General features: G+C 35.3%; 6 protein-coding genes, 1 non-coding gene and 1 pseudogene across 8 annotated transcripts; 5 read left to right on the top strand and 3 right to left on the bottom strand.

Moving 5' to 3' along the window:
* Window positions 1-1,147: 1,147 nt before the first annotated feature.
* On the top strand, window positions 1,148-1,253 carry LOC148764057 (small nucleolar RNA R71). Its single transcript, XR_016025005.1, has one exon. It is a non-coding gene; the product is annotated as a small nucleolar RNA R71 (small nucleolar RNA).
* Window positions 1,254-18,418: 17,165 nt separating this feature from the next.
* On the bottom strand, window positions 18,419-19,863 carry LOC18608841 (uncharacterized; annotated as a pseudogene).
* A 3,885-nt stretch (window positions 19,864-23,748) lies between these two features.
* LOC18608842 (Homeodomain-like superfamily protein) lies at window positions 23,749-26,303 on the top strand. Its single transcript, XM_018115309.2, has 3 exons — window positions 23,749-24,633; window positions 25,096-25,143; window positions 25,732-26,303. Exons 1-3 carry the CDS (start codon window positions 23,898-23,900, stop codon window positions 26,025-26,027), a joined length of 1,080 nt encoding a protein of 359 aa, XP_017970798.1. The 5' UTR covers window positions 23,749-23,897; the 3' UTR covers window positions 26,028-26,303.
* A 500-nt stretch (window positions 26,304-26,803) lies between these two features.
* LOC18608843 (uncharacterized) lies at window positions 26,804-29,425 on the bottom strand. Its single transcript, XM_007043737.3, has 2 exons — window positions 28,969-29,425; window positions 26,804-28,130 (listed from the first exon to the last, which is right to left on the bottom strand). The coding sequence occupies exons 1-2, from the start codon at window positions 29,347-29,349 to the stop codon at window positions 27,231-27,233; spliced, it is 1,281 nt and encodes a 426-aa protein (XP_007043799.2). The 5' UTR covers window positions 29,350-29,425; the 3' UTR covers window positions 26,804-27,230.
* Window positions 29,426-40,443: 11,018 nt separating this feature from the next.
* Window positions 40,444-49,168, top strand: SFC (ARF GTPase-activating protein). The gene is made up of 19 exons (XM_018115306.2): window positions 40,444-41,188; window positions 42,300-42,376; window positions 42,817-42,917; window positions 43,210-43,280; window positions 43,669-43,731; window positions 43,976-44,020; window positions 44,163-44,228; window positions 44,347-44,394; window positions 44,484-44,579; window positions 44,670-44,711; window positions 45,027-45,242; window positions 45,361-45,492; window positions 45,607-45,831; window positions 46,009-46,095; window positions 46,177-46,515; window positions 46,893-47,038; window positions 47,155-47,248; window positions 47,837-48,321; window positions 48,555-49,168. The coding sequence occupies exons 1-19, from the start codon at window positions 41,144-41,146 to the stop codon at window positions 48,667-48,669; spliced, it is 2,493 nt and encodes an 830-aa protein (XP_017970795.1). The 5' UTR covers window positions 40,444-41,143; the 3' UTR covers window positions 48,670-49,168.
* Window positions 49,169-50,738: 1,570 nt separating this feature from the next.
* On the top strand, window positions 50,739-53,879 carry CRN (Protein kinase superfamily protein). Of its 2 annotated transcripts, none has more exons than XM_088803413.1 (2): window positions 50,739-52,279; window positions 52,887-53,879. In XM_088803413.1, the coding sequence occupies exons 1-2, from the start codon at window positions 51,387-51,389 to the stop codon at window positions 53,209-53,211; spliced, it is 1,218 nt and encodes a 405-aa protein (XP_088659539.1). In that variant the 5' UTR covers window positions 50,739-51,386; the 3' UTR covers window positions 53,212-53,879. The 2 variants fall into 2 exon arrangements, with proteins under 2 accessions (XP_088659539.1, XP_017970796.1); XM_018115307.2 differs by having other exon boundaries at window positions 52,902-53,879.
* Window positions 53,880-55,588: 1,709 nt separating this feature from the next.
* LOC18608848 (light-regulated protein, chloroplastic-like) lies at window positions 55,589-56,420 on the top strand. Its single transcript, XM_007043742.3, has 3 exons — window positions 55,589-55,839; window positions 55,925-56,086; window positions 56,208-56,420. The coding sequence occupies exons 1-3, from the start codon at window positions 55,661-55,663 to the stop codon at window positions 56,281-56,283; spliced, it is 417 nt and encodes a 138-aa protein (XP_007043804.2). The 5' UTR covers window positions 55,589-55,660; the 3' UTR covers window positions 56,284-56,420.
* Window positions 56,421-57,035: 615 nt separating this feature from the next.
* LOC18608849 (tRNA dimethylallyltransferase) lies at window positions 57,036-59,151 on the bottom strand. The gene is made up of 7 exons (XM_007043744.3): window positions 58,964-59,151; window positions 58,639-58,765; window positions 58,501-58,544; window positions 58,273-58,383; window positions 58,101-58,193; window positions 57,530-57,636; window positions 57,036-57,364 (listed from the first exon to the last, which is right to left on the bottom strand). Exons 1-7 carry the CDS (start codon window positions 59,050-59,052, stop codon window positions 57,219-57,221), a joined length of 717 nt encoding a protein of 238 aa, XP_007043806.2. The 5' UTR covers window positions 59,053-59,151; the 3' UTR covers window positions 57,036-57,218.
* Between the last annotated feature and the right edge of the window lie 12,224 nt (window positions 59,152-71,375).

The raw sequence follows: 71,375 nt of genomic DNA on the forward strand, positions 1-71,375 counted from the left end.
ATAGAAAAACTTTTTGGGTCCTTAAGCTTTGGTGGAAGCTTATTTTGGATTATCGCATCGCACTCCCTAGTTAGTGTAACTGTCTCCAAATCCTCCAATTTCTTCTTTTTCGTCAATATTTCCTTCAAAACCTTCACATATGATGACATTTGCTCTAAAGCTTTTGCAAAAAAAAATGTTGATATGAAGCTTTTTGAATACCTCAAGAAACTTTTGGAAGTGCCTATCAAGCTTTTGTTTCAGAAAGCATTAAGGAAAAGGTGGTGGTGGTGGAATTGCCTTTGCTTCCTTCTCTTGAATTTGTTTGTCAACTGTCTCACTCACTATTTCATTCTCAACAGGCTTATCTTGAAGATTAGCTTGCCTAACACTATTTTCAACTTTTTATTCGCACTTCAGGGTGATTGCCATAACTTTTTCCTTACCTTATCTTCTAGGATTCACCTCTGTATCACTAGGTAAGGTCCTTTGCGCTCTATTGTTTAATGAGTTGGCAAGTTAACCAACTTGAGTCTTGAGGTTTAGAATTGGTGCCGCTTGACATTGAATGAGAGCCACTTAAGTTTGAATGATGTTATTATTATTTGTCATGTACTACCTTAACAAATCCTCTAAAGTTGACATCTTATTTAGGACAAGCGTTCTTGCTTGCTGTTGGAATCCAAGAGATGCATTCAGCCTCGAAGATGAGGATGATCCTTGATTATTGACCTAAGAGAAGTTTGGATGGCTCCTCCAACCAAGGTTGTAAGTGTTGGAGTAGGGGTTATTCTACTATCTACTCCTTGCAAATTGCATTATTTCTATCATACTCAGACACTGATGGCTGGCATGATCATCTCCACAATATTCACAAGCTACAAATGGACTTTGACTAAAGTTAGTACCAAAAGATTCAAGTGTCTTAGTTAAAACTACTACCTTTGTGGATAATGCCCAAAAAACATCTACATCATGAATTCCAGCTACTCTCTTATGCATTGGTTGCACTACTAGCAACGGGTAGTTGTTTGCAGCCCTTTCTCCCAAAAAATCGTACACCCCATCAATTTTAGCCATTAAAGCTCCTCTCACAATGGCATCAATGGTGGTTCGAACATGACCACTTAAGCCATTGTAGAATGTCTGCACCTGAAACCACATTGGAAAACCATGATGAGGATAACGATGAATAAATTCTTTGTATCTTTCCCAATCCTCGTACAACGATTCAAAATCTTGCTGCATGAATGATGTGATATCATTCCTTGTTTTCGCTATCTTGATTAGAAGAAAGAATTTAGTAAGGAATTTTTTAGCAAGATCATCCATGTTGTTATTGAGCCAATGGGGAATGCATTCGGCCATGCTTTACCTTTATCCCTCAATGACAAAGCAAAAAGTCTCAAACAAATTACATCATCTGTGACCCCATTATGTTTGAAAGTGTCACATATCTCCAAGAAGTTTGATATATAGCCATTTCAACCATCATTTGGTAGACCCTAAACTGGACTGAAGTTTGAATCATGTTGATGATGGCCACTTGATCTCAAAATTACTTACTTGAATAGCCAGCCTTCGAATGCTTGATGGAATCCCCTGCACCAATGGGACATCATAATCTCTCAAGCATTGATTTTCAGTTGTTATGCACTATTGGATTTGTTGTTCATCCTATCAATTAGCCATAGTATTTGTTTGAGCAAAACTTTGTTGGTTTTCTCGTCAAAGTCTATGGACTGTTCTCTCAATTTCTAGATCACAAGGTATAATCTCCAAACTTTTTTCTCTTTTAATACAACATCTAAACACACTTGCAAAGCAAAGATATAAAACTTAAATTAAGACTAATCTGTTGAATTTTAATATTAGTAAATAATAAAGGAAACAAAATCCTTGAAAACGGTGCCAAAAATTTATTGTCGAATTTTCACACAAGTGCACGTTATCGCAAACAAGTAATATAGCAGAAGTAGAGTATCGTTCCCACAGGGATTTGCTCTTAAATTTTTACTAAGTATTAAAATTTTATCACAAATCAATCTTATTTAAGTAACTGAAAATTACAAAAAATTAATTAAAATGAAATTAAAATAAGCACTAAATTAACTAACAAAAATTAAATATATTTGAGAAAGACATTAGATTAAAAACCTAGGATTATGGATTCATCCAACACTTTATCTAATACTAAATTCTCTTATTATTTATCTTCCTAGGTGGTTCTTCTAACCTAGGATCCAAAAGTATGTACAAGTCTCCGTCGAAAAGCAAGCACAAATACCTAACTTAATTAGTTCACTATATGTCTATAAGAATCAATTAAATTAGGCTCATTAAGCTAGTATCCTAATTTGGCTATGCATGGCAACTGGCGTATGTTTACCCGAATCGCAAATCAGATCACTTGAGTAACATGCACATACACTATTCAAATCTTAGTCTAATCTAAAATCTTTCTGTCGAGTTTCAATTAGATTCACTAATTAATTAATTGTTGATCAAGTAATTAAAGGCGTTAATAACAAATTTGAATAAGCAAAACTATACCCATTCATGATAAATAAAAGAGAAAATAATATTCAAACTATATGTTGAATATTAGTTCATGATATCTAAATAAAACAATATCCAAAGAAATTTAGCCATGAATTCAAACCAAGAAAATAAGTATAACACAAAAGAGAGAAATAAACTAATGTTGAATCTTTGTTGATCTCGAATCTCTTTCAATTGCTCTTGCTAGATTCTTGGCTCCAAAACTCCAAAAAAGTTGCTATCGTCTTTTCCTCTTGAATACTTTGAAAAAATCCTTTTTATAGGTTTAAGTTAACCTAATTTTCATATTTTTGTCAACACTGTTATTTTTGGAAAATAATGTGGCACAGCAGCCAAGCTTCCTTGGCACCATAGTGCCATGGCTGCATTCACGGCGATACTTCTTTAGCGTCGTAGTGCTCTAGCCTCAGGAGTTTGTATGATGCACTTCAACTGTCCAACGCCATGGCCACGATATTCTTGGAGTTGCGGCCCTAACTCCCTCAACGTCACAACCTTGAGTAACTTAAGGCCTCGGCCTTCAATCAACATGCTGCCTTGTGTAGAATACATCTATACATAATCTTCCAATGTGATTTTCACGTCCATCGAATCTAAACTAGGAAAATTAGAAAACATAAAAGTTGTAGCCCGTTTGCCTAACTTTCCAATGGATCAAGAATTGTATCAATTAAACTTTTGTAGCTCAAGTTATCTTTGAAATTCTATAGCATGTATAAATAAAGCCTTCAGCATACTTGTGCAATTTTAACTCAAATGCACCTTTCTCATCTAATATCCTACAAAAAACTATGAGAGAAATCAACAATAACTCTTCTTAAAGTAAATTAAAGCAAAATAAAGTAAAATTGCACTAAAATAACTTAAATTAACTACTCAACATATTGTCTAACTTAAACTAGAAAAACACTTAAAATGCTAAAATTCTAATCTAAAATCTCAAAGATCTAGTTGCTTAAGCCCCCAAAATGTGTCAAAATAACTCTATATAATAGAGTTATTAGGTGTCAAAGAGTGAGGAACATTTCAAGAAAACATGAGATGTCGCTCAATAGCATTTTTAAAATAGAGATTTTTAATGTCAAAGGAATTGATGTCGTGCGACCATTCATTTCTTCTTTCAATATTCGATGCATCTTGGTGGTTGTTGATTATGTGTCGAAGTGGGTGCAAGCCTCAACTTTGCCTATGAATGATGTTAAGGTTGGGTTGAAATTTTTGAAGAACATTTTCACTAGATTCGAAACACTAAGAGCTATGATGAGGATTGGGCCAGTAGACTTAATGATGCACTATGGGTATATAGAACTGCTTATAAAACTCTAATAGATATGTCTCCATATCAATTGGTATTTGAAAAAACGTGTCACCTTTTGGTTAAGTTGGAGCACAGTGCCTTTTAGGCCATCAAGAAGTTAAACTTTAACTTGGAAATGGTTGGTGATAAGAGTTTTCTTCAATTAAATGAGATGGATGAACTCCACTTGGATGCTTATGAAAATACCAAAATTTACAAAGCAAAGATGAAAAGATGGCATGATCAAAATATTGCTGAGCATCATTTCGAGTCAAGTCAGCTTGTGTTGTTGTTTAACTAGCACTTAAAGCTATTTTTAGGAAAGTTGAAATCAAGATGGTCAAGACCCTTTATTGTATAAAAGGTGTTTCCACATGTAGGAGTGGAAATAATAGATGGGTTAACAAATGAAACATTCAAGGTGAATGGGCTACGGTTGAAGCATTATTGGGGAGGTGACATTGATCGTCAATGATCTTCCATCCATCTTTTCGATCCCAAATGAGCTTACAAGAAAGTCCAACTAACAACTATAAGGAGACTGCTTCTTTGTTTTTATTTTATTTAGCATATTTTGATTTTTATGTTTACTTACAATTTCTTTCATAGTTTATGATTTATTCCATGAGCTTAATTTTTCTTTTTCTTTTTTGTTTTGCAAGGCTTCTAATTTAGAAAAAAGAATTTTCAACAATGTTGCAGTGCCAAGGAGGTTAGCCTCATGGCACAACATGATGCTTTGCCTTATAGTAAAACTTGAGGCTAAAGCAAGGCGATGCCCATTCGGGGCCCCCACTTTATAAAGCCACCCCCTCCCTCATCCCTTCCACTTTCTAGGTTTATTTCTCTCTCTACCTCCATATTTTCTCTTTCTAGTGTCCACCCACTCAATGGTACTTCCAAAACTACACAAATTTGGCACCAAATCAGTCCTTTAAAGCAAGCAAATCATCTTCCACTCATTCAACAACCAAACTTTCTGCAAAAAATTCAAATAAGTGATTTAGTTTTTTGCAAATTTTCAACTTTGGTAGATTTAGCCATTGGAGAAGTCCTTATGGTTGTTGATTAGTGGGTTTGTGATTAATTTGAGATTGTAGTATTTGTGCTTGCTTTTAACTGCTTCTACATTGAATATTTGATAGATTGGTTGCTAAAAAGCGATAAATAGTGACAAAATTCTGCACTTGAATAATAATTATGGGAATGGGATTATTTATGCACTAGTTGTTTTGGTGGCATTGTTGTGGATTAATTTAAGAAGTTGTTGCATATTTTGTTGACACTTGAGTATAAACTACTACACATTTGTGGAGTGTTTGATGGCACCCAAGAAGGGAGTTAAAGGTAGTAAATTTGTTTTGATCAGAGTAAATTTGTTTCTACTAAGGCACCACAAGGCATACACAATCCCTTGTGCAAAAGTCCCTATTCTGGAACAAGGCATTGATCTTCATCCTAAGCTGTATGGTTCTGTTCATAGGCTTATCATTGAGTGGCAGTGGGAGAAATTTTGTAAGCAACTTGAGGTAGTTGTGTTACCTGTTGTTTAAGAATTTTATGCCAACATTGTCGAACATGAGAATGGGTAGGTTTTTGTTCGAGGATGTCAGCTACGCTTCGACAATCAGACGATTAATCAATTCTACAACTTACCTGATACTGAAAGTGATGAGTATGGACAATTTTTGGCTACCAATATTGATTTGGATGGAGTTATTGGAGTATTTTGTAATGAGGGTGCAAAGTGGAAATGAATAAAGACGTACCAATGTCTTTTAAAGCTAGTGCCATCAAGAATGATCACAAGCTATGGTATCATTTTTTGACGAAGAGATTACTTCCTGTGAAGCATTTGCGTGATGTGACAAGAGATAGAGTGTGAAATCCCACATTGAGTAAAAGGATAAGTTAGGAAATCCTTAGGTGAACACATAGATTATATGTTTTGAACATCAAACTTAGTTTTAACCTTCAAAAGAATTCAGTGACACTTTTGGTTGTCGATCAATTTTGAAATAAAAATTTTCTAAGTTTAGAAAGGGTCAAAATATGTGATTTTTAAAAAATAATCTTTTAAAAATAAAAATTGACGGTGATAATTCCCTTGATTTTTGGATGACCAAAAATGATTTTTTCATAAATTTTGAAGTACGTTTGTAATGGTGAATGGGAGCCGCAAATTTAATTTCAGTCAAACGTTTTCAATTTTGTTCTTGAAACCAAAATTTAGATTAATATTCTTTTTTATTTTAATTTTTTTGATATTTTTATTGAATCCAAATGGGTGGTTGTTTACTTATTTTCATTAAATATCTTAAGTAAATGGAGAATAAAAATAAGCTGAGTAGGTTTTATAAGCAATCTCTCTCAGAAACTGTATTCTGTTTCAAATGTATCGATACATGTTCATGATGTATCGATACATGTTCATGATGTATCAATACATATGGTCATGTATTGATTCAATTTCTAGAACCAAATGTATCGATGCATGGCCCAAATGCATCAATATATTTCGTCGTTTTTAGAAAAATAAAAAGGGCAAAATTATACTTTGACACTCAAAACTATAAATACCTCATAATTTTCAAGGGTTTTCAACCCTCAACAATTTTTCTAAGGTATTTTGTCAACTCAAACCCTCTCAACTCATTTTTAACTCAACTCTTCATTTTTGATGACTAAATGATTTGCCCTTGAGTTGTTTCGAAAAATGTGATATTTTTAAGCTTTGGAAACATTAAATCTTGATTTCTAGTTTCTGAAAATATGATTTCATAGCACAAATTTTCTATTGGTGATTAAAGCTTAAAGGTTTTGCGATTTTCTTAAGCACCTAAGCTCACGTAAGGTAAGGATGAAAGATTTATGGGTTTCTAAGCATGGGTTTTAAATAAAAAATTAGTTTAGCTAAAAGCGAGTAGTTTCGAAAGTTCTTAGAATGATTATTATGAGATTTTTATCCTAAGAAATGATTATGATAATTGTTATACTATAGGAACACTTGAAAACTCCATGCATATCACCGAAATGAAGTTGTAATTGGAGCTAGGAATCAACTCCCCAATTAGGTAAGTGGATACAACTTTTCAAGCATTTTAATACATAAAGTTAGCATGATTTTTATGGAAATGATTGTTTAAGCATGTTGAAATATTATTTCCATAAAGGGTTTATCAAAGAATTTGAACTACAAGATTTTTATGAAGTTTTCTAGGAAATGTTCAAAGGACTAGATTTGATAATGATTTGTGATAAATGTGACACAATGATTTTCAAAATGTTTACTAATCTACTACGTATGTAAATATGCTACTACATATCAGTTTTCAACAAAAACGGACAAGCCCTTTTATATTTATTGCCCACTCGATTACTCTAGCTTTTGGGCTAGTGTAGGTACGAGATATTTCTATGGTTAAAGTATGAATGTCATTATACACATGTTAGATACAATGTAGCATGATAAGAATGTTCGATGTATGAGTTCCATTTATGAGATTATGACATGTATGTCATGAGATGTACATGTTAAGCATATCATGTACACTATGGGCTAAGCATATGAGTTATTTATGAGATTATGAAATGCATGCCATGAGATGTATGTGTTGAGATAGCCAAATACACTATGGGCTAAGCATGATGATGATTTATAAAAAAAGGTTACATGTTTATAATGCAAACTAAGGATGAAAACAATGCTAAGCTTAAGAGATCTTATAATGATTATGGACAAGGCCAATGTGTGATTCACACAACTATGATGATTGTTCATGCAAGATGAACTAGACGGTATTGAGGACTTTGTCCACTACCCGCCTGAATGGGGTGGAATCACTCGATAGATCATGGATGAGGCCAATGTGCCATTAACAAGAGCGTGCCAGAAACCTGAAAAATAGAGGTTAAACCACTATTCATCAAAATAGGGCGAATCTATTCATAAATGGAATGTTATGATGAATGATTTTAATGAGTTTGAGGAATGATTGAATGAATAATATTTGATGCTTTATGTTTAAATGCTTACTTTATGATTGAAAGATTATTGATAATGTTATTCACACTGTAATGTGGTGATAATGGCTTGGTTAGACAAAACCTTAGCCTAAGGAATGATCCCTCAATGTTAGAAAGACTTATGAATGGTTTAAATTTAGAATATTGCTTAGAAAATAGATTCTGTGCCAAAAATATTGATACATGTGGAGCATCTATCGATACATTTTCAACAAAATACTATAGAAGGTGTTTTGTGTGAAATGTATTAATACATTCTCAAAAGTATCGATATATTTCTTGCATGTATCGGCGCATTCCTTAATGTATCAATAAAATTGTTGTAGAAAAGGATTTCTAAGTGGTTTTAAAAGGTTTTCAAGGATAAATGAGTTCCAATCTTTTAAGCGAAGTTGTTTTCCATGCAATGTTATTTAAAGGATGTTTAAAATGCTATGTTATAACGTCATTATGGTAATAATGTTGAATTTATGAATCATATGTAATTATAATTGCATGGTTATGAAAAACTCTTCCCTTTGGCTTGTCCCCTTCCCCGTATCCACTCACGGAGTCTTTGTGACTCACAAGTTATTGTCCCTCACTATTTTTGTTGTAGATCAATGATCTTGCTAATAGCTAGTGTCATGGAGACGTGATCCGTTCATTCCTCATTAGTAGGTGTCTAGCAGCCTCTTGATGCCTAATGAGTCGGTTCATGTTCTACTAATGAATTTGTCTATGATATGTTTATGTTTAGGGACTATGAACGTGTTTAAATGGATTATGATTATTTATGATGATGTAGCCAAATGTTTGGGCGTATTACATTATGAATGTTATGTTAATTGTATAAAGTGGCTCTCGAGCCCATATGGACAATCAAGGGTGTTGAGACATGTAAACAACATGGTGCACGAAGAACGTGGCACTTTGATGATATATGAAATGTTAGCACTTACACTAATATGTTAAGAAGTTCCATTCATGTGTAATGTTGCGTATGATGGTATGCATGAGTTGATATTGTATACCAATGGATGTTTAAATATGCTTCCACACTGATGAAAATGATGAATGTTAAAAAGGCTTACTTAGGCTTAGCAGGCTATACCCATCTAGGTTCATGCGTCGATCATGTTCCATCATAAAATGGGATGTGATAAAGTTGGTATCAAAGCTCTAGGTTCATAGAGTACTAGGTATTGTTAGCGGAACATTGGAATCATATGAAGGAATCTTATTTTTGTTTTGTGTACCTGAGCACAAATCGAGAATGAGAAACCCCTATATAATTCTTGTTTGTCCACCTATTATATGCTTAAAAGATATGTCTAGTCTTGTTATGAGTTTATAGCATTGAGTCTTACAGTATACGTTGCTTTTGTTTAGGTGAGATATGTCACCTAGGACACGAGCTTATGTTAGAGGTGCGACAAAGCGCGAAGCTCCTTTAGAGACTACTGATAGATCATGTACACCCATTGCTAAAGGTTAAGGCAGACACGACAAGGCCACCAGTTTAGGGAGGACTAATACCCCCACTAGTGCACAAACAGAAGGACAGGGTCTCGAAGTAGTAGTTGAGGGATAAGCTCCCGAGGTAGTAATGACTACAACTAGGGCAATGACTTTAAAAGATTTAGCTGTCAACTTACAAGGAGTCAGTCAGACCATAGAGCTTCTTGCTTAGAAGATCTTGGATCAGAGGCGACAAGGTGATGATCGTCCTACTGTTCAACCATCTCCGAAGTCATAGAGTTAAGGTGACCAGCTACAAGCTAGCATGGTTAGAGTTAGGATTAAGGTTCAACTATCGAAGTTCATGAAGCTAAAACCTCTTACATTTTTTGGATCAGATGCATCACAAGATGCCCAGGATTTCTTAGATGACATTGAGGTCATATGCAATGCTTTGAGTTCCACTGGCACTCGGATGGTGGAGCTAGCTGCATTTAGGCTAGGTAGAGCAGCTTGACAATGGTATGATCAGTTACACAAAGGTAAAGCACCTTGTGCTGCATTGATGCCTTGGCTAGAGTTTAGTATAGCTTTTTTGAAGTGTTTTCTACTTATCATTGTAAGAAAGGTTAGAGCCCATGAATTCGAGATGTTAGTACAAACTTCGGGTCTGACAGTGCTAGAGTACAATATTAAGTTTACTAAGTTGTCCCAGCATGTGCCTTACTTAGTGGCTACCAAGGAGATAATGTCACGACCCGGTACTTTCCTCGAGCCCATGACAACTGTCGCGATGTCTCGATAGACATTCATTATCCTGAATGCCAACCGAAACCTCGCAAGGCTTAATATCAGTTTTCGCACCTCTCCTGTGAGCAATAATTACTAAATATCATATTTTAAAAGATTATAAGCTATTTTCAAATCAAAACAATAATAAAAAAATATTTTCTGTCTCACAAGGGCATTTTGGTCATTTTTTTCAAAAATTTTGAAACCTGCTAAAAATATAATATATAGGGGAAAATACACATTTCATAACTAAAAACAAGTTTTTATATCTAAAACATTCATTTAGGGTGAAATTGTAGCTAATAGAATAAAATAAAAATATTAAATGAAATATTCCATTTTCTTATAAAACAATATTTATAGAACTCTGCGTAAATAATTTTTGTAGCATAAAAGCAAAATAAATCCATACATACAGCAACACAGATAACCAGAGTATGTAATTTAATTTACAATGACGTGTGGGCCCCCGAATGACCAAAGGTAACAAAGGCTGTGGACCTACAATTTCTAAGGAGGCGAGTCCAATAATAACCCTCGACGTAATCAGCTATTTACAGACTGTCCTGATCCTAGAATGAGTGGAAAGGAAGGTGGTGAGTTTATATAAACTCAGTGAATAAACAAACATCATCTAAAATATCTAAAGTCGAGTAAATGGAGACAACTTAAAATAGTTCATCGTTCTATGATTCATAACATTTCAAACTCATTTCAACTAAATAAAATAATTTCATTTCACTCAAATAATCAACATGGCTTATGAATTTCTTAAAAATTTGGCTCGTGCCAAAACTCATTCTCAGGGATACCTTGGCCGGGGCATCCAACCAAGTCTGCCAAGGCTATTAAAGAAAAGTTCATATACACATAAAACACATTTTTACGTTTAAAAGCATAGTCGTTCCTTGGCGTTGGCTGAGTTCACCCTCACGTGGTGGTTTAGCGTGTAGTGAACTCTAAAGCTTTACCTCAGGAGATACCCTCCGCGCCTCACGTACCGAGGTAAAATATAACCGGGTTTACTGTGCCCCTCTCTAATAGACTGGTCTACGAAAACCCACCACTGCAGTGACTAATCAATATCTCACCAAATCAATAAACGTTTCAATAGCATGACATGGCAATTATATTACTACCCAGCCTGTTAAGGCAAAACAAACAGTTCATACAATTTCAACACAATTTCCAATTCAGCCATTCATGCCAATATCACCATAAGCCATTCAATTCAAACCATAAATTTACAACACAATCAAACAGTCTCCAATTACTCAATTTCTAAAATCATCATTTAATTTCAAAATGATTTATAAAACTCATTTCATTTAATCACATTTTACTTATAAAACATAAGGATTTACCATTTAAACTCATTTTTCTATAAAATCACAAAAAAGAATAAAAACTACTTTAGATAATTAAGACGATAATAAGATTACTCACAATATCGAGAGTGGAAGTACTCCTAGTCCCAATCTTCGGGTACAATCTCCTTACCCTTATCGGAAGTTTCACCACCTAAACATAATGCACAATAAGCAATTTATTATATTTGTACTAAACCGTTATAAAACTAATTTAGGCTCTATATGTATGCATGAAATGGGATGCGAAATGTTCAGATTATTATCTAAATATGGTGTTCTACGTAGCTTCAATTATGTATCGAAATAAAATGGTATTGGCCTAATTCGATCTATACACCGGTTAATTGGCCAATACATCCAATTCAACTCCAATTAACTTGATTCCACTTCCAACACTCCAAGTCATCAATTACAAGTTAAATAATATGTAATATCACAAAAATCCATCATCAGTATCTTCCTTGTAAAATTCAGCCATTGAAGGTTTAGTGTAGAACATGTAATTTTTATGCTTGATTTTTACACCTTACATCATAAAACAACTAAAAACACCTAAATAGCATGAAATTCATCAAAGTCCATTATCCAATTTCTCTCTTGAAAATTTCAGCCAAGGAGTGTGGGTGAAGGGCATGAAATTTCTTGCTTGTTTTTCGTGCTAAACATCACCAAACAACTAAAAACACTAAGATACCTTGAAATCTAACCAAATAAATCATCAAATCTTCTCTCCCTAAATTCGGTCAGCCATAAATCCTTCATGAGATCTTGAATTTTAACTATGGTAATTGAAAAAGAATGCATAAGAAAGGTAGATCACAAGCTAGAATTAAGAAATTTTACCTTTACTTGCTTAATTCCTTGAAATCCAATGAATTTTCTCTTGATTTTCTTCTCTAGGGTTTGTTCTATGCTTTTTCCCTTTTGTTCTTGCCTTGGCCGACCAAGAGAAATGAGATGGGAGAGTTTTAGTTGTGTTTATAAAGGAAAATATAATAATATTAAAGCTTGACACTTGTCACCATGTGATTGGTCCATACATAAAACTTAATAATTAAGCATTTCTTCTCCACCACATAAAATCCCTCAATTATCCAAAGTATAAAATGAATTTCATGGGTTTGAGTAGTATATATTCATATCACTTAGGTGATCTGATTCGCAATTAGGGTATAGATACGTCTAATTTCATACATAACCAAATTAGAACACGAGCTTAATGAACCTTCTTTAATTGATTACGATAGACATATAGTGACTCAATTAAGTTAGATATTTGAGTAAGCATCTCGATGGAGACTTGTGCATAGGTTTGAATTCTAGGTTAGCAAAATGATCCATGAATGTAAATATTGAGAGAAATAAATATCAGATGAAGTGTTGAATGAACCCATAATCTTAGGTTTTAATCTATTGTTTTTCTCTAGTGGATTTTTAGTCTTCGTTAATTAGTTTAGTTTTATGATTAAATTTAGTTTTAATTAATTGTTTACAAAATTGAGTTACTTGAATAAGATTAATCTGTCATAATTTTGATACTTAGTGAACAATTAAGAGCAAATTTCTGTGGAATACAATTCTGGACTTACTATACTTGTTCGATACGTATACTTACATATACTAAATCCACAACAATCCTATGAAAAAACAGTTGTAAAGGTTATCGCTTGATCCCATTAAAAAGCAAGAATCCTTTTGTGGATTGTGTAAGGGTCATCACTTTATCCTATTAAAGAGCAAGAAACTTTGATAGTGGATTGAAATTCCTTGGTTACCAAGAGAGTGGATGTAGGCATTAAAAAAGTTGAACCACTATAAATTATTTGTGTCTCTTTTTAATTTTCACACTATTATTCATTGCCTATATTTACCTTAGGAAAATAGTTTTATATTGATTTATTGCTTCACATTTAGGAAAATATTTTTCCCTTTATTTTTCATAGCTAGCATTTAAATTTAAGAAAAATATTTTACTTTGGTTTATTATTTTTATACTTAGTGATTTATTGTTGGAAACTTGATTGTGATGCTATAAAACATTTTTGGGTGAAAAAGTTTTGATTTTTATACATAGATTTTAAAAGAGATTTTTAATATATCAATTCACCCTCTCTTGATATATTGTTCATTGAGACTTATACACTAACACTACCCATTTTTGTGTTGATCTTGGATTAGGATTTCCTTCCTCTTTTTTTTAAATGAATTTAAAAAATTATTGGATTAAGATCGATTTAAACCGATTCTTAATCCGTTTGGTTGTTCATTCAAAACTTCTCTTATCATTATCATTATCTCCTTTCCTTTTTTGTTTCAGATTTTTATTTTTTATTATTTATATTTTTTCTTATTTTTTTTAGTTTTTATTTTATTTATTTCTATCATTTAGATAACCCCGAACAAATGGGGTGTCTACATAGAAGATGGGACCTTACTATTTGTGCCATGTAAGCATGTTGTAGCTTGCATATTCATGAACATAAAGAAGTTAAAGCAATATGTAGATAAATACTACACTAAGGAGATATACTTAAAAACATATAAAGTTATGATACATCCAATGCCAAGAAAAAGAGTAAACTTAGACCAATTTGAATCTAGTTGAAGCACCAATTGTGTTTCAACCACCATAAAGGCCTAAAAGGTTAGAAAAAAGGTACCAAATGAGCATAGGAATCCATACAAAGTTTCAAAGGAAAATAGGCTAGTAAAATGTGGTAATTGTCATCAAAAAGGTCACAATGTTAGTGGCTACAAAGCCAAAGTGATAGAGGAAACACTACACCAAAAAAGAATGAGGAAACAAAAAGAGCAAGCACGATTTGCAACAATAGTAAGTTTTATCAAGCTTGTTTGAAAACACTACATCTCTTGACTCTACTGCATATGTTTTATCAAGCTTGTCTTGGCCTTCAAAGATAATGAACACAATTTACTACTAGACTGCTATTAATGTACATCATAATTGCATTATTTTTTTTTTATTTGCATATCTTAGCTTCAAAGATAAAGATGTTGACTTACATGTGGAAGGACTTGGGAAAGAGTCGTAGTTGGGAAGCCTAGTGTTGTATAGGAAAAGAGAGAGCCATCAAGCAACCCACACAACCAAAGAGAAGAGTTACTGTAGTGGCGAAGAGTGCCACCATCCTTGACAAAGGGAACCTAAGAATGCACTGAGGTTCGACAATATCGTATTGCATTAAAGGCAACAACAACAAGAGATGTACAATACTATAAGGTCTAAGAGATACCAAAGTCAATGATGACTAGACGGCCACAACTAACAGCTAGAAGGCCCAAGGCATATGTGCGCAAGCCAAACTCCCACTAGGCCAAAAGGGCGAGGTAATAGTGGACTAGTCCGCAACAAGTGCCCAAGAAGATAACACATGTAGAAAAAGTGTGCATAGAGCAAAAGTGTCAAGACAATGATTACCAAGGGATTAACATGCAATAGGATAGTGTGCAAGGCAAAGGTTCACAAGGTAAAAGCTCACGAAGGTAACATATAAGGAAAGGAAGCCCAAGGTGAATATGCACAAACGAGATTGCTCAAGGCAAAGGCATGTGAGAGGACAGCACATGAAGTAACAATAAACAGCATAGAGGTGACCATCTCCCAACAATGAGGCATTATTGGATTGAGTGGGGAAAATGTCATAACCTTATTAGGCTAGCAACCTAGATAAGCCAATAGCCCATGTAAGCCAGTCGATTAGCCTAACCGCTTTCCACACCAAAGGGTAGAATTGTTCGCACAACCTTTTTAAAAGTCTTATCAATATTGAACTCTTTAATCGGCTTATGTATTTTAAATTTAAATGTAAATAAGATGAACAGTCAAATTTGAAAGTCATTTTTAATTCACACAACCTTAATGTATAATAGAAATGCCACATACTCATGCCTTATGTCTTCCATCACATGGACTTTCATCAACTCAAGATGGTTTACTTTAGGATTTTTATCCTTCTCATCTTGTTTGTGACTTCATCTTGATTGCAACCATCTTCTTTTATTTAAGGATGATTACCAAAGATTGTTGAGAGACATCTTCTCTTTATTATGCTTTAGAGTTTTCTTAGTGTCTTTTAATGACGGGAGAAGTATGTCAATTATAAAAGACACCACACTAACTTTATCTATTTCAATATCATATATGAATATAACAAAGTCCTTCTTTCCAACCAACATATGTTTACTATGCATATTACATACAATATCATTCATATCAAGTAAGAAAAGAAAACTTATCTTATAATCCAATGTAGAACCATTCTGCCACAAACAAATCCGATCCATAGATTTTTCTTTGTCAACATCAAATTGATCTAACATTTGCTAATGAATAAAGTTTTTTCCTTCAAAGCTATCTAACTTGACAATGTTTGTAGCCATATCTTTTAGTGAGGTCATTTCAAATTTTGACACAACGAAAATAAGTCTTAAAATTGTTAGTGCAAATGGAGTTTAGATGGAATTCAAGGAACCAACAAAATTGACTACAAGACAAGCCTATCAATAGACGTTATCTTTAAGACTTATGTCACCTTCAACATTCAGTATGCAAAAGGGGAATTATGCAAATAAATTTAAGGATACAATAAAGCCAACATCTAACTTCATCTTTACATTTTATGAAAGTAGACCAATAGATATGCCCGAGGGTTTAAAAAAATTTTTGACCTTAAAGCTTACTTTCTGTAGCAAGTAGACTATAAGGAAATTGAATTCCCTTTATAGATGATAGGAACTCACACTCCTATTACTCTTGATTTTTTTTACTTTTATCTTATTTGTTTTTTGATATATTAAAATCGTTGGCAGCAAGTTCTTTATATAAGCTTGTAAGTGTCTCTTCTCAACAACACAATCATTTCATCAAAGCACCTTTTTATCTTAAAAATACCTTTACATTTTGCAAAACACGATGCTTAGATAAATGTATTATTTTAATAATTACCTTATGAAACGATAACCATTCATTCTATAAGATATAATCTTTCAATTATAATTTGAAAAGATAACTTTTCATATCTAACCTTTTAACGATGGTATTTTTCAATCATCTCATAATTTTTAGATTTAGAGGTGTTTTTCTAACATGTCATTTTTTCAAGAGACATAACTATTCATATGAAAGACCCACCTATAATTCAATAATTATACAATGTAAGATAACCTTTTTATTTTGAAAATATTTACGGTAACACTTGAAAATAGAATCACATAAATCATCGGTTCCCTCTTTGTTGTGTAGAAATGGATACAAATTGTTAACACAAACATGATTAGAATTCTTACATGCCAGGAGAAAAATGGCAGTTGTTTCCATGATGAGATGGAGCTTTTCTTGCTGTTCTTCATTGTTTTCTTCTCCTCCATTCACTTCTAGGCTTTCGTCCTTTATTCTTTTTTTCTTTTTTCCTTTTGATCCCTGCTTTTATTTAATCTGTTCAAATGAATCTGGGTTGTTTGTTGCCATTTTCGTGAGTTCAAAAGAATGGTTCGGATCTCGTGTTGACATGTCACCTGGGGAATTGATATCACGCACAAATTCTATTTTCATTGCGATTGTACAATGATCGAATCTCAGCCATCCACAGTATGGGGGCTTATTTGGGAACTATGTAGAGCTCGCAAGGATCCCACACTAATGGATACTGTAGTTGATGTTTTTTATAATTGTGTACGGTTAATATGGTTCTCTCAACTTCTAGTTCTCCCAAAATCCATCCTTCTAGCTTGGCGGAGTTCTATAACAATATAAAATCAACAATTACAGGATTGGGCCTTTCACGTAATGTGTGGAGAAATGACAAAAAAGGCTTGGTCCAAGTTCAAAAAGTCGTCAGTTTATTTCTCCATGACCCTTTTTGCCTGCCCCTTCGAGTCTAAAGCAGGACATGGTAGTGCTACATATTTTATTTTCTACCAATTTATTGATCCCGGGACTTGTAAAAATGTTTGTGGTGGGAAAGTAGTACCCAGTTATTGGTACTCGGCGTTGACTCCACTATCCTGCTAACAATTATATTTTCTTGTAGTTTCGAGAGGATTATTTAGGGAGCTCCCAACTTCAACTTCCTTTCCAATATATTTGTTATCTTACAGTTTGCAACTGTATTTCCAGATTAACAATATTCAGCTTATGTAACCAACAGATGACTATAATTATGAAAATTAATAGCGTTATTGATCCTAATGGCAAAATAAAACAGCTGCTGTGGTACTGCTGATTGTCGGAAGTCCAAGCTTTGGCATTATGGTAATCAGATTAATCACCCCTCTCACTGCTCTATCATTATTTTATTTACTACTTTTAATATATCTTTAATTATTATGCATGTGTATAGCATTCACCAATAATTATGAAATTCATATTTGTAAAACGGTGATTAAAAATTAATTAACCGGAAAATGAAAAAGGCTGCCCGACCTCTTGGGCCGTGAATAGGCAAAGTTCGGAGTTGAATAATTACACTATAACATTGTATAAAATCTGGTATAATAAAATGAAATAATTTGACTATAGTGCTGTGCACCCTGCTGGATTGATCTGAAATGCTCACGTAACGTGATAGTAGTAGTTGTTGTAAGTCTGTGCAAACCGCATCTTTGCTTGTATTGTCTTTACTGTCCTGATGCCCTTATCATTTTCCTGTTTCTCTTACTGTTATCCTTGTCTAAAATCGGGCAATTGATAAGATCGTTTCTAACAGGAAACGGGAATTGGTGAGTTAATGGTTTTGCCTCGTCTCCTCTTAAATCATTTAATTAAAATAGTTTAGTCTGTGATTTCCGCTTCCTGGCCTTTTAAACAGTTTGGCACAATCATTGTAATTTGTAAGTAAAACATGCCCTTTGCCACCTGATTCAGAAGAACATTCACACCAATGTTCAACGCTTACCAATGGCGATAATTTTGTGCTTTTAAATGCTAATTAAATAATAGAAAAAGATAACAACGTTTTTGATTTCTTCCCATGTCATAAATCAGTCTGTCTGCCACTAAACTCCCATGGTTTTACAAACCCGTAGTTCAGGTGGGTAACCAAAGAAAGAAAAGTGAAAACAAGATGATGCTTAAGAAATAAGAAAACCCAGTCCCTGTCTATAGCTTATCTGACATTACCTCTCTTTTTATTTTCTTTCTTCTTTTTTGTTTCCTTTTCCGTTTTGTTGTCCCTGTATAAGATTAATCAAAGCTAATCAAACCATAACATCACTTCATTTATACGATTCTCGTATTCGAAAGGGGAGTTGTAGCCAGCACCAACCTAAGGCAGAGGGGCCCCGAATGTGTTTGTACGGTATGGTATGGATGATTCCCAAGCAGTGGCCTTGAGGGCAGAGATGATGGAATCATCCATCAAACCTCCAAATCTCCTCACAGCTGCATATTCGTGCTGCGGGGTGTGCTTCAGCTGAGTGGGGAGGGAGAAGGGGTTCTTTGGCATTTTTGGGGCATGCAATAGTGAACAACGGAGGACAAATAACGGGAGATGAGGTCCAGTGGGTGGATGTATAGTTACCAGAACTGGTGCTGTCCTATTAATTTTTTTCACTGCTTGATCATTGTTGCCCTGAATGTAAGCAAATGGGGTGCCAATGAAAACAAAAACGACTGTTGAGGAGGGTTAATGCTAAAGAAGCAAAAGAGAATGGATTTAATATTTTGGAGTGCTGAAAAATAGGTCATTTGACTCGATGGGTTGTTCCATCAATCGATTGAAGAGTATCTTTAAAGCCTATAAAATGCATTGTTTGTGGCAAATGATTAGTTCTTTAACTGTTCAAAAAGCAATCATATTTGGTCTTATTATACATTTACTACTATTAGATTAGAGTCCTTCATGTGACTTCTACCCACATTCTAAAGATCAATGGAGGGTTCAGATTTAAACCTATTAAAACATTACTATGCCGCCAAAAAAAAAAAAGTGATGGCCGATGGGCACACCCTTTACCTCAGCTATAATATTTAAAGCAATAAAATACACCCTTTTTTTTGGTATAAACAATAAAATACACTTAATTACACACTACCTAAACCATATAAGAAGAGAGAGAGCGAAAGGGTCAAGATATATTCAAAAAATTGCTTACATGTTAAAGCCTTTGGCAAACAGCATCTTTGTAGGAGGCAGAGCCGACTGTGGAAGGAGCAACCTATGTAGCCTTTGCATAACTTGTAATCTCAAACTCTGTTTAGCTTTGAATGACTTCTTTGTCCGGAGCGCATTCAAGGTGCCCACAGTTGACAGGCTTTTCATAGCCCTTCCCCTCCAATTGCTCTACCGTTGACACAGTAAAGACCAACAAAACAAACCCAAACTTGTTCATTTGCCTCCGACTTTGGCTCTGTATTTCTATCGACAAATGAACATTCTGTGCCATATACAGGCCCGGGGGAGGGGGGGGGGGGGGGGGGGGTGGGGCGCATTCGAAGCTACTTGTGGTTCATATTTTCTAGCTTCCATCTTTATTCTAATGGCTACATGAATGGCAAAGTTGCATGTTCTTCTTCCTCCTTTTTCTATTTTTGTCAAAGATGCCACTTTTCTGTAAGTTTGTGGGCACTTTCTTTGATACAACATGTTCATGAACATATTAAAAAGGTCTCAACATGTTTATATTGTGTACAAATGAGTAATTAATGTACAACATTAATTATAGTAATAATACAAATCAATCTTGGCACCTAACTTGTGAAAATGAAGTTTTTGAAACTTTCTTTTTTAAAAGCCAAAAACCCTAAACAAAACCCACTTCTATTTTTTAGTTTGTTGGAGGCAGAAATCAATACAACGATTTCAAATAAAAGAGAAGTTAACCTTACTCTTCAAAACCAAACACTACAAACAATTACCTTTCTCGAATAAAAAAGTAAGAGCTTGTCAATACTATATAATTTTTTATTTGAAAGATGATTTTATTAGTTTTAGGGACTCATATGCCATTCCAAATCTCTTACTTATTGCAATAGACTGTTTATGACATAATGATTGGTCCGGGCACTAACTATATAATTTATTGACTAGAATACATTCGAAAGCCTAGACCTCAATTCATACTTATGTTTATTAGCATTGTGTTAAGAAATGTATTTAAGCTCAATTGCATTTTTGTGTGATAGTTAGGGATCTTCAAATAGCTAGCACCAAGACTGCATTTTTTATTTAATATTGTGAATAAGAAGAGAGGATCAAGGTTTGAACTCAAATTTCTATAACTAATACTACTATCTAATTTGCATTAAACATCTACATTAGGTTTCTTATGAACTAACATAACCTACGTCTGCTTTTACTAATAGATCACGTATCTTATTTTACGTATAAAAATTTTAAAATGAATTTATCCTTTTTCATTGCTACAACAAAAGTATATAACAATTCAATGTTCAATGTTTTGCTTGAAAATTAGAAATGCATGTGTCGTGTACGAAAAACCAAAATGGAACAATTACCATAGGCTTCATTAATCATCCTTCACAATGCTTTTTCTATAGAAAGAGTAAACATTTCATGAATCAAAGCTTTTCTTACTCCATTTTTGAGGGTGGTAGGTGTCTTTGTGATTGGACATCAACTGTTAAATGCTGACATCTCACCAAAAATCATTCCTTTTTTGTTTTAAAAAACCAATTTGGATGGCATTTTGTAATCCTTTTAATTTGAATTCTTAACATAATAGGGGGGTATGGCAGAAGGGAGGCTTGTTGATTTTCCTTGCCAATATACTGGGATGGAATTAATCTCCCACGATGCTTTACTTGCAAAAATGAGCAAAAGAAATCTCGGCAAGAGTCAAAACCTAACCATTTTGATGTCCAAATTGAAGTGGCTATGAATGAGAAAAGCCAGCACGTTTTATTAAATACAACAATCAAAATCTTGAGAAAGAGACTATATATTAATTAATTCAGATATTGCAATGTGGATAATCTTTTTTTGAGTAAGAACCCCAAATACACAAATTTGGGTCCTTGTGCCTTATACCCCATACCAATCTTGTTTTCAACGTATCCATATTTGAAGTTTGAACTTCTTTTTATTATAATTCATATTTAACATTTTTCTTATATAAAATACTAGGTAGTATTAGTATTTGTCTTTTTAGTACAACTTACTTTAATTTAATTATACCAATTACGTGAAATGCTTCTAAAGTGGAAGTCATGGTAACCCAATGAGGCACTTCAACTCCACGTGCGGTGAAGCTTTGAATTATAAAGGGCGAGAACTAAAATGTGTCAATTCGAGATGTGCACACAAAGTTTGCAACATTTCCAAAAGTAAATTGATTTTGGTTTTTGATGTTTAGACCAATCTTCCATGGAACGTGGAACTTGCAGTCCACCTGACCAAACCACTTAGGAATTTGTTTTTGGTTTGGTTATTTCAACATGGCTATCAATTGCAGCAATCAGATCAAGTTCGAATTTCATAACCGATTCAAAAAAGTCCAATCCAAAATACTATCAGTATTACAGATCTTATTAATTAATGGGGCGTGGGAAACATCACTAACCCATTAATTGCTTTTAGTATTAGAAACCATAATTAGAAGATAATTCTAGTGTTTTTAAGGACGATGCATGCTGTCCCACAAGCCATGAAAATAGAAACTGCAACTGCCCATTATCAAGTTTTAAGGAGACCCGACAGTCAAATCAAACAGCACATGAAATTAGCATAATTAACCTAGCTCACTGAAATAGTAATTAATTACAATAATCAAGAGAAACAAAGGAATTATGATCACTTACCCTTCTTAATTAATACCCTTTTCTTTTTCCTATAAACAGTTTCTACCTTTTGGGTTTAAACGTATACTCTATGTCATGTAATTGCTTGTCTTGTTTGCAGCTAGAAAAGGAGGATAGAATAAACCAAATTGGTAAGTATACAATTAAATTTGTCATTCTTTTTGTTTTTGTTGTTGTTCCTAGATATACTAAGACCTTAGATTACGAACAACCCAAAAACCTTTGAAATTTTTCAAGAACTACCAACATCAATTCAAAGAAAGGAATATTTTGAAGAGGCCATGCAGAAAGGGTCTTGCTCAAAGTAGTATTTTATTTATCCAAGGAGACTTTAGTACAAGTAGAAAGGCTAGGCAACAGGTGTAGTGGGGGGAGGGGAGGTAGCCAGCCCCTCCGTATCGTCTAAGAGCACCATAAATGGGCGGGCCGCTTTGGTCCCCACTGTGTCACGTAGAGAATGTGACTTGGTACTAACCCTCTAATCTCAACCCTCAGCCCCCCCGATGCCACATGTGCTTCCAAAATCCTCCTTTGTAAGCTTATGCTTTTTAATTTTAAAAAGGAAGAAATTTTATATTTCTTAATATGTTTCTTGATTGAAACTTAAGGACTAATGATTCGATTAGGGAGAGGCTATTGAAAACGGATGCTATGCTGATATCAATATTATACTTTTTTAAAGGGAGGGGACGTTGCTACTCGTACCCTTTGATTAATTCTTTCTCCAGACACCAAACAACATAAGATAAAAGAAAAAAGGAAGAAGAAGAAGAAAAGTGGCTTTAATGGAGGGGGCCATCCATTAGGATTAGCCATTAAGCGAGGAAGATTAGGGCAAAATTATTCAATTAAGATAAGAGTGGGATTAGCCATCCATCCACAGCAAACAAAATTTTTCTTCAGTGGTAGGACAGGGGTAGGGTGCCCTTATCACCCAACAAACAAAATTCGTATGATTCATTCAAATAAGCAAAGAGAAAAGAAAAAAGGGGTTAAAATACATGTAGACGTCTTGACTGACTAAAGATTAGGGGGGGGCAAAATACATGGAAACAAATAGACATGAAAAAGATATGAGGTGAGGAATAAGGTGGCCCAAAAAACGCGTTTAATGCCATATTCTACGCCAAGAAAATGACCTTTGTTTAGTTTGTTGTGAGATATGAGGGTGGCCTTTAAAGATTTGCCTGTCCAAAACAACAACATTACTAACCCTTAGCTAAGAAAGAAGATTTTCCCAATCAAATCTCTCCTCCATTCTATTTAGCATATATATATATATATTTCTTTATTTATTATTAAACACAATTAGACTCATTACCTCTAATCAATTATTCCCAATTAAACCTTCATTTGGGTTGAAGGGTCAATAGCTGAATAGTTAGTAAAAAAAGAAACAAACTCAGCCCTCTCTAACACCCCCTCCACCCCCCCTCTCCCTCTCCTTTTTCTCTCCTTTCCTCCCCTTCCTCTCTCTCTCTCTCTCTCTCTAGGTCTCTTAAAATTTATGAGACGACTCTCTCCTTTAAACGGCGTAACGGACTTTTCTCAAACAAACTCCGTTACTTCACAACCACCAGTTAACTCTCACTGTCACGTGCATTTTCGAATTAAAAAAAAATAGGAAAAAAAATTATCAAATCCTTCGATTTTTATGGCCTTGGAGCAGTTAAGCTTGGCTGCCACTCCAGACCCAGTTGACGGCCAAACAGACGCCGTCAACGCCGCCACTAACGGCGTCGAATCCCGTCCAGCGTCTGTTGATGGCGGTGATGACGTCAGTAAAGCTCCCAGGCTTCCTCGATGGACGAGGCAGGAAATTCTCGTACTCATACAAGGGAAAAGAGTCGCCGAGAACCGAGTCCGCCGTGGACGGGCCGCGGGCCTGGCTTTCGGTTCGGGACAAGTGGAGCCCAAGTGGGCCTCGGTTTCTTCTTACTGTAAGAGGCACGGCGTGAACCGGGGACCGGTGCAGTGTCGGAAAAGGTGGAGCAATTTGGCGGGTGATTTTAAGAAGATCAAGGAATGGGAAAATAACATAAGGGAAGAAACTGACTCATTTTGGGTTATGAGGAACGATTTAAGGAGGGAGAGGAAGTTGCCGGGGTTCTTCGATAAGGAAGTTTATGATATTCTCGACGGCGGCACCACCGGAGTCCCGGGTTCGGCCACGGCTCCCGGTTTGGCTCTGGCTTTAGCTCCAACTCCCGTGGCGCAGGACGTGGCGGAGGATGCCGAGGCTGTTTTTGATAGTGGAAGGAGCGCGGCAGCAGAGGATGGTCTTTTTTCGGACTTTGAGCAGGATGATGCTGCTGGGAGCCCGGAAAAGGTGGAGCCGGCGGTGGCGGCTGCTGCTGGAAAGGCGGTTCCAGCTCCTATGCCTATTTCAGGTAATCTGGGAATAGTGAAAAGAGTCGTGAAACTTTTCAATTCGTATTACATATATATATATATATATATATATATATATATATATATATATATATATATGGTTATTTACAATGAATTGCTAATTAGTAATTAACATTGAATCAAAGCCTTTAATTCTGTTTGTGATTTTGTTTTAATACCATGATAATTTGATTGGGACTCTAATTGGTTGATAAAGAAAAAGGAAGTTTGTTTTTCGGTGGAGGTGTGTGTTTGGGCAATGTTGGCAACTTATTTTTTAGCCTTTTTCTTTTTTGTAGGAATATTTATTCTTTTATCATAAGGCCGTCGCTGCTTTCTTTTTTGTATTTGTTTGGACATTTTCCTTTTCCTCTGGATCTTCCACCGAAATCGAGGGAAAGGGTATGATTGGTCGACTTAATGCTGATATGGGTTTTGTTTTCTTACTGTAATGCTCACAGAGAAGCAGTACCAGCCACAGCCAGCTCTTCAAGGGAATCAGAGTCAAGGTAATACAATCAACTCTTCTACCTTTTTCTCAATTAATGTGCTGTTTTCAGGTTTTGTCTCTGTTGTTAGTACTAAGACGTTTTCAATATCAGGAATTGCTAAACTCTGGTATCATAATGTTGGTTCTAACATATTCTAAGTCAGAATGTGGGAAAGTTTTGTCCAATTAGCTGATTGTTGTAGTCAATGAAGGAAGAAAACTAAAAAATGACCAGTCACTTTGATGATTCCTTGACTAATCACTTAATAAGAGTTACTTCAAGTTTTAGAGCTTTTCTGAATATATCTTGTCATGTCTCAATTGCGTTGTGTATAATTGCCATGTTCGAGATTCAACCATGTGTTAGTGAAATATGCCTCTTTTGTTTTAGAAGAGACCAAGTGGAAACAACACCTTCAATTCAACACTTATGGTAAAAGATTTAAACCAGTTTAGACAAAAATTGACTAGGGCCATTAAAAAATATTGCACGAGAAGTGATTTATATGTCATTTTTATTGTCTCTAAACCAGAAGGGGCTTAAAAATGCAGTGCAAGTAGTGAATGGCAAAACGTATCCTTTTCATATTAATAATTTTGCCCTCAGGTACAACAAATGAGAAACCTCCAAATTCAAGCTTGAATCCCGAGATAGGTTCTGTCTCTCAAGAAGCGAGGAAGAGGAAAAGGATGGGAATGGATGGAGATGAGGAAATGAGCAGTATGCAATGTCACCTGATCGACGTCTTGGAAAGGAATGGTAAAATGCTGGTGGCTCAACTGGAAGCTCAAAACACCAACTTCCAACAGGATAGGGAGCAACGGAAAGACCATGCTGATAACTTAGTTGCTGTTCTTAACAAGCTTGCAGACGCTTTAGGGAGAATAGCTGATAAGTTATAGCTGGGGGCAGTCAGAATACGTTGTACATAGACAAGTACTGCACGATAGATGGTAGCTCAAGTTTGAAGAATTTATGAATCAAATCTTGATCAGGAAGATACTTTCTTATATGCATTTTTCATTTTATTTTTACCCTAAATATTCTTATTTACTTTCTACCATACACCCATAAATAAGTTGAGAATTTTGAGGCCCATACAGCATTTTCTACTTCTTTTCTGTTATACATCTCTTTCTCCCAGTGAGATTATATGAATTTTTTCCCTTCTACTATTATTGTACAGGCTATTATTTATTTACAGAGCAACATGAACTAGTCATATTACTTTCTCTGCCTTCTCATTTCAACATTTTGACCTTTCGAGGCATTGTCCTTTGTTTTTATCTATTACCTGTACAAGTGTTGCATGCAAGACTTCGGCTAAGTTATGTATTAATTATCACAACGCGGCAGCCCGCAGCTTGGTATGGGATTAATGGCCCACCAAGATTTCTTTAACTCTGGCGCAGGACTCAGGACACAGTTCCTTATCACATATGCGATCAGCGCCAAACTTGATCCTGTTACATAAATCTGCAAGTATGCCTCGTGGGCCCAAGCAAATGCCAAATAAAGAGATTCTTGAGATTCAAGAATGAAGAAAATTATCAATATATATATATATATATATATATATATATATATATTCAAAAGAAGATTATCATTTAACATTTGGAATGCTTATACATTAGGTTACCATCATTGTGCAATCCTGTATTATAAAAGAACACACAACTCAGGGAGAAACGGTCGTAAGCACCTTAAGCAAACTCTTCAACAGTTAAGAGCAGTTCCACATCATACACTGGAGTCATCAGACTGTAATTTTAATCGATAAATGTGACCACATTTTTGGACAACAGCAGTACTATCTGCTCTGAACTTGTTTCTGGTTCATCATCTTTTGTTGCACCAACTTCATATTGCTGGGTTGCACCTGCTGCGATGCCCACATGGAGCCTTGTTGAGTGGCGATGCGAAATATAAAGAGTCTCAAGAATGAAGAGAAGATATTCATTTAACATTTGGAATGCTTCTACACTAACTTTCCATCATTCTGTAAAAGAGCTGTGGTTGTGAGAACACAACTCGGGAGAAACAGTCAAAAGCACCTTAAGACATTTCAGAAGCAAATTCTTGGAACAGTTAGGAGCTGCTCAACATTATACATCAGATTCATCTGACCGTGATTTTACTCGATAGCTGCGAATGCATTTTTGAACAACAGCAGCAGTATCAGCTGCACTTGTTTCTGATTCATCATCTTCTGTTGCACCAGCTTTATAATGCTGGGTTGCACCTGCTGCAATGCCCACAGGGAGCCTTGTTAGGTGCAATGACTTCTTACTTTCATCTTCCTGCTTAACCTCACCCCTACAGCTTCCTGGTTGAACATTGCCTGATTTTCTCTTTGCGATAAAAGTCACTGACTTTGGAACATCACAGGGTACATCATCCAGCTTAGGTTTTGTCTTTCGAACAAGCTTAAGGAAGTCCATACAAGCTTGAGCATTGGATTCTTCATCAACTTCACTTGATGAATCAAAACTGTAACGTTTATACCTAGAAAAATTTATATAATCTCGAACTGCACAAGCATTTTCAGCTGGTAAAGATCCACAAGCTGAATCTTGGGAACTCATTGGGAAGGTGCCAGTAGGATCATCATCAAACTTTATAGATGAGTCTTCCAAATCATTTTTACAAGCAGGGTCAAACCTGACACGCTTTTGTGGCTTGAAACCTACACAGTTGTCTTTCCTTTTCAATATAGACCTCAATTGGCAACCATTATTGGATACCTCAACATTTAATTCTCTAATTTCAGCATTACACCCATTATGATTATTGAGCTTCCAAGCTTCTTCATCATCTTCTTTCAGTCTGATTCTTGCCGCCATGCGATTAGCAGGGACCGCCTTTTTACTGGTACGATTTAATGCACTATGAAGCACATTCTGAGAATTCAAGTAAGACCCATGGTCAGCAATGTCACTCATATAAAGGCGTTCACCAGCATTTTCTCTACCTGAGGCCACTTTGTCATATTCATCTTCCTCTTCCTATATCAAATAGTAAACAAACATCAGCTCTACTGTAAATAGATTAAAAGGAAAAGGAAGAGGTGGGGAAATAAACATGGACACTCAGTAAACAAAACATGCAATAGCCTCATTGACAAATAACGAGGAACACAGTCTCTCTCCTAGTTACCAAGCTTAAGTGGTGGACCTAGTACCAGAGTCATTTAATACCTTTGAACTTAACATGTACAGTTAATTGATATTCAGGGAGCACATTTACCCAACCACAACATGAAGCAATCAAACAAATTAATACATGATAAAATCACTGAAGTCAGCTTCAATCAGGCTGTATTACTAGCTGATTAGACACGAAGTAGAAGTACTCACACTAAGAAGTTCGAACCATCCTCATAAACTACTTTAGTGCCTTAAATTAGTACATTTTCCGGATGCACCTAATGGCCTCCTTCAATATAATACGGCAGAGGGCCAAGGCTGAAGGTTTGCATTCATCCCAATATAAGGGTTCTTTACCGAAATTCACCCGATTCATTCACAATGCTTACAACTTGTGTGAACATTATTAAGTAGAAGTTTCTCAATCTGTCAAGAATTCAACAAGTATATATTGATTTCACGGTACATCTAATGTCAACCTAATGTCCCAACTATGAAAAAGAGTATTAAACTTTGACGATGCCTCAATGCCGGGCCAAGAAGCTTCTTAGACCACTCATCAAAGTATCAGCTTGAAAATTCAACTTACCCTATAATCAAAATATCTGAAACGAAATCACCATAGAGCCCTCCGTAAATTAAAGAAATAAGAAGAAACAAATACAATATTTAAAAAAAAAACGAAATTATAACATACCTCATTGTCGAGAGTGGAATCCATTCCTATAAAAGATCTGATCTCCCATTCATCTCCACCACCGTCGATTCTTCTACTACGCGACTGACTCGAATCTCCATCATCCTCGTCATCATCATCGTTATCGAGATCATCCTCCAGTTCTTTACGCGATAACCTCCCGCTCCTATACCTCCTTTCCTCCTGCAAGAACTCACGAAACGACGACGAACACAACACCTCCTCTCGATCGGCGGCGGAATCTCGCCTCCATTCTCTCCTCTCGACCTCGTCGTCGGTGACAGACCAGAGAGGGGGCCGCTGCTGTTGAAGAGGTGAAGATTGAGATGATTGGAGCGATCCGAAGATTTTGTCCACTCGGGTGTTGAAACTATCGTCCATGGGAGCTGTTGGCTATGGAGGATTTCCGGTGGGGGCTTTTCGGTTTTTTGGTGTTTTAAAAAGGAGGCAAAGCACCGCCTCTGCGGAGTGATTTTTTTATTATTTTGTCTGGGGCGTTGTGGTAAATTTAAATTTTGGGCCGGCCCAGAGAGACTGAGCCGTTTTTTATTTGACTGAACCAACCCAATCCCGATGGGGTGGGAGATTGAATATTAGTTCACCGCTGAATTCCTAAAGTGGAGTGATTAGATTTATTCTCCCAAATCCCAATTCTCCTTTGTGAGTGTTCACAAATCCGGTGAGGTTTAGGTCAGATTTATCCGCTCTCTTATTTTTTAAATGTAAAATCCGAATTTGGCCTGTTGGTTTATTTAATTATTAATTTTATGATTAAAATAAATAAAAATATTATTTTTATTTTAATTTTTTAAATATATTTTTAAGATTAAAATTAAATAAAACTATATTATTCATAAATAAATTAATACAAATGGGTTGAGTGAGATTCTGATCTAAAAATTTATATAGAAATTCATCTCAAATCAAATCCAACCTACAGGTCAAGATAAAAAACCCACCTTTTGGCACACTACTTGTAATTTATCTTAAAGAATAAATTAGGATGCTTGTCTTCTTTGTTGAGAATCTTATTGAAGCATTATTATAATTTTTACTTTTCTTGTTTTACCTATTTTTTATTACATGTGAAAAAAAGTGATTCATTCCCTTATTTTTTTTACTTGTTCAAATAAATAGTAATAGTATTTGATGATTTAATGTAACTTGAATCATTTGTGAGGTTTGAAATGAATGAAAGGTGAGAGAGTTAATTTCTATATAAGAAAATAACTTGACCCGACTAAACAAAATATCCAAATGGCTTGACAAATACAATTGTTCATAAAATAATGTTTTTGAAACTTGACTTGAAATGCGTTCTATAATCACCTTGTACACTAAAATGCAGCATAACAACAATCATATAATGAAGATAAACCATGTTCTTATGAGGCTAAGTGTTATGAGCTAACTTTGTACCAAATTATGATACGGTAAAGTTGTCTATGACATTAAGTCTTTTATACCTGTAAGAGAAATGTCTCACTTTCAAACAATGTAATGGCTCGTGGTGACACCTCCACAAATACTTGTTAAGTCTTTAGGAGAAAGGACCTTTTAGGAAAGGAATGTCCTCATATCAAGCGTTGTAATGACTACTGGTAGAATACTAGTAAAATCTCGTAAACTCTTTATAGGAGGTGAGCAGTCGACGGATTGTTGGGCTGACTCACTAGTAAAGATATATTTGTAGCGAATCATCTAAGGCTGTCCTATGGCCCGACAATGGCTTGCCTTGGTCCCTTTGTAATTAATTTCATACTAATAAAACATTTTTCCTTTTTATGACTCAGTGGTTGCATATATGGCATTCGGTATGTTTTTTGATTTTGATGTGAGTTCTCTTAGTCTGATTTGTTGATATTATTATTGTTGGATAAGATATAACCGAGTTTTGGTTGACTTGCGTAGAAGCGTCCACTCAAGTGTCGCACGGACTATCGCATATTTAAGTGAAAGAGCATAGTTCGTGACAATTGGTATAAGAGCATGGGCGAGACGTGCTGATCTAAAGTGTAAAAATGGTAACCACGCGGAGTACACTAGAGGACTATCAGAGGATTGATAAGCTAAAGGTCGTAGTAAAAGCTTAGATGGTTCTGTACAAATGAATAGATAAAATTGAGACAGTCCAGCGAGAACTATCCGAGATTATTAATACCCTGAGTGATGAGATTAGGAATACATTGAGCACTCTCCAAGGTGAGATTGGAGAATTGAAAGCTTAGGTAAATCTTTTGGTTATTATTGCAGGTAATGCTAGCGAGAGCCTAAGCGATTGAGGGAAAAAGGCCAAAGTACCAGAACCCAAGCGATACGAAAAGGTACGAGATGCTAAGAAGTTGGAGAACTTTCTTTTTGATATGGAACAATATTTTCGAGCTGTGCGCACGAAGTTGGAGGAGGACAAAGTGGCGATGGCTTCAGTGTATCTTGTTGGAGACGTAAAGTTGTGGTGGTGTTCCAAATTCATCGATGGTGAGTATTGTATCAACACTTGGGTGGACCTAAAGCAAGAATTGAAAGACCAGTTTTTACTTGAGAATGTTAAGTATCTGGCGCAACGAAAGTTATGAGAGTTGTCACAAATGGGATCAATGAGGGAGTTCGTGAGGAATTTCTCTACGTTAATGCTAGATATCAAGGATATGACTGAAAAATATATACTATTTTACTTTCTTGAGGGTCTAAAGCTATAGGCGAGGACGGAGTTACATCGACAAAGGGTACAAGATGTGACTTTGGCAATGGCGACTGCTGAGCGCCTTACTGATTATAGTGAAAACTCCAATAAAAGAAAAGACTCTCCATCCAAGACCAATTGCTCTAGCTTAAACAGTGGGGTAAAATTTTCGAGAGTAAGCAGACCCTCAAGTGAGGAAGGTGATAGAAGACCACCTACTAGAGATTCACCCCAACTGAGAACAAGCAAGCCATGGAACTTTAAGCCACGACCACTAATATCTTGTTTTATATGCAAGGAACCTCATCGAGTAGCTAATTGTCCTCATCGAGTAGCTAATTGTCCTCATCGAGCAACTCTCAATGCGATATGTATTGCCAATATTGAGACACTTCCACCCCACACCATAGTCGAAGAAGCCAAAGAAAATCAGCATGAATGGGTTCTATTCGATTCCTTAGCTCTTTGCAAGCACAACTAGAAAAGATAAAGAAAGAGTCCCAACGAGGTCTAATATATGCAAAGGTGTTGTTAAATGAGAAAGTACCAAAGTCATGCTCGACACGGGAGCCTTAAACACTTTCATCACCTTGGGAGAGGCAGAGAGGTGCGGTCTTAAAGTTGAGAAGAATTTTGGATAGATGAAAGTAGTTAGCTCGCCAACTTTAGCTATAATGGGAAATGCTAAAGATGTAAAGATTAAGATTGGCTCTTGAGAAAGAAAGATAAACTTCACTGTAGCCACTATAGATGATTTTGATTTTGTCTTAGGCTTGGATTTTAAAACGAAAGCATAAGCCATCATTTTTCCTGCTGCAAGTTGTTTAATGTTTTTTAGAGAACAACCATGTGTGGTACCAACTACAATCCTACCTAAGAGCGGGAAGAAGATGATATCAACTATACAGTTTAAGAAGGGGATCAAGAAAGGTAAGCCCTCATATGTGGCCATGCCCATCAACAAAGGTGAATATAACAGAAACCCAATACCCAAAGAAGTGAAATTGGTTTTGGAAGAAGTTCAAGATATGATACCAGAACAACTACCAAAAGTCTTACCGCCTTGACGAGCTGTCGATCACAAGATAGAATTACTTTTAAGAGTCAAGCCGCTTGCAAAAAGATCATACAAGATGGCTCCCTCAAAGTTAGCAGAACTAAGAAAAAAATTAGACATGTTGATTCAAGCCAGATTCATTTGACCATCAAAAGCACCTTTTAGAGCCTTAATACTTTTTCAGAAAAAGCAAGATGAGAGTTTACAATTATGCATGGATTATCGAGCTTTGAATAAAGTCACAGTTAAGAATAAATATCATATCCCTCTTATAGTAGATCTCTTTGATCAGTTAAGTGGTGCAAAGTACTTCTCCAAGCTAGATTTGACATCGGTTTACCATCAAGTAAGAGTGACCAAGGAAGATGAGCCGAAAACCACCTACATAACACGATATGGCGCATTTGAATTTCTCGTTATGCCTTTTGAACTAACCAATGCTCCTACTACCTTTTGCACACTGATGAACCAGGTGTTTCATTATTATCTGGACAAGTTCGTGAAGATCTACTTAGATGATATTGTGGTGTACAGTTCAACGTTAGAGAAGCATCAACGGCACTAGCAACAAGTCTTCCAAAAGCTATGCGATGACCAATTATATGTAAAAAGAGAGAAATGTGTATTCGCGCAAACTCGAATTCAGTTTCTTGGCCACATAATTGAACAAGGGCATCTCTGAATGGACATGCAAAAGGTAAAAGCTATCAAAAAATGGGCCACCCATAAAAATACAACTAAGCTTCGTTCTTTCTTAGGGTTAGCCAATTATTATCAAAGATTTATGAAAAGGATATTCAAAAAGAATAGTAACACTGACAGAATTGTTAAAAAAGGGACAAAAGTAGAGTTAGATGCCGCAGTGCAAATAAGCTTTTGAAGGTTTGAAGGACATGATGATGACTGATTTTATGTTATCACTCATTGATATTGGAAAGCCTTTCAAGATACAAACGGATGCATCAGACTTTGCCCTTGGAGAAGTGTTACTACAAGAAAGACACCCGGTTACGTTCGAAAGTTGAAAGTTGAAAGTTGAATGAACCTAAGAGGAGATACATGGCATAGGAGAAATAACTACTTGTAGTTATTCATTATTTACGAGCCTAGTGACACTACTTGTTAGGATCACAATTCGTGGTTAAGACCGACAATACAATCGTAAGCCACTTCTTCACATAACCAAAACTTATAGCTAAGCAAGCGATATGGCAAGAGTTCCTAGCCAAGTTTGATTTATCCTTTAAGCATAAAACGGGAAAAGAGAACCGTGTAGCAAACACCTTTAGTAGGAAGGCTGAATTTGTAAGTCTAAGGGTAATCGCGCCAATGACAACCAATAGAGTGACCACAGATATCCATAATCTGATTGAAGAAAATTTGCATTAAGACCCTAATCAATGGCCATTAGGAAATTGATGGAGAGTGAAAAATTGAAATACTTTTGGATGGAAAATTGACTCTTACTAACGAAAGGACCTCGCATATTTGTTCCAAGAGCAGAAGAGCTTAAGAAAAAACTAATGTTGGAATGTCACGAGACTCCTTGGGTAGGACATACAGGTTGGCAGCGGACTGTTGCACTACTGAAACAAGGTTACTGTTGGTCTCATATGCAACAGGATGTGATGGATTATACGAAGACATGCTTCATTTGCCAGCAAGACAAAATAGACAAACAAAGATTGATGAGAATGCTCAAACCTTTACCAATACCGACCAAACCTTGGGAAAGTATTTCTTTAGGCTTTATTGTAGGACTTTTTAAAGTGGGAGATATGATAGCTATCTTGGTAGTGGTGGACCGATTTTCCAAGTATGCGACGTTCATTCTAGTACAGAAGTTTAGCTCTACAAAAGAAACAGCTCGCACGATTTTTAAACATGTGGTAAAATATTAGGGTGTTTTGAAGAGCAATATCAGCGACAGAGATCCAAGGTTTACCGATTTTTTTTGAAAAAAGTTATTCAAGCTATTAGGGGTCAGAACTCAATGTATCTTCTAGTTATCACTCACAAATAGATGGTCAGACAAAACACTTCAATGGGTTATTAGAAGAATACCTGCAACACTTTATATAGGCGAACTATAAGAATTGACCTAACCTAATAGATGTGGCTCAACTATGTTTCAACTCACAAAAGAGCTCAACCACCAATAGAACCCCTTTCGAGGTCGTCACTGGACAATAACCTAGACTTCCTCATACCTCAGTGGAATCGTATACCGGGAAGAGCCCACAGGCGTTTAACTTTGCTAAGGAGTGGAAACAAAACACTGAAATTGCCAAAGCTTATTTAGAGAAAACCTCCAACCAGATGAAGGAGTGAGTTGATAAAGGTCGTAGGGAGCAACAATTTAAGGAAGGAGACTTGGTGTTGGTAAAGTTGGTACCCGAACAACTTCGATTCCTAAAGAAGAGAGATCGAAGACTAGTACGGAAGTATAAAGGTCTAATACCAGTGGTAGCCAAGGTAGGGAGGACTTCTTACAAGATTGATTCACCCAAGTGGATGAAGGTACACCCCGTGTTTCACGTCAGCAATATGAAACCATTCCATGCAGATCCAACAGATGCAAGCAAGAGTCGAGCCACAAAAGTCACCATTAGCACCAAGCCACCATCATAACGCCGAATGGAGGAGATTTCGACAAAGAGGATGACGACCATCAACCGACAATTGACACAAGAGTACTTAGTGAAATGGGAAGGTTTGGGGTCAGATGAGATCACCTAGGAGAAGGAAGCAAACCTCAGCGCCTTCTAGCAAAAGATTAAAGAGTTTCAAGCCAACCAGTCAACGAGGACGTTAACAGATTGAGTGAGGGATGATGTCATGAGCCAACCTTGTACCAGACTATGATAGGGTAGAGTTGTCCATGAGATTGAGTCTTTTATACTTGTAAGGGAAATGTTCCTCTTTCAAACAATGTAATGGCTCGTGATGACACCTCCACAAATACATGTTAAGTATTAAGGGGGAAAGACCCTTTAGGAAAGGAATATCCTCATTTCAAGCATTGTAATGGCTACTAGTAAAACACTTGTAAAATCTCGTAAACTTTTTATAAGGGGTGAGCAGTCGACAAATTATTGGACTGCCTCACTAGTAAACGTATGTTTGTAGTGAATCATTTAAGGCTGCTCTTATGGCCCAATGATGGTGTGTCTTAGTCTTTTTTGTAATTAATTTCATATTAATAAAATATTTTTCTTTTTCATGACTCAATGGGTGCATGTATGGCATTCGATATACCTTTTGATTTTGATGCGAGTTCTGTTAGTTTGATTTGTTGATATTATTATTGTTAGATCAAATATAACCCTAATTTCTATGTAAGCAAATAACTTGACCCGACTAAACAAAATATCCAAATGGCGTAACAAATACAATTGTTCATAAAATAATATTTTTGAAACTTGACTTGAAATGCATTCTATAATCACCTTGCACACTAAAATGCAGTAAAACAACAATCACATAATGAAAATAAACCATGTTCCTATGAGGTTAAGGGCTACTTAAATTACCACCTTATACTAGGATAGAGCTATCAATATGGGCTAGCCCGACCTAGCCCAGCCCAAGTTCTTGTGGGCTAAGAAAAAATGGATCGGATCGGGCCAACCCATTTTTTATATGGGCCATCAAAACCTTAACTCAACCCACCCCTTATTAGCCTATGGGCTAGGTTGGGTCAGCTCATTTTTTATTTTTTTCAAAAAAATCATTTGTATAATTTTATAATAAAATTATTTTATGATTTAATTTATAAATTAAAATTATTAATTTGATAAGTAAAGATTAAACACATTAAAGTATATAAATATAAATAATATTATTGATAATTAAATTATTAATCTTATATAATTAAATATATAAAATTATTAAATTAATTAAAATTATTTATTATTTTGACTCACAGGACTAACCCACCTCAACCCACTGATTTGGTGAGCTGGCCTATTTAGGCCCTATTCAAATATGGACCTAAATTTTTAAACCCAACCCACCCCATATTTGATAAAAATGGATCGACTCAATAGGCCAGGCCCATTTTAACATATATATACTAGAAAAATCTCTTTCACACATGATTTTCGATTTTTTTTCTTTTGGTTTTTTGTTCTTTATTACAAATTTATGTACAACAAATACAAAGACAGGAACCTGAACCTCATAGATGATATGAGATGAAATTCATTGTAATTCAATTGGGTTTAGATTTACTAGAGTATGACCCGTGTGCAACACACGGGCCTCTTTGCAATCCCTCTATTTGCTTCAACAATAAACTCTGATCCCCTTGTAGCCCTTTCTTTCTCTCTCTTTGCTTCAATATCTTTTCTCTTTCACTCTTTCTGCCCTCCATGTGGTTAATTCTCGAAGCTCTATTGAGGTTTTTTTTTAAATATGTTACAAAAGACATAACTTTCCACATGATAGCTTTTGAGAACAAAAACGTGACTAAATATTAAGCCAGTTTTGGGTCTTCAAATTGTATAAGTTATAGATTAGTTTAATCCGGCTGCAGGCACGAGACCTAAAGGCCAGCCGCAAGGTCCATTTGTGGAATTATAAGCCCATTGGGCATTGGCCCCATTCTCCTACTTGGTGTATAAAGAGTAAAGACATATAAGCACCTGTTGGATCTCAATCAATGATTCTGTCTTTGAATAAATTAGACATATCAAAAACCATTAATCAGTAAAAAAATAATAATAAATGATTATGAATCCTTCATTCAAAAGCATGATCTACTTGCAACTCGTAAGTCGTAACACAGCGTGAAATTTTGCCCCGTGTTCTATGAATTTGCTATGCCTAACCTAATTCAAAACAAAATTTTGAGCTTGGAAGGAAGAGAAGAGGGAATTGGGTTGATGGATCTTCCTGGCTGCCAAAAAAGGGTGTCCCAGTGAGTTTTCCCTGATTAAGCGGGAGTGTCCACATTAGTTTAAAGCCAAGTTCTTGATTACAGGTGAAAAAAGTAAGACAATGTCTTACTTTACTTCCTTCTTCCATATGAGGTGTCTCTGTCTGTCTGTCGGTCCTCTCGTCTTTCTTTTGATAATTATTTAATTAAAAACCAAAATATTATTCTTTCCTCCACCCTTTACTTTTTTTTTTTTCCTGCTGTATCGTTTTTGCCCTTTTTGGAGACTCCAATCTGCGGTGCAGGGCAGTGTTTGACACCAGTGCACGTGTTTGGGATATACTTACTAGTATCACAAGCGCCTCGTGATCCGGTGAAAAAGTAAAATCCTATAACGACAGTAAATTTTTTTGACACGGATGGCGCATGCATGGACATTCATCCGTAATCATGTCTTGCCCCCAATTCCTTGGGTAAAAGTTGTGTAGATGTAAAAAAAAAAAAACTGGAAAATTGGAATTTCGCTGCTGATTTCGTAAAAGATCTCTTTGTTTTTCAAGTGAATTCCTAGTTATTACCTTGAGCTGAGCCCCTGTCTTTTTTAAACCAATTTAAAGAATAAGAATGAAGCAACTCAAAATCGAGTCTTGTGATGTTCATCCATGTAAACTAGTAATCTACAGGCTTCGTTCAAAAATGGCGATAGGGTAGTAGTAGTAGTAGCACATTTAGGCGAGGCTACTCGAATTTCAACCGAACGATTTTTTCTACGCCAACTTGTTTGATTGAAAGAACGTGAGAGAAGAGAGATCTGCAAGTGGTCAAAAAGTAAATCACAGAGGCAATGGTTTGTCATCATAAAGTTTCTCCTCTCATCTTCATTCTTTTATACTATACATATATATATATATATATATTATATTTTGCTATCACTTTTTCATCTATTCTACAAAAGCCCTCTCTCCCCAAATTTGATCGTATTGTAATGCATATCCTTTACCGTCCTTTCTTCTTTTCTCGAAGAAATTTGCCAGCCATCGTAAAAAGCATTGATTTGCTGTCGGTACCAAGTACCCATAATTTTTTTTTCTTTTTGATTATTTGCATACTTGGTATCTAAACTCTAATTTTGATACCAATCGCTTAAAAGTCACAATCAAGTATTTCAATTTTATTTTAGTATATTCCTATTGCAATTTTATTGAATGTTTCATACATATTACTCATTTGATTAACAATATAAATTTTGTGCACAAGTTATGGATAAAAACTAAATTCAAGCATTTATTTATAAATTTTTAAATTTCAAATACCGAATTGAGAATTTAATTATAATGTATATATTAAAAATATAATTAATTTTTTTATTTTTCCTTCTTCCAATGAATGAGTTAAAATTAAACTAAAAAAAGTAAAACTTAGAAAAGGACTGGTTTCAAGTCAAAAACAAAAAAAAAAAGATTAAAAAAAATTTAAACAAAGATTACAAAATTACATGGGATTTTATGGTTACTTGGTAAAAGAGAGAGTGTAACAATTTGAACCTAAAATCGTTATTCAAAACCTACTACACCTTTTTCACTTGAGCCTTGAGTGGCAAATAATTTCATGATGATAAAGTAGGAATAGGTGCCAAAAAAGTCAAGAAAATTGTGGATGAGCAACATCTATACCTATAAATGAAAATTATCCCTAAACAGGTGTGATAATGAAGATTAATAGACCAAGGTTCTCAAACATGATAAATTGGTCTTATTGTAGATCACGTGTACCAAAATGGTTCAACAAGGAAAAAGAGTAAATTATTTCAATTCAAGTGTCAATCTTTGACACAAAATGTTGAGTATCGAAAGTAAAGAATTAAAATAGTCGTAAACAAATTCTATGTAGGATTCTTAAGGTAAATTTATAAAATCATTGATTTTGAATATGTTACTGCTAGGGTACACCTGAGTTGACAGAGTTTGTTGATAGTAGCTCTTAGAAAGATGTTGGGCATATTGATTAAATCTAATAAATGTCAAAGGATGGGACAGTCTTAAGAAGTCTAAGCTAGTCTACCAGTACCATCGCTGGCTTGCTAATGGGGTCATGGTAAGTGTGCCCGGCCATCTGCTGAAATTGATCTAACGGAAAAGGAGAATAAATGGAAACTTAGGAAATCATGAAATTAACAAAATGGTTAATCCAAAATAAATTAACAAGTGCAGACGTGGTTTTTCTATTTTCTTCTCAGAGAGAGCAGAGGGATCTATTCCTGGGAATCCGCTCAACAAATATCATGCTTGCTGGGCCACTTTGTTTATGGGGCGCTGTTGACTACCTGACTAATGCCTCAAATTTCTGCCTCGCCCGTCCATTACAAATTAATTTTTCAGGTCCCACTTACAAAGCATTTTTTCCTCTCCCATCCATCCTTTTGTTTTTTTTTACGTTTATTTCATATTATATAGATTATGTTTTATGTGAGAGCAAGTATCCTGTAGAATTTGCATATGGGTTTTTTCCTTTTTCTTTTTTTTTTTTTTAAATGAACGTATGTATGCGCGTTAAAATTTTATTTTGATTAATCATTTTGGTACGAGACTGGAGCAAGAAAATGGAGGGAAGTTTTAGCTTGGGTCCCGCTACCTCAAGTGCTGAGTTTGCGTGACAGAAGCATCTCTCGGTTTCTATGCTCTACAACCACTCGCTCATGCAGCGTGAGAAACCAATCGTCTCCCATTAACAGTAGAATTTCATTGCACGCTCCGTTAAGGTGCAGTCACCTTCTTTTTTCTTTTATTTTTAATTCCTGTCAGAGAGACAACGCCCTAACGCCGTTTTCAAGAGGAACCCAAACGGCACCGTTGTGATAGGCCCGAATCTACTAAAACGACGTAGGTTGTATCGACACTGTTAACATTTGGCTTCACGAAGCGAAACCGAAAAGGGAAACGGAAAGGGAGGCTAATGCCTCTGTGTTTTCGCTTTTATCCAGGACTGTTGTCTGTGTCACTCCTCACACATGGTTTGAACATTTTTCCAGGGTTAATGAAATGGTTTAATGGATTTTATTTTTCCTTTTCTTCTCACTCAATTCCCAAGGCTTCCCTTAAAAACAACCACCCTTCCTCTAATCAAAATCTCATGTTTTCTTGCCCCCTCCCTCTCCCTTCCTTCACTTTTTTTGCTTCTCTCTTTTTAGGGTTTTTTCTTCTTTCGGTTATTTCTTTCTCCTGCTTTGAAACTACAAAGCAAATAGTAAAAGGAAAGTGAAAAAAAAAAAACTCTAAACAAGCTTAAAAAAAATCCTTCTGTTATCTTTAATGCCGTGAAATTCATACAAATCGAGTTCATAGAGTTGAATTTCTTACTTTGAAAGCGGATTATTTTTGTTAATTAAGTTCTTAAGTGATTGTGTTTTTTTTTTTTTTCTGGTTTTGGGTTAAATCGGAGTGAAATGGGAGATCTCGGGGTTGGTTTGAGAGTAGGTTAATTATATTCTAGGATCAAGCATTGGTGTAATGGTAATTAAGATTTATCATAAGGAGAAGAAAGAATCGTGGCCTTCACAATGCATTTCGCTAAGCTTGATGACTCTCCCATGTTTCGCAAGCAGGTTACTCTCTCGCCTCCCTGTACTTCGTTGCTTGTGTTCGAGCTGGAAGGAAGATGGAGGCATTGTAGATTTATACTACTTGTTTGTTTCTCAAAATTCTGTTCATATTTAGCTGAATTATCTCAGGTTATATATTTTGATTGCCGTTTAGTAACTTCAGTGCTCTGTGTTTGGTTGTTGGAGATAACTAAAGAAAAAAAAAAAAAAGCGAATCCGGAACTTTTTCTGTACCCCTAATTTTTGTTCTTCCGATTTCTCAGCCAAGTAAAGGAGCATAAACAGCAGCAGTTGGCCGCTTTAGAAAATTTAGCTACACCGGCTGCAATTTTTGTCTAATTAAAGTTTATAGATTTAGGAAGGTTTATCTGAATAGAGTTTTGAGCATATATCAGGTTTAGTAGTTTGCTTCATGATCAGTATGGATAATTGATGAGGTTTTAATGGACTGATTATAAGATATAGGCTGATCCTTGATTTCTCCATGGTCTGCGATGAATTATATTACTTGAGACCTTAGGGGTTTGGTTCTCAGATGACCTGTTGTGCTTTTGGTTTTGAGTTAATTAAGTTCTATTTATGAATAGGAAGAAATAAGAATGAAATTGAATCTGAAGAATGGAAAAATTTCTAAAGAATCTTGTCATTTCTCGTCAACTTTTCATCCCATGAATATCTTTGTCAAGTGCCAATCTTACATTCACATTAAGTTCTATGTAGTAGGATGGAGTCTAATTTTGCTTTGAGACACCTTTGACCCTTATGATTATGCATGGTGATATTGAAGATATATTGCAACTATAGCTTCCTTATGGCTTTTAAATCGTTCTTATGCCTATTTGAAGCTCATAGTTTGGCTAGCTTCTCAAATTTTAAGACATGCATGTTGTTTCATTGCTGCCAATTGACTAATGGTTGTGGTTTTCCCCTTTTGTAATTTTTAAGTTTCAAAGTGAAGTATTCCTTATCTTGTCAAGTTAATTTTATGTTCTACACTTAGTTACCTACTTATGGTCTGATGGACACTAAATTAAATGCTTTACAAGCCAGTATATCACTTTTGTTACTTATGGAACTTGGATTGATAATTTATTTGTTTTATTTGGTGAGACAGATACAATGCATGGAGGAAAGTGCAGAGTTATTACGCGAGAGAAGCTTAAAGTTTTACAAAGGATGTCGAAAATACACGTATGTCTAGATCGTCAGATGAATCTAATTGTTTTTATTAATCACAATCTCCCTTTGCCTTATGAAGATATCAATGAGAATGCGACATGGCCAAGCTTGAATTTCTAAATTAAATAAAGAAATAGTCCAATATGTCTTTCATTACATGGGCAAAGTATCGCCTCTTGAACATAAATGGTGTGAGCTTGTGGAAGTCTTGTATCTTTTTCATCATTCTTCCTTACATGTGTGCCAAGCATGTGGACTGCAAACTGAATGTGACCTTGCATTATAACAAAAATACTTTGATGTTTGTGTATGAATTATTTTATTTTTCTTTGGTTTCTTCTTCTTGGGTGGGTGGTGCTATTGCACACTATTGGTGACCTAATCAATCTTTGCTGTTTCTGGAGCTCTGAGTTTGACATAATTTCATTTGCATATTTTTTTACTGCTTGCAGTGAAGGACTTGGGGAGGGATATGATGGGGACATCGCATTTGCAAGTGCCCTTGAAATGTTTGGTGGAGGGCATAATGACCCTATTAGTGTGGCATTTGGAGGTAGGTATTCAATATTTTAGCCAAAGTTCTTTACTATAATTGCTGGAATGTTGGTTGATGGATATGCATCTTGAAGTGATTGGGCAGTCTTTAAGTGGTAGTAGCTTCTTTTTTGGTGCTTTGATGTAGCTATTGCAATAGATGATGGATTATTTTCCTAAGATGTCTAAAAGTCTTCTCATTACTTATTTTGTTCTTCAGTTCTGACATCACATGGAGATTAGATTCCAGCCTGATCAGGATTTTTACGGCACCATAACAGTAATTGAACCTTTTTTTTGTCTTTCTTTAGGGCCTGTTATGACCAAGTTTACCATAGCATTGAGAGAAATTGGGACATACAAGGAAGTTCTTCGATCCCAGGTAAACTTTTGAGTATCTTCTGAGCATGATATTAAATTTATTTCTGAGGTGTGAGGTCCTGAGATAACTGATTTTTGATTAATTCAATTCTTTGGCACTCTTGGACTCCTGCTGCAAGAATACGTACTCAAAGACTGATAATCTTATAGAAATTTCAGCACTAATTATTTTTTTGTTGGTTATTTTTCTTGATGGCTGTTTGCCATTGCAATCTGGAAAACTTCTGAAAACTGTTACCTCATATGAATTTTTAAATCTTTTGTTTTTGAACATCACGAGAATGCAATTGTTACAACTATATTGAACTTCAGCACTATGTATGGTTTATTCTCCAATCATATTGACTTACAATAATATTAAAATTTATCAACTGTTTTTTTTTATCCAGGTTGAAACTGAGCTAAATGACAGATTACTGCAGTTTGTCAATATTGATTTACTTGAGGTCAAGGTAACCACCATTTCTTCTTGCATATGACATTTTAGCAGCCCCATAAATTTGGGAGGATTTGGAAGCTGGCATATTATTTAAGCAGTCTATGAACTCTTGCTATGTAAGCAGTCTTGTTAAGAGAAATATAGGTTGTTTATTTTTTTCCCTGATTTAGGTCATCCAAGATTTGAAAATCTGTGCATTATTCTAGATCATCTATTTGTTTAATTGTTTGGTTCTAAAAGATCTTATCTTAGTGCAGGAAGCACGGAAGCGCTTTGACAAGGCTAGTCTCATTTATGACCAGGTGCTTTAGAAGCTAAATTTACTTTCTTATTGCAGTTTGTTGGGTTGATCTAATTAATGTTGCTTGAATGTGATGTTAGATGTGTTGAGTGGATCTAAAATCGAATTCAGAGTAATATTTCTCCAGTTTGAATAACTTGCAGGCACGCGAGAAGTTTCTTTCACTGAGGAAAAGTACGAAGAGTGATATAGCCAATGTTTTGGAAGAGGTATCTTGCAAAATGGCTTGCTGTATTTCTAGTTTCATGCATCTGACTTTCTTACATATGTAGCTGTCATATTGATGAAAATTCCCTACATATTCTGACATGGTTGGAGTTATTCTAGGAACTTCATAATGCGAGGTCAACATTTGAGCAAGCTCGTTTTAATCTAGTGAGTTAATTGGTCGCAGATAATTTTGTGATAATTTCAGATTTGGTTGCAGATATGTAATTATAGTACCTGTGGTTTATAATGTATAGGTAACTGCTCTTTCAAATGTTGAAGCAAAAAAAAGGTTTGAGTTTCTTGAAGCAGTCAGTGGGACTATGGATGCACATCTTCGTTACTTCAAACAGGTGATCACATGGCAGAACTTCTTGATTTCTTTCTTATGTTTTTATTACATGCATAATGCATTGCTTATAACAACTTTTGGTCACTTGTAGGGTTATGAATTATTGCATCAAATGGAGCCATATATTAATCAGGTTTGTTATTATAAGTTTCATCTAGACTCAGACAAACATCTTTACATCATTTCTTGCTTAACTGTCTTTTCTTCATCTGATTGTTTTCATCAAAAGAAAAGGAAAAATAATATCTCTATACTGGCCACTGTATCAGTTATTTGAGAGACTAGTTATAGCACGTCATAAGTTGCCTGGTTTGTATTTGGTTTGGCTTCTGAAAGCAGGCAAAAGCAAAAAGAAAAGTTGTATCTTGTCATTATTGATGATTCCTTGCATTTCTGATTTCATTATGCCATATATTGTATGCAAACTGTTGAAATACAAGTCCTGTAGGTTTTGACCTATGCACGACAATCAAGGGAAAGGTCCAACTATGAGCAGGCTGCTTTAAATGAAAGAATGCAGGAGTATAAAAGGCAGGTTGACAGAGAGAGTAGATGGTCTTCTAATGGTTCTAATGGATCTCCTAATGGAGATGGTATACAAGCAATCGGTAGAAGTTCACATAAAATGATAGAGGCAGTTATGCAATCTGCTGCAAAGGGAAAGGTTTAAAGAAGATTTTAAGTTATCTCTGAACTCTGTTTTTGAGAATTTTTTTGACCTCATGATGCTTCTGCATCTTTGTAACCCCTGCATCTAAAACCAAAAAAAAATATTTTTCCAGGTTCAAACCATTCGACAAGGCTATCTCTCAAAACGTTCATCAAACTTGAGAGGAGACTGGAAAAGAAGATTTTTTGTCCTTGATAGCCGAGGGATGCTGTATTACTACCGCAAGCAGTGTAGCAAACCATCTGTAAGATTCTTCATTCTCCCCTTTTGGAAACACCTAGAGAAGCAGGGTGCTTGAAGCTCATTTCATGATCAATGATCTATCCTACCTTTATCATTCTTCTTGGTCTATTAATAGGGGTCTGGCAGTCAGCTTTCTGGTCAGAGAAATAGCTCTGAACTTGGATCTGGATTACTGGGTCGGTGGCTTTCTTCTCATCATCATGGTGGTGTACATGATGAAAAATCTGTTGCCCATCACACCGTGAACCTGCTTACATCGACCATTAAGGTTGATGCTGACCAGTCAGATTTGAGGTTTTGCTTCAGGATAATTTCTCCAACAAAGAATTACACTTTGCAGGTATGACTTAGGTGTAGGCTGTGTTTCTGATTAGGGGTTAACTTATATCTATTTATGTTATATCTGGGATCAACCTATTGATGGATAATTGTGCAAAAATGTTGATCTTTTGTAGGACTGAAGGTTGTTATTTGGCAATTGATCCTCAATAATGTTTGTTTGTGCTTGTCAGTGCAGGCAGAGAGTGCACTAGATCAAATGGATTGGATTGAAAAGATAACTGGGGTTATTGCTTCATTGCTTAGTTCTCAGGCTCCTGAGAGGGTAATTAAAAGATGAAGCATGAGTTTTGCTCGTTCATTTCCTTATTGATATATTGACAGTTATTCTCCAATTATGTTTCAGTGTCTTCCTGCTAGTCCCATGGGAAGTGGTCATCATCGATCTGCCAGTGAGAGTAGTTCATTTGAAAGTTCTGATTTTGATCATACTGCTGTTGAAGAGTATACCTCTGAGAGAAACCTTGCTAGTGCACATAATGAACGCCAATCAAGAGGTTCCCAACATCAAAGGTCCTGCATGAAAAATGAAAAGCCAATTGATGTATTGCGAAGAGTATGTGGGAATGATAAATGTGCAGATTGTGGTGCCCCTGAACCAGATTGGGCATCATTGAATCTGGGTGTTCTTGTTTGTATTGAATGTTCTGGTGTTCACCGTAATCTTGGTGTTCACATATCAAAGGTAAATTGAATGAGTTATATGGCCTTTTTTTGCATCCCCTTGTGAGAACCTTGCATCTTTCAAAATAAAATATCTCATAGATTGTCATAAATTGTCTTATTTTTAAAAGATAAATGGTAATTAGTGATGAACATAGAATCAAATAGGCTGAAAGGTTTTATCAACTATTGATTGGATTATAGGAATTTGAGAATAAGGGGAATAGTTAATCTTTTGCTTGTTGCAGTTTGTATTAGTCGTTTCTGTGGACTATATTGGTTTTTTTTTTTTTTCTGAAATGAATCCTTTTATCTGGGTAAAACTTTCACTTGGTGATGATAGTAATGTTGCTTCCTTACTTATCTTAGCTCTTGAAATTTGTTGGTTTCTTATTTCAGGTTAGGTCGCTTACTCTTGATGTTAAAGTATGGGAGCCTTCTGTTATAAGTTTGTTTCAGTCTTTGGGCAATACCTTTGCTAACTCAGTTTGGGAGGAACTATTGCATTCAAGAAGTGCCTTCCATGTTGATCTTACCCTCACAGGGTAAAGAATGTTTTTTTTTTTTTTTTATGATTAAAATAAAATACATGTGTAGCAATATAAAACCAAACTTGATTCTTTTGCTTGTTGAACTAATGCTCATTATTCTGCTGATGAAGCTTTTACAAGTCTGATAAACCGCAGCTACTTCTTACTGGCAAACCTTGTCATTCTGATTCTATATCTGTAAAGGAGAAGTTCATTCATGCAAAGGTTTAACATCTTACCTTGTACTCTAGTGTCTATATTTTTACTATTTGAGATAGTTGTATATGGGTTAATATAGAAGATGATTTTGTCTAATACCTTTTGATTGAAATATCTTTAAGTATAGCTGATGAGGCGAACATATGCGTTATATCAGATATACATTAGATTTTGGGGTTTGTTGGGCAGAGATTAGTTCTAGAACTTAAGCAAAGCAAATAGTAATTATTTGTGACTGCTTCAACTTAAATTTCACAAGTGAGCTGTTCTGGTAGATATTGTTTGGTTTAGCTGTCAACAACTTAAAGATTTGCACTCTCCTGTGATCGCCACTTGTACCATCTTCTTGTTTGCTTATTTCTTTGATGTCTTAAAGATGGGCATAAGGTGATATTCTGGATAGAGTGGAATTGTAAATCTTCTGTGCATCAACTCCAAGCAAATATGTCATTGGTGCAGTGCTGTTAATGTGATGATTTATGAAAGCCTGAAATGTTCTGAGGCTTAAAATTATAACATATTTTTCAACAATTTATAATTATTTGTCCTGTGTATAAAATGTTGAAGGAATGATCTCTTTTCTATTGATATCAGTATGCAGAAAAGCTTTTTGTTCGCAAGTCAAAAGACAAGCAACATCCTCATTCAGTGGCACAACAGATTTGGGAGGGTGTTCGTGCAAATGACAAGAAGGCTGTATACCGTTACATCGTTAATTGTGAAGCAGATGTGAATGCTGTGTATGAACAATCTCCTGGGTCTTCATTAACCCTTGCGAAAGTGATGCTACTGCAAGAGCATGCAAATGTCAGCAACTCCTGTTATGTAGCAGGGGATTCTTTGGACAGATCCTCTTCTAGCTCTTTCAGCTTGGTGGGTACCAGTGAGGGTCAGACCATGGATGACTTAGATGGTTGCACGCTCCTTCACCTTGCATGTGAAACTGCAGACATTGGCATGCTTGAACTTCTATTACAATATGGAGCAAATATAAATGCAGCGGATTCAAGAGGTCAAATGCCACTTCATCGATGTATTCTCAAAGGCAAAGCTGCAATTGCTAAATTACTCATTACCAGGTCATTTTGGGATCCTTGGTTCTTAATGGTTGCTTTTGCATTTTTCTTCATAGCAGTTTACATGCATAAGAGATGTTGTTTTAATATGGTTCTTTTTGCATGCTGTGTATCTTAAATTCCTTTGATATAGATCACCAGATTAACATAATTGTTCTCTCTCTTTCTCCCCCCTGCTTACATCATTGATTCTGCCCTTTATGGAATGTGACAAAGATTTCTCATGGTTTCTGCAGGGGAGCAGATCCACAGGCTTTAAATAGTGAAGGTAAAACCTCTCTTGAGCTTGCAGTAGAATCTGATTTTGATGACAGTGAGGTCCTTGCTTTATTATCAGATGCAAACGGTTAAGTTCCATGAAAAAAAAAAAGAAAGAAAAAAGAAAAAACGAAAGGGAAGTATTTTTAGGGCCAATGAATTGGACCTGGTGTGTGAAATTTGAAAAATGTATTCCTTTTTTGTGTAATTATAATATCTATAAATTGAAGAGCTGCTTGTCCATTGAAATGGACGTCACCAATGTTTGGCAAGAGGGGGGGGGGGGGGGGGGGGGGGGGGGTTGGGGTTTAGAGGAGTGTGGAGATTGGTTAGGCTTACTTGCCTGCCCCATGGACATATGTGCAAATTAGTACCTCTGGGTTGAAGTCGTAAGAATGGCCTCAGCATCCAAAGCTGTTATGTGATCAGCTGGAAGCTTTTCAGGCGAGGGGCTGCCTAATGCAATGTGTTCTATTTATCAGTTTGAGTTGAGGGTTAGATTTTAGGGCAATTCTGTGTTTGTACATTTGTTTTAGTAATGCTGTCTTGTGGCTGTAATTGTTTGGATGCACATAAAGAGAAAATTTATGCACTTTTTCTTCGCTTTTTTTATTCCTGAAAAAATATTGTGAGGGAGGGAAAGAGAGGAAGGGAGAAAGAACCGTTTTGTTTTGCCTCTGTTTATTTGTTAGACAAGGAAAGAATATACAAGCTTTGCTCTAACCTGTTGTTGAGTGTTCAAAGCCGAACAACGAATAGTGTGGCAGGGTAGGAAGACATCCCTTTAAATTATTTTCTAAGAAAAAGAGAAAATGCCAGCTGTAGGTAGACTTTAAATTAAAGTGAGGAGGACAACTTTAATAGTAAAGTATTTCTTTGAAAATTTTTTTTGTAAATATATTTATCTGAGCTACGTAATAATTATTGTGCTATATTCCCATTTTAAAATTTAGAAGTGATGGAAGCTACATAATTTAATTTGCATGTCAAAATTTATACTGGAGATCTCTTAAAATAAAGATAAAGAGACGTGATTTAAACTCGAGTTCGTTAAATAAGTATCATCTGTGCAGGGAAAACCTGCAATCAAACCAAAGTTTAGCTTCTTGTTCCTCTCATAAGAAAGAAAGATAAAAAAAAAAAACAAATGAAAGGAACGAGGTGAAAAAAGTATACAAGTATAGGCGAAGGGGAGAATTGAGATCTCCCAGTTTGCTGGTTTTTGGATTCGCTGGGTCCCAACCCCCAAGCGAAGGGCGCCCCCGTAAGTAAAAAAACAAAACCAAGTATAAGCAGCAGATGCATGGTGACAAGCAGAAAAAGCCCTCAAAAGCCTCACGCCTACGCACGTGTTGTCCTGTCACACGTCCCTAACATTATTATTATTATATCAATGATACTAGTTTTCCCAAGCAAACATGCATACATACATACATATAAAAGCACATAGTAGCACAATTCAATGAATGGTTTTCTTTTCGGGTGTCCTAAAGATAGAAACGTATGATGGTACTAATTAAAATAAAGAAGGGAGACAAAAAAGGCAATTACTAGCTAGCTCTATACTGTACTGGTATTTATTCATGATCAAAAAACGAATAAAACTTTACTAATCCCACCATAACACTGTGCCCCTTTGTATAATCACAAAAAGCCACATGGCACAAATTCCCGTGGGTTCCCTTCTAACGCCTCCGATGTTTTCCCTGCCCCCCAAACCCACGGTCACGATCCTCTCTCTCTCCCTTATCACACACAGTTCGATGTGGCGCTTTCGGCCTCGTGATAGCGATGCTTCCTCACACGTGGCACTGGACCCCCAGCACTCGATGGCGGATGGCGGGAAGTGAAGAGCTATGGCCCTCGGCCCCAAAATTGCGATTAGAGAGAGAAAAACAAGACCAAACAAGGTCCCCTTTCTTTTTATTTTCCTTATTCCAACACTACAAAATTTTGGTTACAATAATACCAGCGAGGAAAGGAACAGTTAGGGCTTGGTTTGTTTTGCTGTGATGTTTTGAAGCCCAATGATAACAATTATTGCTCAAGAAAATTTAAAATAATAATAATACTACTTTAAAAAAAAAAAAGGTTCGAAAACGACTTATACTTCGCTAATGCTAACTCTTTGACTGGGAATCCGCTACCCTTTTGGAGTTTACTCATGTTTTGAGAGGCAAGAAAAACTGGGTTTTCAATTGTTTTTTCTCCTTGAGGTCTAATATCTCAAGTTATCAAGACTTAAAAAGGACATTTTTCTCTGTCAAATGTGCGAACCTTTCTCTTTCGGTATCTGCTCTGTTGCTTAAGTTGGGTACATTTTATGTTTGGTTTGAAATTTGAAGATTAGATTCGTTTGGAGTTTCAGGTCAGGGAACAAATAAAAAAAATCAATGGCGAAATGATTCTTTGTGTCTTTCTTTGGAAGATTTTGAGTTGAAAAAAATTCGATTTTTATCTCTTCTCAGCCAGTTTCAAGTGCTTGAAGGTTCCTCCAGAGGGTTTTCTTGTCATTTTTGTCCACAAAAGTTGGAGCATTTAAAAAAGTCCAGTTTTTGAAGTAGAAAACAATTGAAGCTTCTTTAGTTTTGGTGCAGAGTAAAAGCTCTAGAACTGCTTGTGTGGGAAATTTAACTTCTTTTGAGTTTGTTTCTGTTCTGCTTTCCGAGATGCTGGAGAAAAATGAAGAATTTCTGTGGGGTTTCGGATTTTGAGTTACGGTGGCTTTGAAGCTGTAGGATAAGAAAGCACTGTACGGATATGTGGATTTGGCTCATGCTCTTAGCTTCTCTTTTTCTCTCATGACTTAGATGTTTGTTTGTGGCTTTGTTGCTTCAATGGAGAAAAGAAGTTGCACTCTCTCTTTGCTTTTGCTGCTGCTGCTGCTTCTTTGCTTCCACCTAACAACTGTACAATGCGAAGGAAGGCTCATTAGATACCTCTCTTCTCAGCTTCCTTCACCTTCTACGCCTCAAGAATTCAAGATTGGATTCAAAAGGATCGTTCTCAGCATTGCATTAGGAATTCTAACTGGACTGATTGGAGCCATTCTTTTTGCTTTATTAATCAAATTTTCAGTTCAGTACATGAACCAAACCCCAATCCTCAAAGGTCCCGTTATATTTTCCCCAAAAATATCTGCCAAGACTCTCCAATCAGCTCTCTCAACTGAGAATCAGTTGCTAGGATCAAGCTCCAATGGGAAGTACTATAAAACAGTTCTTGATAATGGGCTCACTGTTGCTGTCAAAGTCCTTGAGCCCTTTGATAATGGTTCACCGGAGAGGCACAGCAAGTCGGTAAAGAGAAGGATACAACAAGAACTGGAGATTCTTGCTAGCTTGAGGCACAGGCATCTGATGAGTTTAAGGGCTTATGTTCGTGAATCTGATAGGTTTTCTTTGGTTTATGATTACATGCCCACGGGGAGCCTTGAGGACGCAATGAATAGAGTTAGGGGTAATCAGTTGCAGCTTGGATGGGATGTCAGGCTTAGGATTGCTGTTGGGGTGATTAAAGGTCTTCAATATCTTCACTTCACTTGCATCCCTCAGATTTTGCACTACAACTTGAAGCCCACAAATGTGATGTTAGATGCTGAACTCGAACCACGGGTGGCAGATTGTGGCTTGGCTAAGCTCATGCCTAATATAGATAGGGCAACTTCAGGTTACGGTGCTCCTGAGTGTTTCGAGAACTGCAGGTACTGAAATTGTTCTGCTATTTAAAGGTTACCGTATCTTAGTTTTGTAAGAATTTCGTGCTTTGCTAAATCTGTGGTGTGACTATGGTTGGAATTGGATGCAGTAGGTAGCTCCATGTTGATATCCCTGAGTATAATTTCTTGCAATTAATCAGGGATCTGGTTATGAAGTTTGTTGCAAATATTGATAGTTGTTTGTTCTTTTCTTATGCGCAATATATGCATAACTAATTTATCTATGGCAATTGATATTTCACTGTGGAACTAATTTTCTGATAATTATGTTGGAAATTTGCATATATTGGTCTTATTCATAGGTCTCCTTGAAGTTTTTCCAGTCTTCCACTGGAACCTATAATGCATGCTAGTTTTCGAAACCAGTGCTCTTTTGTTTTTCTGGCAGACATGCGGCAGTAAAATGGAATCATGATTATAAAGCAATTGGGATTGGACAAGAGCTTTGTTATTTTCTGTTATTTCCTTGCTTTCATGTTTCCTTAATAAAAAAAGTCACAATATGTTTTGTTTACTGACCCCTGTTATTTGTTGATGCTATTTCCAATTTGTGACACACTAAACCTCATGCTGTTCTAACAAAGATGGATAGTTTCAATTCCAACAGGTATACTGATAAGAGTGATATCTTTAGCTTTGGGATGATATTAGGTGTTCTCTTGACTGGTAGAGATCCCACTGATCCATTTTTCGGTGAAGCATCCAGTGGAGGGAGTTTAGGGCAGTGGCTTCGGCATTTACAGCAGGCAGGTGAGGCACGAGAAGCACTAGATAAAAGTATTCTTGGGGAAGAAGTAGAGGAAGATGAAATGCTGATGGCAGTGAGAATTGCTGTTGTCTGCCTATCAGATTTGCCTGCTGATAGGCCTTCTAGTGATGAGCTTGTTCCCATGTTAACCCAGCTGCATAGTTTTTGATGAAAATGTAAGTATATTGAAACTCAAGCCTCTTCAGCTTCCAGGGATAGGATATTTTTGGACTTTACTTTGAGGGATTTGGTCTAGAAGCTGCTGTGGCTCTAACCCATTTACAACATGTGAAGAGACCAGGCATCTTGCTCTCAACCGTCATTGGTTTCATTTATGCTCTCTTCAAGTCTTAATGTTTTCTTATTAGAGACTGGGCTTATGGCGTTGTGTACATGGCTAATGCTATAAGTCAAGACTGGTGGTCAAGGAGATTTCTAACTCAGACATTGACTCTTTGATCAGATAACTGTGGGACACAGCTGCATTATTGTGTCCTTAAACAACCAATTATGGTGGGGTTTTCTTAGTTGTCTTTATGTTGGCAAAACTCTGTTGGAATATCACGGGTGCTTTTTGCATTAAAATCAACTAGTTATGGTCATTTTCTTCATGGGTTTTCAGGGATGAGGATTGAGATTCTTGTTTCTACCGTATGTATTGTTGGTTCTTTCCAGGTAACAGTATGGTCTGGTACTCAACTTGTACATCATCCTGCTATAAATGCTTTTTCAAGCTGGCTGTAATAGGAAGACAGGTGTCTTCTCCTGAAAAATGAGATATGCTGGTACATGATTTTGGAAACAAAATTTAAAAGTTACTGGTGGAGTTGGATTGAATTTGAATGTGTTTCTCTTGCCTATCTTGAGCTTGTAGTAACACAGAGGAACAAGAACTTTTCCTTTATTCAAGCATATATAATGGAATTATTGCCTAAAATCTAAATCAAGCTGCTTCCTGTTATTTCCTATCTTTGTTTCTTGATTGTCTTTTATGTCGACAAAAGCTTTCAAAATCAGAGTCATTAAGTGGATATGAGTAATGGATGGGTAATGCTAAGGATGAGTAGGATGCATGTTGCAATAGTGGTTAGAAGTAGCATTTTCTTTCAGGCTCAAGAGGAAAGTCCAATGTAAAAGGTTTGGTGGTTTGGTGGGATGTTGACTTTTTATTCGTAGTGACAACAAGTCGAGTTGAAAGAAAGATATCGGCCCTCACCTGCTTGCAGCAATCGAATAAGTGTAAGGAAACAAACTTTATCAACGCTTCAATCTTCTAAACAATTATTCATGTTTGGAGGGGTGATAGGAATAGCTGGCATGAGACTAGTTTTTAGCTTTGGAAAAGTTGTGTGACAGATCAAAACGTATCCTCAGGCAATTTATATGCTTAGGGAGCCTGGAAAGTGTGCGGTGGTCATGCGGCTGGGACCAAAAATCGCATGCTCCAACCAAAAGGGTGACTGCCTCTGCCTGACTTCAAATCAAAACACTGTTAAGCTGCCCCCGACAGCTGTGTTAATCACCCCCTCGCTCAAAATGCCACATGCTACCGGTGGTTGCTCATTCTTTTTATATTTTTATTTTATCTCAACTCAATATTAAAATTTTTTTAAGAATATTGGGCTAACACTGTGGCTGGCTTTAGCTTTCGCATCAAAAAAATTAATAAGAAAACAGAAACAGATGCAAAGCTCTAGTGTGCAGAATTTTAGAGTGACAGTGCTTTTAGAAAAGGGTATGGATGAGAATATTAAACTTGTTTTTAATTAAAAAGAGAGAAGATGCTGCTTATCGTCTTTCTACCTAAGCATACATGATGTGTCTTTAGACATCTACTCTGAGATAAACCTGTTTAAGAAATTTTTCCTTGGTATAAACTCTACTTTAATCACATCCTACTTTTACCACTTGAGTTTAGTTCTCGTTCAAGTAAGAATGTGTTGAAGTATGAAGTATGGATGTGGCCGCCTATTAATTAGTATGAGAAATTTATATCAAATTCTTATATTTTTATTTCGAATTAAATAAATTTTATGATTAATAATTAATTAATTATTATTAATTAAAATTTTATTTATCATTTTATGTTATTTGACGTAAATGTAGTATATTGATATATAATAATAGATAATGATATATTTATGTAATATTATATGAACATAAGATAAAAAATAATACGTACATCTTTTTTTTTTTTTTTTTACAGAAGAGAGGACACGTTGGAATCGCAAACTGTGCAAGCAACCAAAGAAGTGATGCCTGACATCCACAAAGTGCGAAGCAAGATTTTGGGTCAGTGTTGGGCTACCGTAACCCAATTTAAGAGCCAGACCACAAAAATAGAGTCATGAAATTTACCCTTTTGGACCTTGGCCTAGTTGCTCTCTGTCGAGTTCTAAGTGGGTTGTAGCAACAATTGTCAGTGTTTGGCAGTGAAAAAATCTTAACCTGATTGAGAACCCTGGAGACATCACCACCACGCTTTCAGTCAAGCCAGATATGTACCTTATCCACTCCCACAAACAAAATCTTGCCATTTCTACCTTTATCTATATATTCATGTCATTAACCAAACAACTCAATACAAAGTATTTTGCTCCAAAAACCAGCTTTACAAAATGCAGGCACCCTTGAGCTTTACACCTTCACCCCTCTCCATAGCCTTAGTGACACCCACCAAGAGTTTGGCTCTGCCATGGAAGTCCGTGCTTAAAACGCAGACTCCTCGATGTTCCCCGATAAAAGGAACACCTGTTGCACAGGACAACTCAACAGTTGATTACAGCTCCATGGCCTCGTAAGTTTACTCTTCATCACCTTTGGGCTTCATCTACATCATTTGCTTGGGCTATTTGCTTTTAATTCAAAGTGTTTTATGGCAGTGTTTTTCCAGCTGAGGCATGTGAGACGATTGGAGGAGAAGCTTGTGATGTTGAGATGTACCCTGAAGTGAAGCTAGAGCCGCCAGAAGCTCAAGGCACCAAGGCTATGGCTGATTCAGAGCAGATTGACAGAGAATACCTGGAGTATAATAGTCCCAAGACGTAAGATCTTCAGATGCTCTTGCTAGTTTTCAGACTTAGAAAATTGCAGTTGAACAAAATGAAACAAATACTAAGATTTAACAATTGCCTTTCCTTTGATATATATGGTTAATATTTTCAGGGTCTTCTTAGGAGAGGCTTGTGATGATCTTGGAGGAGAATTCTGTGAGCCCGAGTACCAGACAGGAGTTCAGTAATTTCTAATAGATAACCTAAAAGTGCATATAAATAAGTTGATCACCTTCTCTTTAATTTATCTGTAACCGACTGACTTGACTTTGTTGTGTGCATCTGACATAGCTGTTGAATAATGATCCTGATTTTGAAGCTATCATGAACTTTTTTTTCCGTAGAGTAATGGCAATTGTCTAAACATTTTAAGGAAATTCATCTCGCACAGACTGCTGGTTGAGGTCGGGACAAAAGGGAAAAAACCCTGTCATAGAAAACACTATTTTTCTCTCTTACCAAACATACAATTTGTACAAATCAACATCACCATTCCACAATTCAGCCGAGCAAATGCTGTCATTAGAATCGGCTACCATAATGGATTACAACCATCACTGCCTCTATTGCTTCTTTCACGGCCCTTGCTTATGTTATTTATATCATTTCTGGGATGCAATTTGATAGAAATCTAAGCATGATGATCCCAACTTTGCATCAACAGAGATAAAGCGGGTAGGAAACAAGTGCAAATCAGCAGATACTGCTTTTTATAGTGAAAGGCAGTTACTATTGAGCTTTAGAAAGGCAGGGCCTCACAAATTTGCAGTGTAGTTTACCAAAAACCAGAGTAGAAGAAGTGAATCTACATTTCAGTTAAAAAACTCATTTGTTGAAGATCTGAAAACGTGATCAAGAGGAGACATAATGACAACAATAGGTATCAACTATAAAACACCCTATGAAGGCACAACTTGAATGTACACATCAGATCAACATGTTAATCAATAAAATTGCAGATTTCATTGAGTGTGGACAGATTCGGGTACCAAAATCTAGTGAAATGAAATCAACCAACAACGTTGTTATTCACCATCTTCAGTCTTCAGCAATCCCTTCAAAGAACCTCCACCAAGGTGGGTTCTTTTAATATTCTACATCTCAATGAAGTTTGGTAACAGTACTACTGTTCATCATCACCATCCTCAGTGATCTCCTCCAAAAACAAATACTGGAACGCTATGGAGTACTTTGCTATTCTTTGGCTCTTAGAACTGCCATTTCCTGAATACTTGTTATATTTCAATAGAAATGATCCGGTACCATCACCTTCAGCACAAACAATCAAATAACTATGTATTAACCGAAAGACAAAGAAAAAGCAAGAAGAGAAAACAAAATTGACGATAAAATCAAGCCATGGCAGATGCTTTATTCGTCACATCAACATGCTAGCCCATCACAAACAAAGGTTAAGGGACTTAAAACACGAACCTTTGACTGTAAAAATGGCGGGAATCCACCTCTTGTAGATAAATAGCAACCTTGGAGAGTCCCCATGGTGCGTATCAGATAGTAAAAGCTTGCAAGGCCCTTTTTTACTGCGCATATTTTATGTTAGTATCTGCCATTAACCCGAGCAAATTGCACCATACATCCACCTTCCTTGTGTGCAACATTTCATTTTTATGCACAAATCTTAAAAATTCAATTGTTGAATCCGTCGTTTTTTTAAATTATTTCAAATCTATCCATTCTAACAAATCACTATTAAAAATTAATGAAAAATCTCAACTCAACATGTGTAAATATTCATGTTGATGGAATAATTGAAATAATTGGAATTTCAAGTGGACATGGCGTCACAATGTGATGGAATAATTGAAATTTAAATATTTTTAAAACGTTCATTATAAAAAAGTGATCTTAAAAGATGCCATAAAATGAAATATTACAAATAAGTCATGAATTAAAATGAAATATTACAAATGAGTCATGAATAATTGGTGCATTAAACTCCTTTAACGCCAAGATGAAGCATTTTTCCAGTGAAAGATTTACTTACCATGCATGGGTTATTGCATTTTGACACAAAGCTAGAGTCCGAACCATTGCCAAGTCTCTTCCACGAGGATTACCATATCTCTCTTGACAGCTCCTAATTGATGATTCACAAGGATGGAAAAATGAATATACTGTATAAATAAGCTGCTTGAACTAGGAGCAAAGTACCATACCTTTCTTGGAAGAAATCTCCAAAATCATCAACGATAACTGCAGCTGGAAACGTGTCGTGAAGGTGAAATGCAGCGAAGTACTTCTTGATTCCATCGTCATCATCAGCATATCTTCAAGAAAAGCACCAGAACTCAAATATTCAATAGAGAATTAGCATTGCCAAAAACGAAAGTGCAGTTCGTATCGTAGATGTTTAACCATTAAGACGTTCCGAGGAGGTTCCTTACTTCATTTTTATTCGCTGAAAGACATCAGAGGATGGATCAATGCCCTGAAAATTTTGATATCCATAGTAAATGAAAGTTATCAGCACTACAACAAAATAAAAATATAAAAGCAGCTCCAAAAGAAAGAAAAGCATATACCTGGTACAAATAAGGGGGCTTGTTTTCTAGCCTTCGCCGGTTACATATAAAAACCACTTTACGATTGCTAGAGCTGCATTCTAACGCTGAGTTGATTGCAAACTGGAATAGCAACGAGGTCTTCCCACTGCAAAATTTTACATTACCCATGAAATACGAACACACACAAAAAATAATAATCATAAAAATAGCGAATTATGATATGGGTTAACTGCTAAGAGTGATGGGTACTTGTTACGTTTTACGCGTAGTGAAAAACAAATGAAAGACCCTACCATGTGTTCGATGTAATTACTAGCAGACTTGTCAGTGAGCAGCGTTTTACCAGGAGGGGGGTCCCGAGAGAAGTGCAATTGAGTCAGATTCTTGCTGGTGGACATCACCTGGCCTTGCCAGGAAGAACCTGCCTACCATGGTCCCCTGGTAACTTAGGCCACGCTGCTAGATGCGCTTGCAAAATGGTGTTTTATGACTGGGCCAATACCAAAAATTCTAGACTTTTCATGTGACTACTCCGTTTCGATATGTATATATTCGATATCATGACACGACAGATGTGCCAAATGTCGTTATAATGTTGCTGGAGGCCCAAGAGTTCGGACTCAATTTTGGTGCAAAAGTAAAGGATTGCTGATTCATAGCAAGAGTCTTGAAGATCAAGATCCTTGGGCCCAAAGCCAGCGGCATCTCTTGCTCTTCCTGGAATCCAGGGAGAGTGCGGTGTCCGATTTCTATTTTCTTATGTACTTGTAAGAATGCCAAATATGCGTGGATGAGGAATGTTATGATGAATATTGTATAAGTTGCAACCCTAGATTGGCCCGGAAAATGTAGCCACCAAGGCTATGATTACACTGGATCTGTTTCATCTGAGTTTGGTTTCAAAGTTGTTTTCATGATGTTCCAGTCTTCTTCAATCTTTCCGCAACAGGAACATGAAACTTGAATGATGTAGCGTTAAGGTAGGTATCTATGATTCTATTTCTTCAAGTTTGAGTAGATTCAGGGAACCTCCGTGAAAAAAAAGAAAGATTTGGGGAACCTCAAACATATAAGGGAGTGTATAACACCAATTGGTCACTTCAACAACAAGCTCGATTTGTTGGAAATGTAGGATCGAGTTTCTGATGATCAGTATATAGAACAGCCCATCCAGCTGTAAGGTCACCCAGCTAACCCTGAATGCCAAGGCTCATCTGAGCCCATGGACCCCAAGGTGATAGATCACAAATTTTCTTTCGTTTTGTTTTACATTTACTTTTGTAGTTGATACGAAACGTAAAAAAGTCTTTAAAATATTTTAAAAAATTTAAATTAATTCTTATTTTTTATTATATATAATTAAATTTTTATATTTTTATTTTGAATTAAATAAATTTTTATGATTAATAATTAATTAATTATTATTAATCAAAATATAATTTATCATTTTATAATATATGAAATTAATATAGTATGTTGATATAAGATAATAGATGATGATGTGGCATGTTAATATGATATTTTGACTTGATAATATGACATTTTTTATCCTTCATATCAGTATTACGTGATGTAAAATAACAAATAACATTTTGACTAATGATACTTAATTAATCGTTAATTATAAATATTTATTTGATTTAAAATAAAAATATATGAATTTAAAATTTTTTAAGTAATTTAAGAAAATTTTCAAGTTTTATGTCTTAAAAAAAAGTTAAATAAGAAATGAAAATTAAAAAAATAAACAAAGCGCTGAAATTTACTTTTTCCTTCTAGCTAATACAATATAAATAAAGAAATTAACTGCTTGTTATGATAAAGCCTCCAAGCCCAAACAGCATGGGCTCATGAGGCTGCTTTACCAACTTGGGAAATACGTGGCATGCCCAGGGCAAGTGTCACACATTCTTGACACCGAGGAGTGAATATTTTTTTAAGTTGTCATCAACACCTTGCATGGTATGCTCTCAAAAGTATTTCAACGGGTAAATATTAATCAACTACCCGTAACTATCCGATCCAATGAACCTTATCCGATCCAATTATATAGAATTCAAATAGTTTATATATGAGTTTGGGATAAGTTCGGGTGAAATTATACTATTATTTTGAATAGGGTACATGTATTACTTTTTGAATACTCGACATCCGAACTCGTATATATATATATATATATGTATATATTTATATAATATATTATATATTTTTAGGGAAATTAAATCTAGATAACGTTGTTGGACAACCAAGAGCCTTGCCAATTTAATCAAATTTATTTTTTGTTATTATATGAAATGGAATTATATTTATTAATTTTCTATTTATATATATTTAATGCAATTGCAATTTATAACTCTTATACATGCTGAAGGCATAAAATGGTGCCACCTCACTAAGAAATAAATTTAAAACTTTAAGGGACTTAAAAAAATATTACTTATTTTAAAAAATAAAAACTGTTATGAAATAAATCTGAACGAACAACTATAAGAGAAATATAAGAGAAAATATATAGATAAAGAAAGTATTTAGAGAGAGTAAGAATATCTTATTCAAGTATATATTTACAAATGAAGTGAGAGACCTATTTATAGGCCAACAACCCATCGAATTATAGTCCTAATATAATTCTATCTAAGAATTCAAATCATATTATATACCTTGTATGTTGCCTATTAGGCTGTTTGACTTGGTTTGCACTTCTTGGGTCATAACATAATGGGCATTCACATATTTGTTCATAACACTTCCCCTTGAATGTTCATTGTATTAAGAATATACCTCGTTAAAACTTTACAAGGAAAAAACCTCATGGGAAAAAAATATGAGTGAAGAAAAAAGAGTACATAATCCTTTTAAGAATACGTTTTTGAAATACTGTCTCATTAAAAACTTTATCAAGAAAAATTCAGTGAAAAAAACCTTGATGAAGGAAAAGAGTACAGTGCATATTTTACTCCCCTTGATGACTACATGATAAAGGTCTTTAAAATGATGCATTCCAATCTTCGGTACCAACTTTTCAAATGTTGTACTAGGAAGGGTTTTAGTTAACAAATCTGCTAGATTGTCACTTGAATGAATTTGTTGACCACTAATATCACCCTTTTGTTGGAGATAATGTGTGAAGAAGAATTTTAGCAAATTTTGACGAAATATGTTTTGTTCGATCGCCTTTAATGTATCCTTTCTTTAACTGTGCTATGCAAGTAGTTTTATCTTCATATAAGGTTGTTGGAATATTCTTTTTGATTGACAAGCCACATGTTTTTCAAATATGTTGAGTTACAGATCTTAACCAGACACATTCACGACTTGCTCATGAGTTGCTAAAATTTCTACATGATTAGAAGAAGTAGCAACTATAGTTTGTTTTATAAAACGTCATGAAATAGCTGTACCTCCATATGTGAATAAGTAACTTGTCTGGGATCGAGTTTTGTGTGGATCAAATGAATATTCTGCATCTGCATAACCAATTAAATTTTATTTTGATGCATTTAAGTAATATAAGCCTATATCCTTTGTTCCTCGGAGATATTGAAGTATATGTTTAATTCCATTCCAATGTCTTCGAGTTGGAGAATAACTATATCTTGCTAATGAATTCACAGCAATTGATATATCAAGTCATGTATTGCTAGCAAGATACATTAACGCTCTAATTACATTAAGATACGGTACTTTAGGACCAAGAAGTTTTTGATTATCCTCACGAGGTCGAAAAAAGTCTTTTTTCACATCTAGTGACCTTACAATCATTGGTGAACTCAATGGATATGCTTTCTCCATATAAAATCATTTTAGCACTTTTGCCATATAATTAGATTAATGGACAACAATTCTATTTACCAAGTGTTTAATCTGAAGACCCAAACAAAACTTTGTTTTTTCCTAGGTCTTTCATCTCAAATTCTTTCTTTAAGTAATTCATGGCTTTTGATAACTCTTCAGGAGTTCCAATAATGTTCAAGTCATAAACATAAACAACAATTATAATAAATTCATATCTAAACCCTTTTAAAAAATACATGGGCATATATGATTATTTCTATAGCCTTCTTTCAATAAATATGCACTAAGACGATTATACCACATGTGTCTGGATTGCTTTAATCCATATAAAGATTTATTTACTCTAATCAAGTAAATTTCTTGAGAATTCAAATTTTTATGCTTCAAGCAATTTAAATTTTTCAGAATTTTTCATATAGATATCAATATCAAATGAGCCATATAAATAGGTTGAAGCTACATTCATTAGACACATTTTAATTTTCTCATTTATTGCCAGACTAGTTAATATAGAATTGTAATTGTATCCACCATAGAGAATATATCTTTTCATATTCAATACTAGATCTTTAGAGAAAACTTTGTGGAACAAGCCGTGTTTTATATGTTATAATCTTATTTTTCTCATTTCATATTTGCACAAATACCCATTTATATCTCATTGGTTTTACATCATTTGATGTACGGACTACAGGTCCAAAAGCTTCACGTTTTGCAATTAAATTCAATTCTACTTTGATTGCGTCTTTCTACATTGGCAAATCATTTATATGTCTACATTCTTCAATAAATATAAGTTCAAGATTCTCATTTTTCTTTCATAATATTGAGCTCTATATTATATACAAAATTTCATCGACGTTTATTTACTAGTTCCATCTTTTCCCATCATGACATAATTTATTGAGATCTTTTTATTTTCACTAATTTCAAGTACCTGAATTTCTTCTGGAATGTTTATCAATTATGTTAGGGGTCTCTTCTAGAGTTTCTACTTCCTCTTTTTGACCATCTTAAATATTTGCTCATTTTCTTTTTCGAGAATTTTATCTTTGGAATCGATTGGTCTCAACGCTTCTGGCGTGCCTTGTCCTGTAAGGACATTAATGTTAATAGGAGCATTTGCAACTGGTATATAAGATTTAGTTATTCTTTTAGATCAGTAAATACATTTGACAATTGATTTACTATATTTTCCAAAAGAATTATCTTTTGAAATCCAAGTTCATATTGATTTGTGTAATGATCAAAACTAGATAATGATAATTCATTCTAAGAAATTTTCTTTTTGTAGTTGCTTAGTTTTCTCCTCCTAATGTTGGAAAAATTGTTTCATCAATATGACAATTGACAAACTTTGTCATGAACAAATCTCCTATTGATAATTTTAAATATTTAATTATAAATAGAGATTCATATCCAACATATATTCCTAACCTCTTTTGAGGACCCATCTTTTTGCGTTGTGGTGGAGCAATTGAAACATATACCGCACATCCAACAATTCTTAGATGGAAAATATTTGGTTCCTGACCATAAACCAATTGTATTGGGAGAATTTATAATAACTCGTTTGGGTTGATGCATACAAATCCTGTTGCATCCAAAATGGCATGCCCTTAAGTAGACATTGGGAGTTTGAATTTCATAAGTAATAGCCTTGTAATCAGTTGGAAGTGTTTAATAAATAATTCTGTTAGACCATTTTGTGTATGAATATAAGCAACAAGCTGTTCAATAGTTATTCCAACTAATATGCAATATTAAAGACTTGAGATGTAAATCCACCAGCATTATCAAGACAAATAATCTTGATTATATAATTAGGAAAATGTGGTTGCAATGAATGGTAGCAAATGCCAAATTACAAGCTAATAATAAGTACACATGTGACCATCTAATCGATGCATCGATTAAAACCGTAAAATATCTAAATGATTCATATGGTGGATGTATGAATCCACATATAACCTTGAATATTATTAAAAACGTAGGGAATTCAATCCCAACATTAGATGGTGATAGCCTTATAATTTATTTACCTTTAGAGCAAGTAGCATATAAAATTCATTAGATTGAAAAATCTTCTGATTTTTCAATGAATGATCATATAAATTTTCAATCATTTTTTGCATCATTATTGATCTGGGATGGTCCAACCGGTCATGCCAAACATTAAAATCATTAGTAAACTTTTGGTTTACTATGAGTTTCAATTATTCTAATATTTATGTAGTTTAATTCTGAGAACAGAGTGAGTAATTTTTTTTTTCAACACACACTATCTACATGAGATAAAAGATATAATATAGAGGTATTAAGTGTCTCTTTCATTCGTTGTCTCAATATGATATCTATTCAGACAAATATCTTTAAAATTTAATAAACTTCTTTGAGACTTAATAAAAAATAATACATCCTCAAGGTAGTAAAATATTAGCTCTTTTAGAGCCTTCAATTAATCTTGTACTACCAGATATTGAATTGACATTGATTTTTTTTTTGTTGTCAAATAGGAAAAATATTTATTGTCTTTAAATGTAGTGTGTGTTGTAGCAATGTCTGCTAGACATATATTTACATTATTGATCTTAGATCCAACAAGATGAATATCTATATTCTCTTCAATAAAAGAAAATATATACAATAAAGAAATTTACAAGTTAACATGAAATAACATTAAATATATAATTAAAACACATACTAAGAACATATCATTTAAATATAATGAAAACATATTAAAGCATCTTCATAATATAGTTATACTAAAATATACCAATTATTATTAAGTTCATTCTCGGATATTTCTATTACCAATTAAATGATCAATTCCTTTTTCAGGACAAGAAAATCAGCAATGGATATTTTCGTTACCAATCATATAATTAATTCCTCTTTCAGGGTGGACAAATATTTTGATATGCTATATCAACTGGGCCATGGTTAAAATCATCACAAGATGTTTTAGTTTTCAGTGATGCTTGATAAAATTCAAGACGTACAATAGGTGCGTAACCAATGGTTTTCATGCTTCATTAACGACAATATGCTTTCTATATTTCTTTTATTCTTTTTATTATTTATCCATTTCTGGTGGGTTACAAGTATTCATCCACTTCTTGATGGGTTATTCACTTCTGGTGGGTTAGTGGGTTAATGTATCCATCCACTTTTGGTGCGTTGAAAGTATTCATCTATTTGTAGTAGGTTACAAGTATACATCCATTTTTGGTGAGTGATCCACATATGATGGTAAAATTATCTATCCACTTCTAGTGGTAAAATTATTCTTAGATTTTGATGATAAAATTATCCATACACTTCTGGTGGTAAAATTATAATTAAAATAGTGTAGTGTAAATTATTATGGTCATCATAATTATTAAATGATACTGCATTCATGTCATGACCCAATTTCCTGGGCCATGACCGGTGCATGAGCTCAATGAGCATAGCTCACTAAGCCCAAGCAAGCCTATCCATTTACCTTTGCTTAACAAATTTATCATATCATGCATACACACACACCTTTTTTCGGGTGTGAACATAGCCAAAACACAATGGCATTATCGATAATAATATACATGCACTATACCAGTCATGTATTTAGCAATTTACATTGCATACACATATTCACATTGTTAGATTGTATTCACAATACAAAAGGACCCATGACTTCCAGCGGAGACATTTACAATAAAAGGGATTACTATTGAATGCCAGACACATACCCAAGAGATGCACTACGGGAACTCTTCGATCTAGGGTCCAACAGTCACCTGATCTGAAAACATAAATTTTTTAAAAAACGTGAGTATAATACTTAGTGAGTGAACAAGAAGGGAACAAGCATACCATAAGGAATGTTTATCGAAATCATGATGCATTCATTTTCTCAAAATCATGTAATTGTTTTAGCTCCTTTAAACCCCTCATGTAAACCCCACATGAGTAAATCACTTTACAAAAATCCATGCTCAACTATGGTACCAAAGAAATGGGAAATATGGCAAAAACTCACAAGTTAGCAAAATGAACAGAAAGTTTCTTGCTGTAGCGAGAACCAGTTCTGGTGAAGGCCCTCAAACCCGAGAGTTTCTCGCTGCAGTGAAACAGAGCAACAAGAGAAAAGTTTCCCTTCACTCAACAAAAAGGCCACCCTACTAAACCAACAAAAATCAACATAAAACTCATGAAAATTCCCAAAGCGCAAAGTATCAAATTTCACATATATGTCAACTATATATCACATTCATGAGCTTTCATTTCATAAGTCTAGATATGCATAATTAGATAGACAAACATCAATATCATCATAATCACACCCGGCTCATGTACATCCCCCCCACATCGTGCACATAGCCGGCACCATCGTGTGCATCCCCCCACATTGTGCACAATCAGTGCTATCGTGTACATCCCCCCACATCGTGCACACAGGCACTATCATCATCCATCTCTCACGCCACCATAAAATGGGGCTCTGATACCAAGTTTGTCAGTAGGGAGGGACATACCACTCAACCCCTTCACTACGAAGACGACAAACGGTACCTATCAGAGCACTCATAGGGCGGCTTCACCTTTTTGGGTAGCCCTTTCCTCTATAAGCCCCTAGGCGGAGAGCCACGCTTTGCTGTTCACACGTTAGAGTTCCCAAGGATCGGGTAAAACCCTTTGCTCTTATACCAACTTAATTATTCCCACATCGTGCACACACACAGTTACAATCATTATACACAATATCATTCATCATGCACAACACACACACACACACACACACATATATATATATATATATCATCATATTGCAATAATGCATGAATCCATAGCAATCACATATCACAACATCAAACCATTTAACAAAAGCTTGTTCCCAAGGTACATTTTCTAAGACAAGTTGGATAGAATCTTTCATATTCCCCAAAACAAGTTTGAAATGCAAGTCCACTCACCGGTATCGAAAATTCAGATTTCGGGTGCACTTGGACTAATAGTCCTCAAGCACAATTCCTTTGCCTTTTTCGGACGTCTCACTACCTTGACAAATAACAAAGTCGAGGAATTTACTATATTGTCCCTAAATTGATATAGACTAATTTAAATTACTAATGCTTGATATGTAAATGCAAAAATACGTCTGATTACTGCTTAATCGCGGTATCGATTAAATTCGATCGATCACCCGATTAATTGGCAATTACGTCCAAATCACCTCCAAATTAATCCATTTCTCCTCTAATACCCTAATTTACCACATACCATTTAAATAAAGCCAAATTCAGCATTAGAACCCTCACAGTTCCTTAAAGAAAAATTCGGTCATTTGGTGCACTAGCACTGAAATTTTTTCTACATAACCGTTTCACCTTAATTCATCTTTTTCCAAGCCATTTTCCTTGAAATAAAAACAATCCCCCATTGATATTCAGCCCTCATGGTTCGACCAACAAGGAACCTTAGAGAAATTGAATATTTCTTTTGTGTTTTTGTTCATAATCATGCTTAACTATCCCTAAACACTAACATAGTCTAAAATCAAATCATTCCAACAACAATTCCTCTTCCATGCCCATTTTTCAGAATTGAATTCATCATGATAACTTAATATTCAACCATGGAAATCAAGAACAAAAGCATGGGTAAGCTAGGTATCAAGGAGAATTAAAGAAATTCTAACTTACCTAGCTTGTTTCCTTGATTTCTTCACTTTTTCTTTGAATTTCCACCTAGGTTTTCTTGTTTTTCCCTTTGTTCTTCCTTTGTTCTTGTTGCTGGTTGCCTAGTCCGAATATGGTGAGAGAATTGGGGATTTAATGGGCTGATTTCTATAGAAAATAATAAATTAATCAAGCATGCCACTGTCACATGCTTATTGGCCCAATTTTTTTTAACTTTTTGACTTTTTCTTCTTAATTTTTCACCACAAATATTCTGGTATTTATCCAATCCTACTACAATTAAAATCCCTTGGTCTTGACAAGTGCTGGCGTAAAAAATTTACCGATTTGCCATTGGGACGAAAACATTATGATTTTACCCTTATACTTCGAAATGTACCGGAATCACATTATTTCTACTTTTCAATCTCAAATAACACTAATATTGATCACTATTAACCAAATGGGGCAAAACTCGTTTTATAAAAATTCCCGTTTAGCCCTCTAGTGGCAAAATTATCATTTTGCCCTTGTGCTTCAAAAATACCAGGAATCACAATTTTTCACTGCTAAACATCATTTTATACTCCAATAATCATTATTATATTTCATATAATTATTCTTGGTCAAATGTGATCAAATCTTGGCTAAAAATCTCCATTTTATCATCAAATGGTAAAATGACCGTTTTATCCCTAATCGGTCAATTTTCCTGATGGACTCTAAACTAGACCTTGAACTCCGAATCACTATTCTAAGCCAGTCTGTGGGTTTCAAAATTTTCAAATTCCTCTTAGAATTTCTATTTGAACTAGTTCAAGGCTCGATTTAACTTAGTTGTACCACTCGGTACAATACCGTCTTTTAATCGAGCTTAACAGGGTCTCACAATTCACTTCAAGGAATGGATGGATTCATGATTATGACCATAATTATTAAATGATGTCGCATTCACTTCAAGAAATTGACGGATTTATAATTTTTTATTAGTAGCTCGTTTGTCACATTTATTTCAGGGAATGAACTGTCAAGCCTTACTCTATTATATACTTGTCATGTCATTTATGTGCTTGATAGAATGTTTGCATAAGTGAATGTATCGAAAAATCGTTAAAAGTCGGTATTGTACCTAGTGGTACAATTAAGTTGATTAAAGCCTCGAACTAGGCCAAATAAAGATTTTACGATGTATTTAAGAGTTATTGAATCTTAGAATGTCTTAATATGATGATTCGGAATTCGAGGATTGATTTGGAGTTAATTCAAGAATTTTCATAACGTAGGGGCAAAATGGTTATTTTACCACCCAAGGGAAAAATTAGAATGTTGGATGATATTTTGACTAAATTTGATTAATTAGAGCATTATTTGAATTTGAGAAGTGAAAAATTTCAATTTTGACATTTTTCTGAACATAGGGGCAAAATCGTCATTTCACGTGTCTATGAGGACGTAATTGAAATTTTACACCACCATGACACTTGTCAAGCCCATGAATTTCACCTATTATCACTTTATACTTTGGATAATTACGGGATTACATGTGGTGGTGAGAAATTGCTTAATGGTTAAGTTTTTAATCATGGACCAATCAAGTGGTGACATGTGTCAAGCTTTAATATTTTTATGATTTTCCTTTATAAACCGACTTAAGCTTCTCCCATTTCACTCTTATGGTCGGCCAAGCAAGGGAACAAAGGGAAAAAGAGAAGAACAAACCCTAGGAAGGAAAAATTCAAGAGAAATTGTTGGATTTCAAGGAATCAAGCAAGTAAAGGTAAGATTTTTTAATTTTAGCTTGTGATCTACCTTTCCCATGCATTCTTTTTCATTCTCCATGGCTGAAATTTAAGTTTTCAAGAGGAAACTGTTACTGACCAAATCTAGAGAGAGAAGTTTTAGTGATGAATTTTGCTAGATTTCATAATATCCTAGTGTTTTTAGTCATTTTGTGACGTTTGGAAGGAAAAACAACCAATAAAATCACATGTTCTTCAACCACCCTCATTTGGCCGAATTTTTTATAGGGCATGTTGATGATGGATTTGGTTGTAATTCATGTTATTTAGTTAGGAATTGATGAATTATGATGTTGGATATCGAAACCGGTTATTGAAAAGTATAGTTCCTTTAGAAAATGGCTTGATGGAAACTGAGAAAATCATAGTAAATGGACTTGGATTTGATTCCTAATGATATATATATATGGATTTACGAGACTGTGTAGACATTGATTAGTATGTTAGTTCAGAATCGGAATGAATTTCGAAAAATGGTGAAGTTAGTAAAAAATCAAGTTCGTTGTAATGCTTTGGTGTATTAGATTATTGGAAGTTTAATGAATATATTTGGAGTTGAATCGGATGTTTTGGTTAAATCAATGGTGTATAGTTTGAATTAGGTCGAATATAAATTCCTTCCGATCACAATTGAACCTACGTAGAACACCGTCTTTAAGTGACTATCCGAACATTTCTCATTCAATGTCATGCATTCATATAGAGCCTGAAATAGTTTTATAACAGTTTGGCACAAATATATTTAATTACGTGTCGTGTATTATGTATAGGTGGTGAGCCATTTGATAAGGGTAAAGATATTGTGCCCAAGGACCAAGAATAGGAGTACTCCAAACTCCTGCTATTGTGAGTAATCAGACTTTCATCTTAACTATCTAAAGTAGTTTATACTCGTTTTTATGTTTTAAAGAAAAATGAATTTAAATTGTAAACTATTATTTTTATAATTGAAGTGTTGATTAAACGAAATGAGATATATAACTTGTTTTGAAATTAAATACTGGTTTTGAAAATTGAGTAAGTGGAGACTGTATACTTGTTATATATATATGTTTTGACATATGGTTTGAATTGATGGCTTATGACAATGTGATGGCAAGCATGGCTGGATTCGTGTTTGTGTGGAATATATGAACTATTTTGCTTTACCTTGATAGGCTGGTAATATTATATTAGTCATGTCATGCTGTCGAAAATTTTATTGAATTGGTGGGTTATTTGATTAGCTTACTGTAGTGGGCGGGTTTCAATGGACCAGCCTATTAGAGGGGCACGGTAAACCCCGTTATATTTTACTTTAGTATGAGAGGTGCGGAGGGTATCTCCTAAGGTAAAGTTAGAGTTCACCTCACGCCGAACCACCACGTGAGGGTGAAACTAAACCAACGCCAAGGAATGACTGTGCTTTTAAATGTAAAAAAAATAAGTTTTATACTCATATGTTATTTTAACAGCCTTGGCGGACTTGGTTGGATGCCTCGGCGCAAGGTGTCACCGAGTG

The sequence above is a fragment of the Theobroma cacao genome, chromosome 2 (genome assembly GCF_053813885.1).
Source record: "Theobroma cacao isolate CCN51 chromosome 2, ASM5381388v1, whole genome shotgun sequence".
NCBI classification, from domain to species: domain Eukaryota; kingdom Viridiplantae; phylum Streptophyta; class Magnoliopsida; order Malvales; family Malvaceae; genus Theobroma; species Theobroma cacao.

Excerpts from the sequence above, each read along its gene's own strand:
- LOC18608842 (XM_018115309.2), top strand. The coding sequence starts at position 23,898 with ATGGCCTTGGAGCAGTTAAGCTTGGCTGCCACTCCAGACCCAGTTGAC. Across the intron at positions 24,634-25,095 it reads AGCTCCTATGCCTATTTCAG|AGAAGCAGTACCAGCCACAG; the intron begins GTAATCTGGGAA and ends TAATGCTCACAG. Across the intron at positions 25,144-25,731 it reads TCAAGGGAATCAGAGTCAAG|GTACAACAAATGAGAAACCT; the intron begins GTAATACAATCA and ends TTTTGCCCTCAG.
- LOC18608843 (XM_007043737.3), bottom strand. The coding sequence starts at position 29,349 with ATGGACGATAGTTTCAACACCCGAGTGGACAAAATCTTCGGATCGCTC. Across the intron at positions 28,131-28,968 it reads ATTCCACTCTCGACAATGAG|GAAGAGGAAGATGAATATGA; the intron begins GTATGTTATAAT and ends TATTTGATATAG.
- SFC (XM_018115306.2), top strand. The coding sequence starts at position 41,144 with ATGCATTTCGCTAAGCTTGATGACTCTCCCATGTTTCGCAAGCAG. Across the intron at positions 44,021-44,162 it reads CTAGTCTCATTTATGACCAG|GCACGCGAGAAGTTTCTTTC; the intron begins GTGCTTTAGAAG and ends AATAACTTGCAG. Across the intron at positions 45,832-46,008 it reads CAAAGAATTACACTTTGCAG|GCAGAGAGTGCACTAGATCA; the intron begins GTATGACTTAGG and ends TTGTCAGTGCAG.
- CRN (XM_088803413.1), top strand. The coding sequence starts at position 51,387 with ATGTTTGTTTGTGGCTTTGTTGCTTCAATGGAGAAAAGAAGTTGCACT. Across the intron at positions 52,280-52,886 it reads GAGTGTTTCGAGAACTGCAG|TTTCAATTCCAACAGGTATA; the intron begins GTACTGAAATTG and ends AAAGATGGATAG.
- LOC18608848 (XM_007043742.3), top strand. The coding sequence starts at position 55,661 with ATGCAGGCACCCTTGAGCTTTACACCTTCACCCCTCTCCATAGCCTTA. Across the intron at positions 55,840-55,924 it reads GATTACAGCTCCATGGCCTC|TGTTTTTCCAGCTGAGGCAT; the intron begins GTAAGTTTACTC and ends GTTTTATGGCAG. Across the intron at positions 56,087-56,207 it reads GAGTATAATAGTCCCAAGAC|GGTCTTCTTAGGAGAGGCTT; the intron begins GTAAGATCTTCA and ends TAATATTTTCAG.
- LOC18608849 (XM_007043744.3), bottom strand. The coding sequence starts at position 59,052 with ATGGTAGGCAGGTTCTTCCTGGCAAGGCCAGGTGATGTCCACCAGCAA. Across the intron at positions 58,545-58,638 it reads AGCCCCCTTATTTGTACCAG|GGCATTGATCCATCCTCTGA; the intron begins GTATATGCTTTT and ends CAAAATTTTCAG. Across the intron at positions 57,637-58,100 it reads AATGCAATAACCCATGCATG|TAAAAAAGGGCCTTGCAAGC; the intron begins GTAAGTAAATCT and ends AAATATGCGCAG.